The sequence below is a fragment of the Lissotriton helveticus genome, chromosome 7 (assembly GCF_964261635.1).
Source record: "Lissotriton helveticus chromosome 7, aLisHel1.1, whole genome shotgun sequence".
Taxonomy (NCBI): Eukaryota; Metazoa; Chordata; class Amphibia; order Caudata; family Salamandridae; genus Lissotriton; species Lissotriton helveticus.
Window position 1 is genome coordinate 239,507,780 of NC_136068.1, and position 72,089 is coordinate 239,579,868.

The window sequence follows — 72,089 nt, forward strand, 5'->3', positions numbered from 1 at the left end:
ATATGGACACCGGAATATAAAACGCAGGGCAGGCATGACACTTTGAACTGGAGTAATATTTTGAAACTTATGGCTGAAATTACGGAACTAAGTGACATTCAATCAATAGATATAGTATCCGTACAATTTCTTCGGGGGGAACAACCAGGAAACAAAAGAACAAACATTAACCACCTGGAAAACGCCAGAGATAGCGCAAATGATACTAAGAAGATCAAACCTATTTCTAACCTGGGGTATTCAATTATCAATGCCCAGTACTCCTCGTTACCCGTTTCCCTTAAAAAAACTTTGCAGACAGCAAACTAACAGAAAATTAGATAAGCGGGTACCACAAAAGCATGTCTACTCAATTTTACATAACGCTAAAGGTAGAAGTGCGACAGGCTATTCCTTTGCAGGAGCAGATGTAGATAGTGTAGGGGAGCCCACCTCAACAATGGATCAATGGAATTGGCTTACCAGCTTGCTAAGTGACAAGAGGAGAAACTGACCAAAGAGCGAAAGGGTGATACATGCAGAATCCGAAGGTATTCATTTGCTATCGTGGAACATAGCTGGGGCAAAAAAATTGCTAGAGGACGGATTGGCTCTAAAAGAGTGGGCTAATTGCGACGTAATTGCCCTACAAGAAACGTGGTTGCAAGAAGATATTCCGATAGCAGGCTTCGTCCACTACACTGTAGCAGCAGAAAAATGTAAGCACTATGGTCGCGCAATAGGTGGCCTGACAGTCTATGTATCTACAGCTTTAATAATTAAAATGAAACAGCTTAAATCGCCTGACCCTAGCATACAACTAATTAAATACTCGGATCAAAACATAGTTAACAAAAGAACAAAAATCTTGATTCATTATTACACACAACCGAAGTTCCGAGTCAGAAAGGTAAAAAATGCTTTACTAAGTAAAGTAATTACAGGCCTTCGCAGCACTGAGCCTTCGTGGAACATAATAGTGACTGGAGACTTCAATTCAAACTTGATATTCGCGCCGGAAGAAGATGAAATATTAACAGCAGTATTGGTGTGCCCCACAGCAGTCTCAAGTTGGGGCGAGGATTCAAAAGGATCGACTGGGCCAGCAATTAGTGACAGATCTTGAGTACCAAGCTATGCGAGTGCTTAACGGAAGGACAGACAAAGACCGTCTGCCAAAAAAAGTACTACGGCCCACGGGCCCAATCAACCCTTGCCTTTACAATTGTAAGTCTTTCGTTAATCCCACTACTAGTTAGCTTTTATATAGATTACACCCCCTTGAGTGATCACGCGTTTCAACACATCAAATTTAATTTTTGCATGGAAAGATTTCAATCATCTAACATACTGGAGGGCCAATTAGACACAATTAATCAAAAACGTATTAATCGGACAAACACAAATAAAATTGAGTGGTTTTCGATAATAAAGGATATCCTGGCTCAAATAGGAAACAAACCAATGAATAAGATTCAAGCCTGGTCTCTCTTCTTAGGCAAACTAAAGATGAAAATGAAAGTTCAGAGCATGAAGGACAAAAGACCCTGACCAATCGCTGAACTCCCGAAAGAGGTGCAAGATCTAAGAAGGGCCTTAAGAAGAACACAAAAGAAGTTACAATTAAATAACACAGAAGGACTACTATTGGAGACATTTCTCCTACAAAGAAAAGAATATAAAAAGAAGATCTGAGAATTCAAAAAAAGGAAAACTGAGAGCTTTTGGACTAAATTGCTATTCAGTATTAAGCATCCAAACTCAAATACATTTTGGAAGACAATAAATCAATTGACCAGACATCGAAACATCCTAACGTCGAATGTGCAGGAAACGGAATGGGTCAGCTTCCTTTCGCAAAAATTTAAACAAAACCTAACAAACGCTCCACAGAAACAATCAACATCGGAAAATCTGAAAAAACTGAACTCAGACGAAGTAAGCTGCTGTCAGTCCCCAATAATAGACCTACTCCAAACATCTACGCCAGTAGTAAATCATCTATTCAGCAGAGGAGATAGCAAATATAATCAAAAAGGGCAAAAGTAATGGGGCTCCAGGGCCAAATGGCATTCCCCAAGCGATCTGCAAACACGCCTCAGAATACTGGAGCTCTCATTTCGAGAACCTCTTTGCCGATGTACAGATTAATAATCAAGTACCGGACAGCTGGCAAGGCTCAATAATAATGCCCATACATAAAGGCGAGGAAAGAACAAACCCAATTAATTACAGATTCATTGCACTGCAGGACGTAGAAGCTAAATACTTTGCATCAGTACTTATGAAAGACCTGGTAAACTGGTCCGGGGAAAGAAACCTGATTCCAATTAACCAAACAGGATTCAGAGAAGGGATTGGAACAACCTCCAACATTTTATCTATTACAATGGTTGCTGAAAAATGCAAGCGTGAGAAACAGGACTTGCACCTGTGTTTCATAGACCTAAAAGCAGCCTTCGACAGCGTGGACCGGAATCTGCTGTGGGCAAAGTTAAAAGCATGGGAAATACCAGAGAGGATACTGAGGGGTTTGTTATTATTCTACACTGACACCTGGACTCAAGTAAAACTTGGGGAAGGTACCAGCCTATCGGGAAAAGTGTATACAACTATCGGTTTAAAACAGGGGTGCGTCCTGGCCCCACATTTATTTAATATTTTCATATCAGATCTCTCCGGAAAACTAGACAACATCAATACACACTCCCCGAAATTAGGCATGCTAAACCTTTCTCACCTCGCTTACGCAGACGACATTGTGCTATTGAGCTTAACTAAAGTTGGTTTGATGAGGCTCCTAACTGTACTTTCAGATGTCCTGTCTATAAACAAGTTGGAACTTAACTCATCTAAAACAAAAACAATGCTTCTTACTAATCGACAAGCCGCACATCATAACATCTGGCTAGAAGGTAAACAGCTGGAAAAAGTATCCTGTTATTAATACTTGGGATACTACATAGATGACAAGTTATCCTTAATAGATCAGAAAAATTATATGACTCAGAGAGCGGGGGCCTTAATATTCGCATTTAGCTCACTGGTAAAAAATCTAGAAGGGCCATCATTGAGGCCGCTCCTGACAGTTATCTCTAGCAAAGCACTGCCCACCTTATCATATGCCAGCGTCGATATGCACGGAAAAGATTCTGAAATTCTTAACAACCTAATAACAAAAATCTATAAAAAGGTTCTTCAACTTCCCAGTTCAGCCTCACCAACGCAAATGCGATTAGAATTTGGACTAATGAACGAATCACTGGGCAGACTTTATACTCATATAAAGGTGTGGTATCGAATCAAGCAAAGCGCTAGTGAAAACAACCTCAACAAATTTCTATGGCAGGAATTGGAAACGCAAAAAAAATCGCAGGCAACAAATTCTTGACCAGTGCACTGGAGGCAACATGTTCTTCTAACCTCTGGAATAAAAATTTGCCTTTCATATCATTCAAGCAGGCATTAAAAATAGAGCTGCCAAACTTTATTCGTTGCTAACAGATAAAGGTATTTTTTCTCATCGCTCCCATTCTTGGACTGTGATCAACAATTATAAAACTCTTAAACCGGCGGCGTACTTGGACAAAACGTTCTCTATTTACATTAAAAAACGACTTATGGCCTTGCGCTTTAACAAACTTCCAACCTTAGCCGACGAACCATCTTGGAGGCATATTGAGTCAAAAGAATGCCGTCTCGGTGGAAATGGAAAGGAAGATTTAATATTTAATCCATCTAATATGCCATTGCAAGAAGCTGCACTCTGTGCTTGTAACCTTTTTGAAGAAAGCGTTCGTGGATAGGAGAATAGGTACATGCAGAACTGCCATTATTGGGGGCCTGGACCCAACTGACCCCCAATTGAACTGTAGAATGATAAAGTTTCTGCAAGCTCATGAAAAACATTTGAAAGCAAGCGAGTCCATAATGAATTGATTTTATCAAGACCCTTTAGCTTTGTGGACTAAGTCAGCAGGACGTCTCTTATTTACATATGTAAACACCATTTAAGAATTGCTTTTTTAAGTTTTAGGAAAATTCACGAATATGAAAGTAATTTTACTGAAATTTTATTCTTACTGTTTTTCGTTGTTTCGGTTGTTTTATGCTAATATTTGCCAAATGCTGTAAAGAAAATTGTTGCAGTTTTTATTAACTATACAATCAAAGAAATATATACCTATATACCATACTCTGTGAGCTGGTACATCTCACCTGAGAAGATGAGGGGCGCCAGGGCAAACCTAAGCGAAATCCATGCACCGGGTCGTGTGAAGCTGGCTCCACCCCCAAGAGCCACAGCACGATAAGGGAGCCTCTCCTGTCCATAGGAAGGGCAGGGGAGAGGTGTAGTTTGAGAAACCCAAGCTGAGGTTACATGCTCCCTCGATCCATTATGGCTCGAAGGTGTCGGCGCAGACAGGTGATGAAGCCCAGGTGGGGCCGGTGGAGAAGGCCGTGATGGACCCTCAGTGAGATCTAAGCGCCAGCCTATATCGGAGAACCGAAGGCAGGTCACGAGGGCTGCAGGCATTGCAAGGCAAGAGGTGAGGCTAATCCTCTAGGTGGGATAGGCCTAACCTGTGCTGATCCCCTTCAGGAGCACCATGACTAGCCGGCCCGCCATCCCCATGGAGGTCCCAGAGGGGACTGCCGGGGTCATGGGCAGGTGCCCAGGAAGGTGGGGGGATGGTGTGCTGCAGGGTACCGATGAGCAGACCCTATAGGACACCGCAAAGTCTCCAGTAGTCAGGGCCAGCTTTGTCCACTGCCAAGCTGAGCTCCCAAGACTGGCTCTTTTTCTACAAAGGATCAAGCACAGTTTCATTTAGTGACTTTAGTAGTTCACCCGGGAAAAGGATTAAGAATAGTATTTGAGATGGCTTTTCAGCCGTCTCAAATAATTCTCCAATTTCTTACAATCACATAGCTCCTGATTTGCTGACATCAAACCAGAGAGAAAGCAAACCTCCTGCAAAGATTTTCTCAGATTGAAACATATCAAGTAACTGTTGTCTTTTTAGCACCACAATGACAGTCTAAAGAAAAGCATAAAGGAGCAATGGCATATTTAAATGTGAGCTAGTCTATCATCCCATAGCCAACATTTTCACTTAAGAGGGATACAACTCTCTCAGTCAGTATGTTGCACATTAGTACAGACATAAAATCTGAATAGACAGAATATAGGCATATGAGAAACAGGCTCCCTATGGCTCATATGCCATTTGGCAATTGAAGCACTTATATGAACGCTCATGCCAAAAAAGAGAAAGATGTAGGCTTATGTACACCCTGGTAAGAAATGCCATGAATCAATTGCAAGAGTGACTAAGTAATTTGTCAAAAGATATGTTCATTCAATTTAAGAAATATGTATGGCTACACTTAAAATCAAACTGAAGGGGGGCGCTAGCGAGTCCGAACCAAGATGGCTGCACAGTAGTGAAGGTCTGCTGGTCGGGGCCTCTATCCGGACATAATCCGGTATTTTTCCCAGCCATCCTGTGACTTGCTAAGTTGATTTCATACGCCTAGACCGCACTGAACAAGTAGATGCAAGTGCGGCGAGTATCCTGAATGTTTTCAACCACGAACGCCGATCTTTGATTACAGGCGAAAACATGGCGGTACCCACGTACTACTGACGGCCATCAAACCTAGTGAGGGGCCTACCTAACGGAGTGTTGACGGGACTCTATCAACTTGTAGCCCCACGGAAGGAAAATCACAGGAGTCCATCCTTGTGGCTTTGTTCTCAAACTTGATGTCCAGGAAAGTCTTCCTGGAGAAAGGTCATTTTCAAGGCTGGGGACATAGAACCAGTATGCACCGGCCAGCAGCCTATCTGGCCCTGTTCTCTTACCAAAAGAAGCCTACTGCAGCAGAAGTCTAAAAAAACAATAAGCAAATTTTCTCCATCTTTAGAAACCCTACAGGTAAATTAGAAATGGTTTCTTCTTCTCCCTCAAAAAATAACATGCATTCTGAAATAGATGCATGCAGATCCATACAAATAGACCTAAACTGGTTTTTAGTAGCCCTGCATGGTGACAGGCAGTCCTGACACATTGACATCCAAAGAAACAAGACAAACCAGATGCCTATATCTGTGAAACTATTCTCATGGAATATAAATGACTTTCATCATAAAAGTCATCACAATAAGGACTTCATAAACCTCCTAAAGGATTATCAAATTATACTGCAACAAAAAACATGGTCAACACGGCCATTTTCCATTGATGGGCTTGTATGCTATTTCAGCCCAGCACATAAAACAAGGAGATTTGGTCACCCAAAGGAGGGCCTGGCAACCTTTGTGGCAGTCACACTTACAATAGAAAATGACCTGGTGGAAGCAGGCAACAACAACATCACAATGGGTTAGCTGATGAAGAGGCATGACAAAATTGAGTGGCCCCTTTTAATAATCAATTTATATATTCACCAAGATCCAGGAAAGCCATGTAATTTATATTATCAAACATCCTACTAGACTGGTCTTCGTGATTCATTAAGCTAAAATGGTTACAGAAGCTTTCCTCTATCTCATTTCGGTTGTTAATGCACCATTTAGATTTATGGCTGTCTACTTCTTTTATATAGTTTTTTACTATGTCAATCCTCGCCTTTCAGGCTAGCAATGCCCCACTTCTCTTTCCATATTTAAAATGTCTAATGTTACCAGTTTCCCACTTCTTCCCTACTCTCCCTCCTGAGATAATCCTGATCTCCTGCTAGGTACCTTCCAGGTCCCACTTACGCTGCTTCAAAATATCCAGTTATGTAGAGCCCAGCATATCCTGCTGAATACCATCTATTCTATCTTCAATAGCTTTATAAGCTTCCTTCTGGGTCTTAATATGCCATCTTGATAGGGAGGCAATAACCCCATTTAGGTTTGTCTTGAATGTGTCCCAAGCTATCTCAGGAGATGCTGTTCCTCGACTTATATAAAAATATCCTCTGTTTTTTGCCCTAACCTGCTCCGCTATACTACCCTCTTTAAACACCTTGTGGTCTACAGTCCATCTTAAGCTCACCTGCTGATTTGGGACATCTATTGAGATATTTATTCAGGCATGATCAGAGATATGTACTGGACTGTGCATGACAGAGATGCGGTATCCACATAATAACGCAGCAACAAAATGAAAAACTAATCTTGAAAAATAACCATACTTTTTGGCGTGGAAAATATACTCTCTTTCTTCACACATGCTTGCCCTACATATGCCCTTACCCCCAAATTCTGCATCATATTTAGTGTTGGACTTGGCCCTCTCTGCAGGGTCAACCGTAAACCTTCTGCCTTCCCCCCTCCTGTTATCTGAACCTGTTTATGTTGGCTTTTTGGACTAAGTGCACTTTACCACTGCTAGCCAGTGCTAAAGTGCTTTGGGTGCACTCCTTATATCATGGTAAAATTGGCTTTCTTCCAATTGGCACATTAATTGACTTACAGGTCTATAGTGCAGTGGAACTACACATACCCAGCGCCTGTAAATGAAATGCTACTAGTGGGCCTACAGCCCTTATTGTGCTACCCATTTAAGGGGCCCCTTAAAACAGGTCTCATTGTAGCCTGTGTCTAGTTTTAAACTGCCAATTTGACCTGGAAAAATAAACTTTTTGCCAGGCCTAAACATTCCATTGTAATGCATGTAAGCCACCCCTAAAGTAGGGCCTAAATAGCCCGTAGAGCATGGGGCATTATATTTAAAAAGTTGCACATGTACTTTTACATTTTACATATCCTTGCAATTTTCCACTACTGTGAGGCCTACCTATGCCATAGGATAACATTGGGTTATCTTATTACATTTAATAAGTGCTAGTGTTTGAATGGTAACAGGTAAAAATATCATGTTTGGGCTCAAATGAATTGTAATTTAAAATCAACTAAAATGGTAAAGTTGGATTTTAAATTGCAATTTTGAAAATGCCACTTTAAAAAGAATTACTGAGTAAAAGAGCAGGGTTGGGCCAATTAACTGTCAGCAAGGCTAGGGCACTCTATAATATCAAACACACAGATGGCAGGACTGACCGTATTAGGTATATCACTGGCAACCCAAACTCAAAGCCACAGGCATCTTCGCAGCAGGCTGGAAATTTGCCCATCAAGTTTTCCTGCAAAGAAGAGCAGCAAGCATGGCAACTTTTTTGGCTCCGCAGAGCGCCCAAAGGGGGCCAAAAACCATGGATGAATATTTTAGGAGCGTAGATACAATGCTCAGTGCCATGTCCAATGCCATGCTTGACAACAATCACAGATAAAAGGACAGTGCACCTATGACAGGTGGTTATCAACAGACCTCCCTGGCTAGAGGGGATACACCTCCAACACCACCAACGTCCACAGGGGCCTTAGAGGCTGAACAGGGAGCAGATGAAGGTACAGCAGCAGCTCCGGCAATGGATGTGCACAACATGGACAACACCACAAAAGGTTATTTTTCCATTATTTGCCCAAGCCCACAGAGAAGCACAGAAGGCAATAGTGTGATAGAACTTTCCTCAGGTTTGATATCCATGCCTTTCATGGAGTATGAGTTATTCAGCGAGTCACTCTTAAAGATGTCGTGCTCCAGTCTATTCCAACTGACAGGCGACGGAGCACCTGTGACAAACCCACAAGTCAAAGCAGTAGTTTAGGCCGGTGACAACATCAAATTGGAATCTACCCAAACCAGCACTCAGAACCTAAGTGGATGGGAGGACGCATGTAGAAGCTGTCACAAGGAACGGGTACTCAAGGAAGAGCAACAGCAAGGACCGAGGCTGTCTTACAGGAGGGACATAATAGACAGGCCACCTGAAAGTAATGGATTCAGAACCAATCCAGAAGTAAAGGTTGAAAAGCAGCTACAACTGCAAATAACAAAACGCACAGGATACTACCTAGATGAATAAGCGTCAGGAAATAAGCATACTCGGTCGAGGACAAAGCAACAGATATTATCCAACAGAGTGCATGAAAAAATGGATGTGGCAAACAGAACTAGTAGCCCCAACACTGCCATCACTCCCAACACCGGCAATACTAACAATCGGCTCCGACGGTTATGACCGAAGAGAGCAACAGGACTAGGTGCAGTAATAACACAATTCTCATCAGCTCTACAAACAAAAACATCAAACCATTTTCAAGATGCAAGAAAAAAAGGCTGAGACAAGATAATCAATGATAAGGCAAACTAAAGCACTAAGGAGCTGGGAGCAATACCCTACGCTAGAAAAGAAAATCTCTAAGAATGAAGATTTATTTATTTATATTTTATTTATAGTATTTATAAAGCGCTCTGCAACCCTACGGGCATCCTGGCGCTGCATGAATATAGTTGGAACGCTGTGCATCCTGAGTAGAGGGTGGTCCTTTGTTTCTGGGCAGTTAAATTTTAGGGAAAAGCCATGTTTTTACTTTTTTTCCAAAGGCCATCAGTTCTTCTGTTTTCCTGATGGCAATAGGCAATCTATTCCACAGGCGGGTTGCCGCTATACTGAAGGCTCTGCCACCGTAAGTGGCTTTCCTGATCCTGGGTATACTGATGAGGTTAGTGGAGGAGGATCGAAGAGTCCGAGTGGGTTCATACCACTTGAATTTGTTTTGTAGCGGTAGGGGACCCATCCCATGCACTGCCTTAAAGACGGTGCATAGGGATTTGAAGAGGATTCTCTGGTGTGACATATAATCCTCCTCCCCTTCCTAAGCGCCTTGAAACCCTCTGGGTATGTAGTGCGCTATATAAATTGTATGACTTGACTTGACTTGACTTGGTGTACAGGCAGCCAGTGTAATTCCGCCAGTAGTGGAGGATCTTCGCCCTCGGGAAAGTGCCATTTTAGCTGCTGCCGCCTGGATGCTCTGAAGTCTGGAAATCAGGTAAGCAGGTGATTCCAGTAACAGAGCATTACAATAATCCAGGCGGCTGAGAATGGTGCTCCTCACTATGGTGGCTCTAACCTGTACTGGTAGAAGGGGGAGCAGCTTTCGAAGTCCTCGCATTAAAGCGAAGCAGCTGCTCACCTGCTTATTGACATTTGTCTCTAAACTCAAATTTTCATTGAAACTGCCTCCTAGGTTCCTAACTGATTTCACTGGGGATAGTGGCTCCCCTGGCTCCAGAGGCCAAAAGTCAGCGGGCAGGCTTCTAGTGATTCTACCTACGTTGCAATGCATTATTTCGTTTTTTTCACTATTGAACTGTAGTGAGTTCTTATTTAGCCAGGATGCCATTTCCATCATGCAAGTGTGGAAGGTCTCGAGTGAATATGCATGGGCACCATCAAGAGAGATCATCAGCTGCGTGTCATCCGCATTATTGATCACGCTAATGCCGTGAGCCTTGATGATGCCCATCAGGGGTTGCATGTACACATTAAAGAGTATCGGACTAATTGCAGACCCCTGTGGGACCCCATGTGGAACTATGGCGAACTCTGACTGATATGGATGTAGTGCTACTGCCTGCCACCTGTCCGTCAAATAAGAGCGGAACCAGTCGAGCGCAGCTCCCCCAACTCCAATGCTCTTCAGCCTTGTCAGCAGAATATCATGGCTCACCGTATCGAATGCGGCGGACAGGTCCAGCAAAATTAAGATTGCTGATTCTCCCCTGTCCGCCCTCATTCGCAGGTCGTCCAGAACCGTCAGTAAAGCTGACTCGGTTCCATGAGCTGGTCTGAAACCGAATTGCTTCTCTTCAAGGATGTTGTTAGTTTCCAGGAAGAGGCACAATGATCTGCTGACCAGCCGCTCCATGATCTTAACTGGGTATGGCAGGAGCGATATAGGTCGGTAGTTTTTATGGCAGTTGGGGTCCAAGTTTGATTTCTTCAATAGGGGGGTGACAACTGCCAATTTCCAATCTTTTGGTACAATACCTGTGTTAAGAGATTGATTACACAGTTGTCGAAGTACTGGAAAGAGTTTGTCCCTGAACTCCTTTACTATTTTGTGAGGTAGAGGGTCCAAAGGAGACCCCGATGTTATGTTAAGGGCTGTTTGTTCGAATTCTTGTTCTGTAGGAATCTCGAAATTCTCCAAGACAGCCTTTGGTGTGGGGTGTCGTATATTTCCCTCGTTCTTCTCCCCATTCTCGGTGTTGCTGTTATACTGCGCTAGAGGGGGGCATCCTTCATGCCCTTAATGATCTTAGTAATTTTTTCCTGGAAAAAGGACGCCAGACCGTCACATAGTTCCTGTGAGGGCTTGATTTGGCTATTAGCACATTCAGGATGGGACAGCTCTTTAACTATCCTAAAGATATCGCGTGATTTGTTGGAGCTATTTAAAATTAGGTCTGCATAAAAGTTTGCTTTGGCTATTGTGATCTCTTTTTTGTATTGCACAATTGTCTGCCTCCAGAGCAGTCTCTCCTGCTCTGAGTAATTTTTCCTCCAATGCCTCTCCGCCTTTTTACAGGCGTTTTTCAGCTTTTTCAGTGTATCCGAGTACCAGGGCGCGGAAGGGTTTCCTCTTTTTCTGATTGCCTTCAACGGTGCAATATAATCCAGTTTCCTAGTTATCTCATTGCATAGTAGGTGATAATTTGTGGTAATATCGTTTCCTGGATTGAACGAGTCCCCCACTTGAAGGAGGTCAGACTTCCCTTTCTCTTTCCTTTTTAGCAGACCCTTCCAGTCGCGGCTAATGAAGGTCCTGGTCTGTGTGATTGCTGGTCCTGAGTTAACCAAAGTATGGATGTTAAATAGTAGAAGATGGTGGTCCGACCACCCTACAGGTAGTGTTGTCCCCATGGTGATAAGATCCTCTGCAGCAAATATTAAATCCAACACGTTTCCTTCCTTATGTGTGCGGGTAGTTATCCACTGTTTCTAAATTAGTACAGGATTGTGTGATATTATGAAAGGCCGTGTCAAGTTGGCCATTAGCCCACAAGTTAAAGTCCCCCAGTACCAGCAGTCTGCTATGCGAGATTGACAGGTTATTAATGACAGTGATCAGTTCCTGCTGTTGCGTTGCGTTGATATGCCCCGGTGTCCTATAGCAGATTAGGCCCGTAAGGCAATGGCCTGAGTCATGTCTAATCGCGATCCCGAGAATTTCAGCACATGTGATCATATCAATATCCAGCGTTACAATATTTAAGTCTTCCCTGAAAATGATTCCTGTTCCTCCCCCTCGTCCCACGATCCTGGGTTTATGAATAATCTTGTATCCTACCGGACACGCCGGCCCCAGCTCTGACTCTAGCCCAGCAACCGTCCATGTTTCGGTCAGAAACAGAATATCCAAGTTATTGGATTCGATCAGAACCTGTATTTCGGAGGCATGTTTTGGGAGGGATCTAACATTTAATAACCCACTTCTTAATTCTCCCTTAGGTGTATGTCTATGTTCTGCGTCCTTTAGCGGGATATGCCTGTTTCCTGAGGTCTGATGAGTTTTAAGTAGTGATTCAAGTGGGAGGGGGTTAATATGCGGCAAGCACATTAAGCAGTAAGAGCAAGGATCCTTGTCCTTAGATGTTAAATTGGGGGCTAGGCGTTGGCAAGTTGCTCTGCCAGCCAGTGGATCCAGCGTCATCAATGCTTCCCTACTATATCTATGGGCCTCAGTATCCGGAGTAGGTCGGGCAAGGGGGGTAGCCCTAGGCCCGGACTCGGCGCGGACGAGCGCAGACGAGCTTGCCTTAAGCGCGCCTTTGGCGCGCAATCGTCGCGTCCGCTGCGCTTCCGGTGAAAGCACATCCTTTATAGGAATGGGGTAGACGTGAAAGAGGGGGCGTGGTCAGCACGAGTGGCCGTTTCCCGCGATTCCGGCAATGGCGTCCGGCCGAGAATAAACCCGCCCGCGACAGCGCTCAATCCGCTGTGCAGGGATGTCTGTGCTCAGGAGATCTAAGTGGCGGTGAGTCTTGGTTTTTAAAAACACGATATCACAAAAATGAAAACACAGTATTACAAGGTTAAAATGCCAGGTATTCCCACTCCCGGCTGTGCCTCAGGAGGTTCCAAACTACAAGCGCCGCGCTTGCAGTCAGCGCGCGTTTTGTAGCTGATAAGGGGGCGTGGTCAGGACAAGTGGGCGTGTCCCGCGATTCCGGCAATGGCGTACGGCCGAGAATACACCCGTCCGCGACAGCGCTCAATCCGCTGTGGAGGGATGTCTGTGCTCAGGCGATCTAAGTGGCCGTGAGTCTTGGTTTTTAAAAATCACAATATCACAAAAATGAAAACACAGTATTACAAGGTTAAAATGCCAGGTATTCCTACTCCCGGCTGTGCCTCAGGAGGTTCCAAACTACAAGCGCCGCGCTTGCAGTCAGCGCGCGTTTTGTAGCTGATAAGGGGGTGTGGTCAGCACGAGTGGGCGTGTCCCGCGATTCCGGAAATGGCGTCCGGCCGAGAATACACCCGCCCGCGACAGCGCTCAATCCGCTGTGCAGGGATGTCTGTGCTCAGGAGATCTAAGTGGCGGTGAGTCTTGGTTTTTAAAAACACGATATCACAAAAATTAAAACACAGTATTACAAGGTTAAAATGCCAGGTATTCCTACTCCCGGCTGTGCCTCAGGAGGTTCCAAACTACAAGCGCCGCGCTTGCAGTCAGCGCGCGTTTTGTAGCTGATAAGGGGGCGTGGTCAGCACGAGTGGGCGTGTCCCGCGATTCCGGCAATGGCGTCCGGCCGAGAATACACCCGCCCGCGGGAAGATCCCTCCAGCATGAAGTTCTTTCTGATCTTTGGAAAACAAAAAAGGGCTGTGACAATGGGCACACAAGCCTACAAATCAACAACCTCAGAGGAAGTTGGAGCAAGCATGGTTCAAACCGCCAACTAAAATCTAGACAGAACAGTGCCAAGGCCCGCCCAAGTGGTAGCTAGGAGGAGCCCAAAATATGATCACACGCCCACAAAAGTGGTGATCGGAGGGAGCTCGGGACTAACAAGAGCTCATAGTATATATGCTGCTTGTCAGGCATCGCAGAAATATCCAAATGAAACAAAAAGAAAGATCGTAGATGCATTGCAGATTAACAGCGATTATCCATGCCAAAGACTGCCAAGTGAGTGAATTAATAACATTGGGATGGAAAACAAGGGCCATAGAACTCCAGACAAAAATCGAAGATGACTCTCAGGCCCACGTACTGGCCACACAGAAAGTGATGCTTTGCCCTCAGTATATGTTATGAGGAAGGAAAGATACTCTCAATAGGGGAAAAATCCTGAAATTGCTTCAACATATCCCGTCGTTGGAACATATACCGAGCAAAGACCTCCTCAGCATACACTTTGAGGAGGACAAGCAGCGGTCTACCACGGAAAACAGGCTAACAATATGGAAGACAACTGCTCATGCTGACTTGGTGGTATGGGAAAAGACCAGCTTCGAAAAATGGGGCATAGTGGTCTGGGAGTCCGAAGATGAAAAATACCCCCACATGTTTGACAAACAAGAGGGTAGCCTCCTCGAACAACAAAGAAATGGTGCAAACACACAAAGCATCTTAAGGGGGACGCACTCCTCAGAAATTTCACCAAGCTTCCACAACTTCACGATTTAATTCAGTGCAATAGAGGGTCAAGGTGAGAGAAAAGTAACTGACGGTAACACAGCAGATAAAAGCTGCCTCAGATCCCAGACTTGTAAGGCAATTCAATTCAATATAGCTTTATTCGGTGCAAATAAAAACATACACCATGAAAGCATACTAGTACACAAATAAAAAAAGAAGACATTTCTATATTACATCAAAATTAATAATCACAATTAAATTACATTTTTCACATTGAGCTTTTAATGGGGATAGTATCAGTATGAATATAGTCAAGTGCCAATACATTAAAGTACCATAAATACAGAAGTATAGGCTGACACAAGGTATACAATAAAGTGCTAGTGCTTATATGTGCATATAGATATATAAAAACTTACAATTTCCTTTTATTATTTAAATAAATTATAATTAGTTGCCCCGTCTTTCGTATGACAATACGTCCAAATGTGCATAATCTTTTCTTTTCCTAATTGAAAGTTGTTCAAAACGAATGACAGAGCTTATTGTTTTCACATTATCCAGACTACAGACAAAATTAAACACATTTTTATAGTAAAAAAGTGTGTTTGTTAAAAAAAGGGGTTTTAAAACTGATTTGAGAATACCCATATAAAAAGGGCAAAAAAGTATAAAATGCAGAGTAGATTGTAAAGTTTTACCATCACATGGACCAGGTGGTAATATATGACACCATTTTTCCATTCTTGGAAATGCAATTAAATGATGTAAGGTACCCATCCTTAACCTGGTCAGGTAGTAAGGCACCCAGCAAGGCCACTACAACACAGGGATGTCACAATAATAACTATTCCTAGCCCAAATTCAGAGATCGCAATCTCATGACAAAAAAATTTTGATGGACTGCCAAATAGAGCACATATGTCTGAAGCTCATAACATGGAATGTGGCAGGAATCACAAGAAACAGCAAACCAGCAATGGAAAAGATCCAGGAGGGGGACATTCTGTGCTTATAGGAAACCTGGGCAACCAAGGAGGTCCATTTACAAGACTTTGCAAGCACACACATACCAGCTAGAAAATTACACTCTGACGGCAGGCCCTCGAGTGGCCTTGCAAAATATGTAAAACATGCAATAGAAGTATCTATTAAATGAGATTGGGAAATCGCTGGATACGCTACAGTGCATTGTGATAAATGGACTATTTGACGGCAAATCCAGAAAGGAACTTTTAATTATCAATGTATATCTTAATAACAAGGGCCCCCTGAAGCTGACAATCACTAAACAAACCATTGCAATTTTGGAGGAGGTGCTCTGTGAATACACCCACATGGACCTGATCATTACTGGGGATTTCGACCTCCACCATCTGAGTCCAGAGAACGAATACGGCATACCCGCTAAAAGAGCATTCAACAACTTCCTAAGGTCCTTCAAATTAATCTCATCTCAGGCTTGGACCGAGCAAAATAACCTTTTTTCTCCTTTATCAATCAAACAATAATTGATTATACCTTCATCAGAAAACGCATGAGGTACAGGATACTAGGCTTTTGGACATATCAACTTGATACAAGCAACTATGCAATGCTCATTTCAGATTTCAATCCTGAATGTGAATGTTAAGAAGAACTACAGCCTATAAGTAACACAAGAGGGTTGGAGGAGTACAAATTATTGAAGAGGATTAGATAGAATCGCTTCAATGTTCCAAACTGGGAGTCTTGGAATCAGGGATTAACTCAGAAGGGGCACAGAACGCCTCTCACCCTATCTAGCCAGAATTGGTCCTCCTGGATTGAAAAGCTGCGGGCAGCCCTGTTAAATGAGACCAGGAACACAGCCCATAAGATGGTGAGAAACTTAGAACAAACCAGGAAATACAACAAAGGAGCGATGGATAGCACCCTCACTCTCAGACAGGCTAAACGGGCATATAAAAAAACTTGCACCCCGAGGGCAAAGAGTGTCTACCAAGAAGTCCATCAGAACTATGAAAATCTAATATGGAAAGACAAATGCTTGATGAATTAGAAGGAATGGATTAAGCAATTTGACTTGTGGAAACCCAGCAAACAGAAGCAATTCTGGGAATATATAGCCAAGATGGAAAATGTAAAAGCAAACAGTCGAAATTATGTTGTGGATGAAGCTTGACTTGCACACACAGCAGAAATCTACATGACGAAACACGGAGGACAAAGTATTAGGAGGTCCTCATGGCCGGAAGGGGGGGCCGCAGAGGAAGAAGACCAGACACATGAGGGTGGCACAGCACAGGAACCTCAAGAGATCATAAAGTTCATAAAAATGATAAAAAGGGACGAAGCTCCAGGCCCCAGTGGCCTACCAGGTTTCCGGTTTAAACAGGATACTAAAGACTGGGTGGAGCTACTATCACCTTTGTATGCAAATCTTCATGGGACATACCGGATTCTTGGCACAGCTCGTTACTGCAGTCAATTTACAAGAAGGGAGTAAAAACACACCAAAAAATGACAGGCTTTTTGCTTTGTTAGACATCGAAGGCAAAGCGTATGCTAGTACCTTGTTACAAGAGCTAACCACCTCGATTGAGGACAATGGAATCTTACCTTTCTATCAAACTAGATTTTGAAAAGGTTGCTTTAGTATTGACAACACAATGGCACTCTCGGCCCTGGCACAACAGGCGAATTCCAGAATCAACCTGCAGGTATTCGCATGCTTTGTTGACTATTCAGCAGGCTTCCGTGGAAGTTATGGCACAAACAGTCCAGCTGGAAGATCCAAGGTAAATTAATGAAGGCAATTATGTCATTGTATACCAACACCTAGGTGAGAATCAAACTGGCAGGGGACACGGTCACACACAAACTGCCCACAGATCGAGGTCTAAAACGTAGATTGGTCCTAGTGCCAGCACTCTTCAATTTGTACCTGGCTGACCTGGGGAAAGCCCTACAAGGCTCTACCTTATTAACCCCCAAAATCAGGCAGCAACATTTACATGTGCTCCAGTATGTTGCCGATCTGGTTATTCTCGATCACACCAGAGTAGGCTTGCAAAGAGGGCTGAAAGCACTAAACATCTTCAATAAGGCAATCAAACTTGTGGCCAATCCCTGAAAACTAAAGTTGTGTTTTTTGTAAAATACCAGAAAAACTGTTTTTAAAGTGGAGGCTGGGCAGCAACAACATAGCAACAGAAAGAGCATATCACTACCTAGGAGTGTGGCTAAATGATAAAGGAAAGGCAACCACGCACCAGGCTAAGACGCACTTCAAAATACAAGCCACCATCTACGCATTGTGCAAGCTGCAGGGCAAATTATACAGCCCTGTCACGTAACTTATAAGGAGAGTGACAAAATCTAAATATCACAAGCATTCCCAGGGAAGATGGAAAAGATCATGGAAAAAGCCCAGTGCTACAAAAGGCTTTTTGCACGTCCCAAATATACACAAAACGCCCTGATCCATCTAGAGTTTGGCCTGGTACAACTCAAATATGAATGTAGGAGCACCCTGGTAAAATTCTGGTCTAAGACATTAAAAGCCCGGAAAGGATCCTTAAAGAAGGTACAAAATGATATTTCAAGGGGGACCGAACACATGGCAGAAGTGTTGTCTTGAGTCAGTGGCAGAGTTGGGTCTATCCAGGCATGCTAGACCCAAGAGGAAGTAATTTATGCAGCAATCAAGAACTAAACAACCAAATCATCCAGTTATCAAGGAAGGACAAGACAGCCAGATTAACGGACATCGGTGTTTTGGCAGGCCTAATGAAATCATATGAGACAAATAACATCCAGACATACATGAACAGTGCCCTAGGAAGGAAGTGCTTCAAGGATTTCAATGGGCGCTCTTAGTGCTATTGTCAATTAAGGAATTGAATCTTGGTTGGAAATCCCTGATGAATATCTCCACTGAGAAGAGATAGGAGAAGAGGAGACAAAGATTTCTGGCCAGTGACTCGTGAATAACATTTGTGAGGAGGGGAGATAGCACTACTGAGGTAAGGTTTCCCATACCCATATATGCCTCTGGGACTAGACTCTAAAGTGTTTACTACTTACAAAAGAAAGGTATTAAAAGAGCAGGGTCAATTGGAATTTGCTAGACTTTGCTGGAAAGGGGACACAGTGATCTTCTTTGGGGGCTCAGAAAGCTGTGAATATACACTATGACAAGGAGTTGATAGAAGAGGTGGGTCTTTAGTTTCTTCCTGAAGTGGCAGATTGAAGGTGCTTGGTTAACAAGGGTATGATGACATTCTAGACGAGAGAAGGTCTGGCATCTAGTATTAAACTTCTATCTTTTGTATTACAGAACATAGATGTTGCTGCCAAAAATTCTGTGCAGTCCCTAGTAAGTTTTTATTTTGGTCATCAGATAAAGTAAAATACTGGAATTTTATTGCCATGTAGAAAGCAAAGCTTGTTTTGAAGCTAATGTGGGAAGCAGAAGGATGAACTATAGAGGGCTGGTATGGTCCTTTCATATCTTGAAGACATTTTGATGAGCTGGAATTCTACAATTTAGAGTACTCTTGGAGGAAAGGGCATTCTGAATAAGACCATTGCCTCATTCAAAATCAGACAAGAACAGTGCTTTGAACATAGTTCTGAAGTCTTCTTCTATGAAGGAGGAGCTCATTTTGTAGAGAAGGGATAACTGGTGGCTTGCGGTCAATATTTGTGTAAAATTAGTCCTGAGGCCTGTGGTGTTGGGTTCAAATCAGGCCTACATACTCTGCTAAGCTCTCGAACACCTTAGTATAGAAGTTGGCACGGACACTGGAAAATGCAAAAGACAAGTTTATTAAGACCCCATGGGGTGGTGGTACATTCCTACAGCACCCTTCGGCAATGTAAGAAGTAGCACACCGAACATTGGTGCGCGACCTCTTTTATACAGTTTAATAGCAATAAAAAGGTAGGCGGTTACAAGTTACACATTTTAGGTACATATAAGGTCAATTTTGGAACACAGCCAGCATGTGGGAGGAGTTCAGTAGCACTGGTCAGTTAGTGCTAACATTCCTAAAGAATGACCAGTTGATGCATAGTGCGCATGTGTGCTTGACCAGTACTAAAAATAGCCTGTTGCCGAGCAGAATAGATGACCATGGGTATCGAGAAAGGACGAAAGGGCACACTGCCCACGAGGCAGCGTGTTCATACAAAATGGAAGCCAGAAGGATTCAAAATGGCCCCCGTTTGTTTTGGTCAAGTTAACGAAAAAGACCGTGTAGCTGTGCTAAACGCTAACTCAGGAGCTGCCAAAACACGACAGACGGCCCTTTTAGCGTTTAGCAAAAGCTACCTCATAATGAACGTAATCAGGGCTCTCATCATCAATGTTGATGGCCATTATTTTCAACACTTCATCATTGATTAGTTTCTCTTGCTTAATAATAGCTCGTTTGGACGGAATACAGGCTGTGATACATACAGAACATAATGTTGGGCCACATTGAATACATAGACAAAGGGAAAATAATACTCCAATAAAAATACATAGAATGGTTAATAATTTCCAACCCCAAGTACTGAGTAGGGTCCAGAACCAACCAGAAAAGGTCCATGTTCCATTTTCTGGGTGGATCTCAGCAGCTATTTTATGTAGTTTCGTGATTGATTCATACACGGAAGGTGAATTATCTGGCACATACACACAGCAACTACTTCCGATAATGCGGCATGCCCCGCCCCGATCAGCTAGTATTACGTCTAGAACCATCCGGTTCTGGAGCGTCACAATTCGGGTGATTTGCAATTCTTCAGTTATATTCCCTAAAGCAGAGGCAGTTTCATTAGCGACAGCTTCCACTATACGTGTAAGCCGCCTTATCTTTCTGCTATTCAGTGCAGCTCCTACAAATGAAAATAAGCCCAAATTGAAATCTACATATTGCTGTAAAGTGGTATCAGTTTGGTCTATTCCATCAAGATCTAATGTTCGTTTAACTCTGTTCAGTACGAAATCATGATACAGAACGTAATCATTGTGATACATAGGAGGAGCAATAAATACAGGTGGTAATACAAAAGCTATGTAACATGTTCCTAACCATCCCAATGGCAGACAATGGTATCCCTTATTTCCACAAATGAAATATGTATTACGTGAAGCTACAAATGCAATTCCATTTGGCGTATCAAAGGTAAGTGTAATATTGCATTCACTGCGGCCTACAGGGATTATACCTTTATTTCTAATACACAGATCTGCTTTTGTATCAATAACTGTTATCACATGTAAGCTCGTTACATTTATAAGTCTTTGATTCGTATAGATACGAGGTGCAGAAACATTGTCCGGACGATACTCTTCCCATTCAAATTTAGTTCCTTCAGCTTGTGGATAACCATCTTTGTCATTATAGCATATCTTGTTCAATCGAAAAAGTAGTCCACCTTTCGTTGGCCATCGTAAGGTAAAAAGAAGAGTGTACCAAGCATTGCAAGAACCATTATGAGAAAACGGGAGAGGAATGAGTGGAGTTCCTCCCCTCTTCTGATGTCCGGGCAACATTCCACATACCCAACAATTGGACGTATTGGTCATGTTGTGAGTATGATGCAAGATCTGAATAAAACTGTTATTCAAATAAGTCTGTCTATGTCTCTCTTCATGATAAGGCAAAGTAAAATGAAAATGTTCAGATGGGCTTGGAGTGGTGGGCAGTAGGTGTTCTCGTGCAGGAAACAATTGTTCTATAGTCCAAGCTACTACTGCGATCACCACTATGGTCAAGACAAACAAAACAGCACCAATAATTCTCCCCTTTCGTGTCGAAGGAGATGCCATAGTTCGCAAAACAATACTCTTCAAGAGCAACACTAAACGAGAAAACAAAAACGATGGTTCTGGACCGAGGCTGCCGTTGATTTGTTCTCCGAAATTCAAGACGGGTGTCGCTACACTGGGCAGGACTGATCCCCCCCCCTTGATATTCCCGGCTTCCGTTTCACAAACCTCAGAGCGGTTACCAACCAGTTCAAAAACACAAAAAGAGATTTATTTCCTGGGACGTAGATTGTACTTTACTTCATCAGAAACAGTGTGGTCCGAGAAGGCTCCCTCCAATTCATCGGGCGTGACAGCTGGGCTCTTTTCTGCATCCAAATTCTTTCTGTAGTCGGATAGCACCACAGGGCTCACCAGATCCGGAGAGACACGTCGGCAGTGCGTTGAATGTATCCACCGCTTCTTATTGGTGACTCTTACAGCGGTCCGAGTCGCGAGCAGCACTTGCTCAGGGCCATGCCATCTCGGTTCCAAACTGCTGGATCGCTCAAACACGCGGATCATCACGTGGTCCCCAGGATGAAGATCGTGAGTCTCACCAGTGGAGTTATCAGGGAGCGCTTCTCGAACCTGTTGATGAATAGAAAGCAAATCATTTGTTAATCGTGCCAAATAATCGTTCATCATTATACAAGGCACATCATGTATCAAACGAGGTTTAGGAACTCCCCAAATATTCATCGGCCTTCCAAACACCACTTCATAGGGTGTGAGACCAGATCGAGAATGTGGCACTGATCGAATAGACAGCAATGCCAAAGGCAAAGCATCCGGCCATTTCAGAGATGTGGATGCCACAATCTTTGCTAGCTTCAGCTTCAGAGTTGCATTGTACCTTTCTACCAAACCTGCTGATTGCGGATGAAAGACAGCGTGGAATCGTTGCTTGATTCCCAATCCTTTCAGGACGTACTCCACTACTTTCCCAATAAAATGAGGACCGTTATCATTCCACATAAACTTACAAACACCATAGCGCGGGAAGTACTCTTTGAGTAACACCTTAGCTGTTGTCAATGCTGTATTGTCTTTCGTAGGGTAGGCCTCAATCCATTTACTGAAGGCACACACCACCACTAAGACATACTTGAGGTTATTACAGCGTTCCAGCTGGATGTAGTCCATTTGCAGTACTTCGAATGGTGCAGTAGGTGGAACAAACCCTCCTTTAGGAGTATGAGTCCCTTGTCCAGGATTGTGCTGTAAACATATCAGACAGGTCTGCACTACTCTCTTAGCCATACTAGTAAATTCAGGATTCTCCCAAACTCGTGTAAGCAATTTAGTAATTGCGAGAGCTCCAATATGTGCCAGCCCATGTGTCATTTGCACCATTGCTTGTAAATAGGCCATGGGTAGTTTCCATCTTTCCATATCTTTACTGCGCCAGCAACCCTCATCATCCAATACTCCTTCAGTGGCCCATTTCGTAAGTTCTGCCTCAGATGCAGACTTCTGTATATCTAATATTTCTTCTCTAGCATTATGCCACCGCTCGGCTTGTGATTTTACCACGTACATGGGGGAATTATTTTGTAGCATAGCGGTCTCTCTCGCAATGCGATCTGCGAAAGCATTGCCTTGTCCTATTTTGTCCGTCACCTTTTTGTGTGCACTGCATTTGACTATTGCTACTTTCTTTGGACATAATAGTGCATTCAGGAGATCGCGTACCAATTCTCCATGCATGATGTGTACTCCGTGTGAAGTCAAGAATCCTCGTTCCTTCCAGAGTAGGCCAAAATCATGTACTACTCCAAAAGCGTAACGACTATCCGTGTAAATGTTCACACATAGCCCAGCACTTAACTCACATGCTTTCGTTAAGGCTATTAATTCAGCTGCTTGAGCCGATTTCTGGGGTATTCGTGCTGCTTCTACCACTGTCTTAAGTGTCGTGATCGCATAAGCTGCGGAAGTCGTACCATCTGATAACCTCACACACGATCCATCGACCCACAGTTCCCCATCTACATCTGGAAATGGTGTATCCTGTAAGTCGATACGACCCTTTGTCTGTTCCTCAGTCAGAAAAACACAGTCATGTTGTTCTTCCTTCTGGGTCTCAGCAACAGGATCCGGCAGTAAAGTAGCAGGGTTCAGTGTCGCACATCGTTTTAGTGTGATGTGCGGCGCCAACAACGTTAGCTCATATCCTGTTAGCGGGCACTGGTTAGATGCTGTGTTTTCGTTTGATTCAACAATGCATCTACCGCATGGGGAACTAACACCAACAATTTGTGTGACAAAACTATTCCCTCACTTTGTCGTATCGCTACTGCTGTTGCTGCAACTGCTCGAAAACATCCAGGCAATCCTCGAGCCACAGGGTCGAGTACCGCCGAGAAGTATGCACAAGGCCTCTGTTTGTCTCCGTGTGTCTGCACTAAGACTGACAATGCGCACCCATCCTTCTCGTGTACATACAATGTAAAGATCTTCGTGTAATCAGGTGTACCTAACACTGGTGCAGAACAAAGAGCTTGTCTCAATTGCTCAAAAGCATTCTGACATTCGTCCGTCCATTCAATGGGAATCGGTGTATCTTTAGACAACAATGCCAACAAAGGCTTAACAATGTGTGAAAAACCCAATATCCATTGCCTACAAAAAGACGTCAAACCTATAAAGGCACGAACATCTTTCTGAGTGCGGGGGACTGGTGTGTCTAAAACTGCTTGAATTCGATCTGGTGTCAATGCACGGCCCTCCTTAGACAAAAGATGACCGAGGTAGGTCACCTTGGGTCTACAATATTGCAGCTTTTTCTTTGAAACCATATGATTATTTTTGGCTAGGAAGGAAAGCAAGGAAAAGGTACTTTTCTCACATTGTTCTTGTGTGTCTGCTGCAAGTAAGATGTCATCCACATACTGAATAAGAGCCACTCCATCTTGTAATTCGAAGGAATCAAGCTGCCTTTTCAAAGCCTGACTATAGATGCTAGGACTTTCTGTATAGCCTTGAGGAACGCGACAAAATCTGTACGATTTATTATTTAATGTAAAGCCGAATAGATATCGACTATCAGGATGTACAGGAATTGAGAAGAAGGCATTCTTCAAATCGATGACTGTAAAAGTAGTTGCCGTCGGTGGAACCAACGTAAGCAACGTGGTGATGTCAGACACCACCGAGTACTGAGGCACCACTATCTTGTTGATTTCCCTCAAATCAATAATAAAACGATAAACCTTAGCATCTGTATCTCTTTTAAGGATCGGTAAAATTGGGCTGTTGCAAACATTGTAGGGAACTTCCTCAACTACTCCTGTCAAAATCAAATCATTCACAATGTGTATCAAAGCAATTTCACCTTCTCTCGAAATTTTATATTGTGGGACACGTGGCAGAGATACTCCCTCCTTTACAGTAATACGTACTGGAGGAATTTTCATTTGCCCTACATCAGTATCAGAAGTGGCCCACAATGTTTTTGGTAAGGAGGCTAATACTTCAGATTCATGGAGAAGACACACTCGCTCAATTTCTGGGTAATTTTCATTCAACACAACTCGTACTCCTTCCGGGGCACAGCGAATAGTAGCTCGAAAATGCTTTAACATATCAAGTCCCATAATATTATCTGGTGTATTTGGAGACAGCAAAAAGGGACAAGGGGCAGCAAATTTATCAACATGAAATGCAACGGGTTGAGACAGTGGGCTAGAAGTAGGTGTTCCATCGAACCCTATAGCTGTAATTACCTTGCCAGACAGGGGAGCCCTTGGAACCAAGTGTTTGGACAAAGCGCTACGAGTAGCTCCTGTATCGACCAGAAATTGATCAGTGGAACCCAAAACATGTGCTTCTATATATGGACCCCTTTGATCAACTGGTACCTCAACCGATTCCACACCCCATCCTACGCAATCCTATGCATAGCGCTCATCGCGTGGCTCAGCAGGGCCACCCTCATTTATCTGATATTGATTGCGATTATCAAACGTATTATAATCTGTCTGACCACGACCCCTTGCTCCATATCCTCCACGATCAGCTGCTCCATAACCTCCGCGATCATTTGCTCCATAACCTCCGCGATCATTTGCTCCCCATCCTCTTGGCCCTCCATAATTATTCCTAGACCTTCCACTTCCTCGTCCCCTCAAATTACACTGTTCTCGAAACACCGGACAGTCTGCAATCCAATGTCCAAACTGTTTACAGTATGCACACTGATTCACAGAAATGTCAGAACGAGGGGGAGGAGCATTATTATACGATCCTCGTCCCCCTCTATTGTTTCCCCTCGTAGCCTGAACCTGAGCCAACATTACCTTCGTCTTCAAATCCTTCGCTTTCTTCTCACTACTTTCCTTTGCCTCCAATTCCTGTTGTTCATAATATTGAGCCATAGTCAATAAAGAAGCAGGGGTTGCTGTGGTCCACGAGCTTTCACTCGCCTTTAATCGTTTTGCAATCTCCGGTACTTATCAACGAATAAATGCCTGCCTGTATCTTCTGTTAATGATTGTCCACTGTAATCATGGAACGCTTCCTCAAAGCGAGAGAAGAAATCGGAAACCGATTCATCCGTTTTCTGCTTACAAGAGGCTAATATAGTCCAATCAATCTTTTTAGCGGGAGCAAGAGTCTTCAATTTTGTTAGTATGGCCCCTGGAAGGTCTAATATTAATTGACAAGGCTTACATGCTGGTTCCCGATCCAAATCAGCTTGAACTAGATCTTTCCAAGTGGCCCCGAGAGTCGTGTGGTCATCAAACTTACGAATCTCTCTCCACATATCAGGGGGCAATATTAACCCGAAAAACAGATCAATATCAACTAACGTCATAATACACGAAGAAATTGCACTTTCAACACTTTCATAAAAGGCCGCTGGATTTTTACGGGGATCAGGCAAAGCATTCTTAAGCGCCATAACATCTGCTCTATTCCAAGGCGTATAAACCCAGTTATATACAAAATACCCTTTCGCGTCTTTGGATCTTTTATCATCATCTGTGCCGTCCCCTTTATGAGGGACATATAAAGGCGCAGCTTCTCGCATAGGTCTAATATTAATCGCAGCGATCTTATCTGTTCCAAAGATGGAGTATTCTTTGGATATCTCCGTCGATCCGGACGCAGGCGGACCCTTTGACTTTTCCAACTCCCGTAGCTGTGTCGCCTCATTCCGTAGCTGAACCAAACGTTTGAAAAATTCGTCCGCATCTGAAAGAACAAAAAGACCTTTACGAAAGTTCTCATGACCCTTGGATATATCCTTGGGTTCTAACTCTGAAGAATATTTTCTGAATCGTTCAACAACCTCATCTCCAAAATGATCTAAGAAATACAGTCGCTCCTGATCAGACCATTGTTCCATTTGCTTACTAATTTCAGAAACAGCAACAGTATTAATATTTAGCTTTCGTGCAAACGAACGCAATTCCGCAGTTCGTTCCGCATGTAACCTTGTACGCTGTGTACGATCATTATCCTCATCTGATTCCTCGTTCGGAGCCGTAGGTGCGACGTACGGAGGCGGACAGCGATCTAGTAATGAAAAATCATCTGTTTCATTAGTAAGGACCGGATAAAGAGGACGCCTGATAGGGAACTGACCGTTAACCTGCAAATTATGTTCTCGCGTCTCCCTCTCTTTCTTTTCCTGTAACTCCTTCTCCTGTAGCTGTAAAGCTTTATCACGTGCAGCCTTTCGCTGCACCTTCTCCGCCAAGGCTTCCTCACGCTTCACTCGTTCACGCACCTCTTTCACCCACATACGCACACAATCAAACATATCTTGCCTAGACCTTCGCTGAAACAAACACTGCTCTACATATTGAACCTTTCGAAGATCGAATGACCCATGTAGTGGCCACTGTAATCCACGATCGGTTTTAGTATACTTATGCCATAACGTGCTGTACATTATTGGTGGAATACCAAATTTTACATACATCTCACGATTTGGAGTCCCCTCTGGGGGAGCCGGCTGTGCTTTATTTAATCGATAATTGGTACCAGTCTCAAAGCAGCACATTCTTCGGAGCGTGCTGAAAACAGGCATGTTCAAAAAGTACCACAAAAACGCGATACTACACAAAATGGCACTTAATGTGCTTTATACACGGTGTGCCGTTCAAATCAAATAAATCAGAGAAATATCCCTACATGCCTGCCTATGTGAGGTGCACTCCACATATTCAAATTCAAATTCAAAGATTCAAACGTTAGCTAACTTCAAACAAATTCAAATTCAAATTCAAAAAGCCATAGTAAGTGTCAGTAGACTACCTCACCAGTCAAAAAGCTTACCGAATATCTTCAAAACGTCCAAGGTCCAACTGCCAAGTTCTATAATCCAATCAGCCAAAACGGCACATCACGACAATCCAAGATCAGAATCTCAGTCGAAGACCGGCGCCACCTGGAAGGTCAGATCGGAAGGAAGGAAAGAAAGAAACACCGTGGATGCCAAGACTCGGGTCACTCAATGGCAGCGATCGCTTCCATGGCGAGTTTCCAAACCTTCGTCGCGACCTCTCCTTCGGGCATCCGAGTCGCCGATGAGTCCCTTCGTGGTCGCCAATTGTGGTGTTGGGTTCAAATCAGGCCTACATACTCTGCTAAGCTCTCGAACACCTTAGTATAGAAGTTGGCACGGACACTGGAAAATGCAAAAGACAAGTTTATTAAGACCCCATGGGGTGGTGGTACATTCCTACAGCACCCTTCGGCAATGTAAGAAGTAGCACACCGAACATTGGTGCGCGACCTCTTTTATACAGTTTAATAGCAATAAAAAGGTAGGCGGTTACAAGTTACACATTTTAGGTACATATAAGGTCAATTTTGGAACACAGCCAGCATGTGGGAGTTCAGTAGCACTGGTCAGTTAGTGCTAACATTCCTAAAGAATGACCAGTTGATGCATAGTGCGCATGTGTGCTTGACCAGTACTAAAAATAGCCTGTTGCCGAGCAGAATAGATGACCATGGGTATCGAGAAAGGACGAAAGGGCACACTGCCCACGAGGCAGCGTGTTCATACAAAATGGAAGCCAGAAGGATTCAAAATGGCCCCCGTTTGTTTTGGTCAAGTTAACGAAAAAGACCGTGTAGCTGTGCTAAACGCTAACTCAGGAGCTGCCAAAACACGACAGCCTGTGCTGGGTTTGAAGTATGAGATCAAGGACTCAATGCTTCTGGTTTCATCTGAGTGAAAAGATCCTAAGCATGTTGCTGGCTGTTTCCACTGACAGTGAACATGAATTGTGTCATTTTGAGATTGAGAATGAGGTATGCTTTCAACATAGAAGCTTATAATGGCGAGCAGGCATTCTATCAGCCAGTCAAAATCATTGTTGGTTTACAAGTTGTTCAATTAAAGTTGAATGTCTTCTACATACTGATGAATGTAGATGTCCTTACCTGTCTAAAGTCTTACAACTGTATCTAGTGTGAGGTTATAAATGACTGCCATGACTATGGAGCCTTTAGTGACAGCAAATGTTAAGACACTGGGCTCAGATTTAGAAGTATGCTTCTGAGTCAACTGAGTTCTTTTCTTCAGGTATGGCTTTAACTGGTGCTGGAAAGCAATACTGAAGCTTAGTCAGAGATTGAAGGAATGAATCTGGGGTCAGTGGTTGATGGTCTGAAGAATTCCAATATGGCAAGAAGACAGAGCCAATAATTTTTGTATGACAGAAATGTTCCATTAGTCATTTGGAAGACAGCTGTCTCAGTAGGTGCTTGAAGTGTGGCTTGAGATAGGTTATCCTGAAGGAGGCAATTGTTCTTGCTATTCACTGGTAGTTAAATGGCAAGGATCTACCCAATTGGCTCCTCAAGGAATGGCAAGTGCACAATGGGTCAAACTTTGCAAAGCAAAATCTGCAAATGCAAAGGCTTTGTTCAGAATATTATTTGAGGCTAAGGAGTTCTGATTAACAGTATTATCATTAGTACAGGCAGATTTCCAGCTCTTTCAGTATGTGATAGCATTCTTGTTTCCCTTTCAAAAGAAATATCTGCTCTTTGTCTGAAGCAAAACATCCTGATTATTTTTCTGATGAATTACCTCTGTGCACTTCACATTATGGTTCTAACAATTACATTTTGCAGTTCATAATAGTAATGATTTTATCAAAGAATACAGATGTAATAGTGTTCACCTTAATTAACAGAATTCACATTTGTGAACAGAAAAATGAGTCACTTGCATAGCACATTTAAATTAATTTAAAATAATATCCGAATGATAGCAGAAAGGTCAATTTCATTTTCATTATTTTGAAATAGAATATGTAATGCTCCTTCTTTTTTACTTCATATTTGTACATATTACTAATGCATTTCTGTTTCTCTTGATTCTTTCAATAAAAAATATATTGTATTTTGAAATGGCCAGCACCAAATCTTTTTGAATACAATAAAACAAATGCAAATTTCAATGATTTAAAACTAGAGAAGCAAAAACATTTTTACAAACATAATCACAAAGATACCATAATAATTATAGCATTTATTCATATTACTCTTGATACAACAGAGCTTGCCTTCAAACCTTGGCTGTAATGCAAAAGATAAAAACAATTGAAATTCAGCAATTTTGTGAGCACTACAAACTTAACTCCCCAAATAAACTATTCATGACTTGAAAGATTATCTTACAAATCTTAACCAAAACATCAATCAATTGAATTTTTTTCTGAGAATTTCTATAATTATGTATGATGAACACGCATTCCTTTATCTTATGAATAAGGGTTTATAACTTTCCTTTCACAGAGATTTTTGATATAAATTTTATTGAGGTTTTAACTAGGCCAGGGGGATATATAATTACGCTGGCTTAATTTGCGTAATTTGGGAACTTTTGTGTTATTCTTGAGAGGTCAAATGCTGGAAATTATGCCATTGTACCATTTTGCAGAATTACACCACTGTTGTGGCAAAACTGTAGTACAAAAGTGTGGGAGCAATGCAAACAACCATAATGCAGGTGGCTGTTCTTCGCATTAAGCGCAGGCATAAATCTCCGCTACGTTCGAAGAGTTTGCGGAATTCGGCAACTCTGCGTTTCGCAGAGCACACAGAGTTACTGTAAACTCTGCACTCCTTGTATAATCAAGAGGAACTAGCCCAAAAGAAGAAGGTTCAAAATGTGTGTTTTGTCAAATTTGAACACCGTTGGGTTTTTATGAAAGCCCTCACCCACCAGCCTAGTTAGTGCCATGCTTCATCATTGTGCCCCACCCGGAGGCACCAAGTGTACCCCTGGTGTGCAGCAATGCCTGTTTACAATGGAGCGGGATTTGGTAAGTGAGTATGCAGTGAAAGTATGTGAGTATTAGCTAAAAGACGGTCCCGGGGGTCCCACTACCCACAAGGGGTATTTTATTGATGGGCCCTTGGCAGTATTAAAAACAAGGCAGCGATGTGTGTGGAGATGACTATGGTCTCCCACATCCATTGTGGTCAACATGTTTCAGCCAGGCTTCATAGTGATCTGGCTTTCTTCAAGACCTTATATATGTGAAAATTGTTTAAAACTAGGTCAATAGATTGTATGTGACCAAGAATGTGATGCACTCGCTAAGGTGCGATATATGTAGGAGAAGAATGTCCTCTATGGTTTTGTACCTGTAGTGATTAAAATATAAAAGACAAAACAGACAAACACACTTATATGAAAATTAGCTTCGATGAAGGCACATATAAATCATGTGGTTTTATGCCGTTGTGTGCATGCTCTAATCGGATTCAAACAACGCTAAGGTACGGAACATGACAAGGTTGTGGCATATGATTGTCAATGTCAGCCGTATACGCTACTGTGTACAAAAATCAATAGCGGGATAATGGCATGCCTATATCATGGTAACAAATGTGCATAAAGCGGAACAGGCTCTTTAAACTCTTACTCAGATAACTGTCAGAGAAACCTAATGAGTTTTCGGCAGGGGGGTCTGGTTTATAGTCACACCCTAGTTTGTATAAAAGAAGCAACGAGGGTGTGGTTTATATCGCAATTGGGATTGTAAAATAGTACACCATGATCTAGAGGTACTGGATCCCAGAAATGCCCACTTACTTCATCAAACGCCGGACCCGCCTTAGACCTACTTCGCTGCATCAAATCTCTGGGCTGGACGAGCTTTAAATAGCAGCTGCATTTCTCAGGTGGATGCAAACTTCTGCTCAGTGGGAATAGCGTCTGCAGGGGGTGAAAGTCAAAAATAAAAAACAAACAACGGACGTGGCTATATGTGTGGGTCACTGTTGTGCCTGCAAAGAATGGCAAATAGTCCTCGTATGACAATTTACATTATTTCTCATGTGTTGACTGAAGTAGTTTTATAACGCACTGTTTGATACAAATAAAAATAAAAATTAAAGATAAAGAATAACATCCAAAGGGTAAAGAGTGAAAACAGACTATGTATTTGTAGTTTTACACCCAGATGCTGTGTTTATAGACTTGAGAAAGAAGACAAATGCCCAGTGTGTGGTAAAGGACCCTAGATGTTGTTTTTGTATGGGGGTATAGATAAGATATTAAAAGATGATGATTGAGTCACAGAGTTTGTGACTCATCGTGTCTTTACACATCATACCCCGGATTTTCTCAGTTTCCCCTGTTTGTTTCCATACAGTCTACTGAAGACCAGTCAGTAAGCGTGTTCTGTGTGGGGTTCTAGAGGGCACAATGGAGTTCAGGTGTTCAAATTGTGCCAGGGGATATTGTCATTCAACCCCTGTAGCTGGGTTAAAAGGCGTTATATCCAACACTGTTCTTTGGTGAGTAGGAATTTCTCTTTGCTGTTGTTATTGCATTCAATATGTTCAATCACTGTCCAGGACATGTCTTTTGGTGTATGTGCATTTTATATGTAGTGATCCCTTAGTTTGCTTATGTTCTTTTTGCACGGGATGGTGCTGCGGTGTTCCACAATTCTGGTTCTCATTTTGCGTGTCGTCGTGTTGATGTAGCGGAATTTGCATGGACATTCAATCAAGTAGACAACATTGGTTGTGTTACAGTTGGTATGTTTTATTTGACGCCATGTTTTGCCAGGTTCAAGATCAAGTGTCTTGGAGGGTTGTGTCAGATGACAGACACTGCAATCACAACATGACCTACCACATTGGGCAGACCCCAAGCATTAAAGACAAAGATGGTGGTGTTTTTTAACGTCCTGGGACATGTGGATACCAGTTGTTCTTTGAGGCTGCTAGCTCTTTTATAGGCAAATAGGGGTTGGTCCCAATTTCTGGTTCCTGAGTTCAGGATGGGCCAGTTCCTACGTATTATTTTTGCCACCTTGTTTGAACCCTCATTATAGTTCGTGACACATGTAAGTGGGGCAATTGTTTCCCCTAGTGTGTTATCATCTAAGAGGGCCTCAATGTTCTGGTTGCGGGCACATTTTTTGGTTGTTCGGACAATTTTTGGGGGATATCCTCGTTCGTGTCATTTTGTGGCCAAATCTGCAGATTTTTTATGGTAATCTGAAGTCTGACTGCAATTTCTGCGTATGCGGAGAAATTGGTCAAATGGGAAATTTTCTCCCTAAGTGTTCGGAGGTGGAAAATGTTGAATTGTAGCAGAGAGTTCCTTGCTGTCGGTTTGTGAAATATGGTCATTTTGAGTGCCTGCCTCCGCTTCAATATTGATTTCCAGGAAAGCTATGTTTGTTGCATTGGCAGTACTGGTGTAGCATGGGTAAGGGTCACATTCATTGCACCAAGTGAGGAAGGTCACTAGTGATTCTTGGGAGCCACACCAGATCATCAGGATGTCGTCTCTGTAACAACGCCAAAACTTGAAGTTATGAGTATGGGGGTTGGAGCAAAAATGCTGCCCATCAATGTGCCATTAGCCTGAAGGTAGAATTCCACTTCAAACTCAAAGTGATTCTTATTCAGAGATAAAGTGGCGCATTTGAGGATGAAGTCTCTGGGGGTGTTGTACTCACAGGGGGTCTCCATCAGTATATCATGGAGGACTTGTAGTGTGGCATCCTGAGGAAGGCTAGTGTAGAGGCTCTTGATGTCTAACCCCACTAATAATTGTGTGGTGGGGTCAAAACTCAGGTCCTTAATGAGGTTCAGTAGATGTTTTGTGTCTCAGAAGTAGGTAGATGCTTTCTGTACTAGAGGATTCAAGAAAAAAATCACAGAACTGAGAAAGTGGTTCTAAAAGGGAGTTGATTCCCGAGACGACGGGTCTCCCAGGGGTAGTCTGGCTTCTTTGTGTATCTTCGTGACTGTGTAGAAGTATGGAACTCTGGCATTCCTAGTGCATAAAAAATCGGCCTCTTGTTTAGAGAGGTGCTGGTTCGCTTCTGCATTATCCACCAAAGATGTAATAGTTGCTTGTAGTGTCTTGGTTGGGTCTTCATTCAGGCGTCTATAGTTCCGTGTGTCGCTGAGTAGCCTTCTACATTCGGTGGTGTTGTCCTTTTTGTCCTGAATCATGATGCCTCCCCATTTGTCCGCCAGTTTGATAATCATGTTGGGGTTCTCCTGTAATTTGCGGACTGATTCTCTGTCTTCTCTGGAAAAGTTGTTGTAGGTCCACAGGGAGATTTGACGGAGGTGGTAGGCAGGTGGATTTTTACCTTTAATCCAGTCTCGTTGGTTTGTGTAATGCCTTCTGTGGATGGTTGCTGAGCGAAGAAGTCTTTTAACTTCAATTTGCAAAAAAATCCCTCCCGTTCAGTGTGAAGTTTCAATTTGTCCAGTCGTGTGGTCGGTACAAAGGATAATCCTTTGTTAAGTACATCTTCTTCCTTTATTGTGAGGGCGTGGAGGACAGGTTAAAGACCAGGGAGGTAGTCATCGGGTCCTGGGTACCTAACGGTGTCCGCTCGGTCCCTTTTTCCTGGTGTGTGGCCTCTCTGGTCCTTCTTCCTCTGCCCAGTGTACCTGTTGTTGCTTCCTTCTCCATCCTCTTGATCTCCTGCCTTGTCCTAAAAAAGGCGGACTTTGATTGTTTTGAAATTAGGCTTGTGGTCCAACATGGTACATGGGCGGCCATCCAAGTTATGGATTTTGGGTTTAGAGGACGGATGGTGGTGGTTCAAAATTCTGGCCTTGATGTTGAAACATACCTCAAGGATATTGCAATTGTGGTGGGTGTCCCCTGCCTTTGGATTTGTAGGAGCCTGCACTTGAGTCACTAGAGATCAAGCGGTTATCTAAAGTGTCAGATGATCTATCCTGTTTTTTTTCTTGGCCTTATATGCCATTAGATGTTCCCAGCGATACCAAAGGGGCTGATGGATGGAGCGTTTGAGCAAATCAAACACTCACCACCAGTCAACTGATCTGGGATTAATCCATCACCATTCTTCAGCTCACTCCACCAGCCCAGTTCAGACATGGCCATATGCAAATCAGTCTGACCCTGTGCCTCCTGGGAACAGTCCAGCCCGAACTGCCTAGCCATATCTTCCCTGGACCCGAAACAAGCATCCTGGGACCGGTTTCGGATTCATAATCCTGATCAGCCAGGTTATCTTGAATCCAGTGGTAGAGTGAGCAAGGGACCCATGTCTGGGCATACCCTGCCAACTTAGGGCGAATAAAGCGACACCAAAGGGGATGATGGACGGAGCGTTTGAGCAAATCACTCACCCCCAGTCACCTGATCTGGGTTTAATCCATCACCATTCTTTATCTCACTCCACCACCCCAATTCAGACATGGCCATATGCAAATCAGTCTGACCTTGTGCCTCCTGGGAACAGTCCAGCCCGAACTGCCAAGCCATGTCTTTCCTGGACCGGAAAGAAGCATCCTGGGACCGGTTTCAGATTCATAATCCTGATCAGCCAGGCTATCTTGAATCCAGTGGTAGAGTGAGCAAGGGTCCCATGTCTGGGCATACCCTGCCAACTTAGGACGAACAAAGCGACACCAAAGGGGATGATGGACGGAGCGTTTGAACAAATCACTCACCCCAGTCACCTGATCTGGGTTTAATCCATCACCATTCTTTATCTCACTCCACCACCCCAGTTCAGACATGGCCATATGCAAATCAGTCTGACCCTGTGCCTCCTGGGAACAGTCGAGCCTGAACTGCCAAGCCATGTCTTCCCTGGACCGGAAACAAGCATCCTGGGACCAGTTTCGGATTCATAATCCTCATCAGCCAGGCTATCTTAAAACCAGTGGTAGAGTGAGCAAGAACCCAGGTCTGGGCATACTCTGCCAACTTAGGGTGAACAAAGCGATACCAAAGGGGATGATGGACGAAGTGTTTGAGCAAATCAAACACTCACCCCCAGTCAACTGATCTGGGTTTAATCCATCACCATTCTTTAGCTCACTCCACCACCCCAGTTCAGACATGGCCATATGCAAATCAGCCTGAGCCTGTGCCTCCTGGGAACAGTCCAGCCCGAACTGCCAAGCCATATCTTTCCTGGACCGGAAAGAAGCATCCTGGGACTGGTTTCGGATTCATAATCCTCATCAGCCAGGCTTTAGTTCACTCCAGCACCTGATTATGGAGGGTGTCCCCTGCCTTTGGATTTGTAGGAGCCTGTGCTCGAGTCACTAGAGATTAAGTTGTTATCTCCGGAAGTGTCAGATGATCTATCCTGGGGTTTTTTCTTTGCCTCATATGCCATTAGATGTTCCCAGAGCCATGATTATTTGTTCTCTCTGGCCCCCCTTTTGATTGATTGGCACCAGCAAGAGGGTTCTGATCTGCATGGATGCGCTTTACACAGAACCTCTTGTCTACAGTTTTCTCAATTCTTCTATCCGACTGACCCTTTGAACTGACTCGAGTGGTAAAGTAAGTCTGTGAAAAGGCATAATCATTGGACAGATGGATCTCAGGTATTAAAGACTGTCAAGCCACCTCATACATGACATCCAAAAATCTATTTTCGTCTTCCGGTTAACTCTATCTAATTTCAGTGTATACTTAATCGAATTTACCCAGTCTAAAAAGATCGGCGGAGTACTCTTGCTCCAAGGTTTTTTACAAATTTCTCTCCTGACGAGGAGGATTAAATAAACAGATAGCTTGCTTATAGCTAGAGACAATAACTCTTAGTTTGGGAAAATACCAAAAAATACCAAAATTATGCTCACCTGGATTTTAAAACCAAACATAGCTTCCATACCTTCAACAATTGCTCCCCAGACCTGTTGCAGGATTGGGCAGCTTAAAAACATGTGACCATCGTCTGCTTTTTCCTGCTGATACTTCGAGCAGCAGGGGATAGATCCCCTTGCAAATTTAGAAAGGCTGAGAGGAGACCAGTATACCCTAAGGAGAGGGAAGAGAGGATTTTTCTTTAAATTTGTAGTATATACTGTAGAGCATGGGTACTCACAAACTTTCTCTCGGGGGCCGAATTTACAGTGTGGTTTGTGGCCGAGGGCCGCACCGGTGGGGGCGGGGTCATTAGGGGGGCAGGGTCATTAGGGGGGCGGGGTCATTGGGGGCGGGGCTAAAAAATGGTCCCATTTCAAAACATTACTAGACAATGCTGTATTTCCAAAGCAGATGTAACTACATGCAGCGCATGTTTATAATATTTCATTTATTAGCAGACAAGGGCAATCTTAAGTGGGATTGAATGGCAATTTGCAGCAACCGGACATTCAGCACATGCCCAGTGCAGCACAGGCTTCAGAACCCCAAAAATAGATATGTTAAACACAAACACTATGAACTTATTTTACATTTCATGTCACCAATTAGTTTTCTGTATTCCGGTACCAAGGTGGAAACGGCAAGCCTTAAGAGCTGCTCCAGATGTATGTCTGTAAGTTTATTTCTAAGTTTGCTCTTCAATAGTCCCATTGTGGAAAATGAACATTCGCAAGCATAGGTTGACCCAAACATACAAAGTACCTTCTGGGCCACTGTAACAAGAAGAGGAAACTGGTCAGGGGGCACAATTTTCCAGAATTCTTCTGGTGGTTGCCCCAAAAAAGATGCTTCAAGGGCTGAATTGTGCTGCATGTCAATGAGCTCTAGTTCTGCTTGAGCCCTTTCCATTCCAATAAGGGCAACAACATCAAGGTTCCGTGCACTCACCATCCAGGGGTTTTCAACCAGCCTGAACAGAGGGGTGAGGGCTCTGAATTGCGAAAATCGTCGTTTGATCTCCCCAGAAATTTCCTCAAGACATGCACCAGGGTCAAGGTTTGCCAGAATTTCTTGTGCCTCTGGAAACCTCTGCATTACAGCCAACAGTTTGGGAAAGTGGGTGAAGTCACTATCATCCAGTTGTTCTTTGAATAGCACAAGCTTGCTTTCAAAAGCATAAATACCATTCATGAGGGAGCACACAAGCTGTTGTTTACCTTGCAAGGTCAAATTGAGAGTATTAAAATGTGTGAAAAGATCTGTAAGAAAATGGAGCATAACAAGCCATTTCACATTTGTTAGTTCTGGGAACGATTGGCCTCTACTGTTCACAAAGAGTACAATTTCAGGAAGCAATGCGATGAACCGCTCCAGAACCTTCCCTTTGCTTAGCCAACGCACGTCAGTGTGCATCAAGATGTCGGTTTCTTCAGCTTCAGATTCCTGCAGCATTGCTTTAAAAAGTCTATGGTTCAGAGCTTTGGCACGGATAAAATTAACAATTTTCACTGCACCTTTTAGGACATTATTCAGTTCTCCATGCTTTAATTTTGCGCACAACACTTCCTGGTGAATAATGCAGTGGTAGTCTATCACAGTCTGTCCTATGAGCTTCTTTTTAAGCATAGATACGAAGCCTCTATCATGGCCTACCATAGCAGGAGCCCCATCCGTTGTTATGCTGACAAGAGTGTTCAGTGGTATGTCATTTGTGTTAAAGTAGTTGCACATACTGTTCAGTACATCTTCTCCTCTTGTGTGCCCGTGCAGTGGTAGCAGGCAGAGGAGCTCTTCTTTGGGATGAAGCGATTGGTCCAGATACCTCACCCAAACTAATAACTGGGCCACATCGCCTATGTCTGTGGACTCATCCAAGGCAATGCTGAAGAACGGTGACTCTCTGACTGCTTGGATCACCTGCTCCTTGACGTTTTGTCCCATTGCCTCTATTCTGCGTGCACATGTTGAATCTGATAGCTGCAATGCACCAATTTCCTTTAAAATGCTGGCTTTATTTGTGTAGCTGTCAAATAAAATTTCTGCTGCTGAAAGGAAACATTGCTTCATCAGCTCTGCATCTGTGAAAGGTTTTTTATGTTTGGCAAGCAAGTAGCATATTTTGAAAGACGCTTCTGTAACAGCCTCAGATTCTTTCATCTGGCAAAGGAAGATCTTCTGCTGGGAAAGAAGTGCTTGCTTTAATGATGCCACTTTTGCAGAACGCAGTTTTGAGTTCAGTGGGAAGTTTGCAGTGAATCCAGAGTGCCGCGTTCTGTAGTGCCGTTCAAGGTTATATCGCTTAAGAACATTTACTTTCTCTTTGCAAAGCAAACAGGTGGCTTTTTCTTTTGGGCATTCCACAAACAGGTACTCTTCTTCCCACGCTTCCCGGAAGGTTCTGTGTTCACTCTGTATTGACCTGGGTCGTTTGCAAGCCTTAGAAACTGGACTGTAGGCCATTACGGAGCTCTCCAGCTAGTTTGTTACTATGCAATCAGTAACAAAGACCAGGAATCTGATTTTCCACCCGACGTCACCCCACGACCGATGCGCCCCACGACCGACACTGCGTCACGACCGCTGGACCGACACCGCGTCACGACCGCTGGACCGACACCACTTCTCGCAACAGATCTGTGAGCAACACCAAAGGAATGTTTTGTTTAAACATACAAAGTAATGGATAAGCCTGCAAGTGACATACAGGAAGCTTTCCATAAGGCAGTGGTCTATGCAGGAAATGTGTCACCCAATAGGGATTTTAAATAAATGGTATGCATAGACACACGTACATACCAGCGCACGTTCACCCTTAGGTATCTTAGCGCTGAATAACAGAAGTTTATTGCTACCCAGCTAATTTTATCGACCTCAGATGGATGAAAGGCAGGACCTGCCGGAATTTGAATCTGTGACCATGAGCTAGAACAAAGGCCCCTGCAGTGGACGCATTAGCCCACTGAGCCACCAGACCCCGGGTGCACACAGTACAAGGATACAGAGTAGAAACATGTGGGAGGAGCTAATTAGGACAGCGCTGTTTGGTGTGGAGTAACTGTCGAACTAAAGGAACCTGAAAGGCTCAGATAGCATGGTCAAGCCTGTAGAGAGGGGATGGGTGAGACACATAATACATCATCTGCTGCTTAATGTGAATTATGGGAAATAATAATAATACAGAGTTAGACCTCTTGTCTTTGAAATCACTGACCGGTATTCGATAAGAAACCTTAGTGTGTGTGTGTGTGTGTGTATATATATATATATATATAAATAAAAGTGTGAGAGAGAGAGAGAGAGGTGTGAGGGAGGGATTTGGAGAGAGGAGAGAGGGGGGAGAGAGGGAGGGATATGGAGAGAGGGGGGAGAGAGAGGGATATGGAGCGAGGAGAGAGGGGGGAGAGAGAGGTGTGAGAGGGAGGGAGGGACATGGAGAGAGGGGGAGAGACAGAGGGTTGGGGGGAAAGACAGAGGGTTGGGAGGAAAGGGAGGAACGAGGGAGAGGGGGGAGAGGGAGGGATGAGATGTTAAAGAACAAGCTGCAACTGGTCACCAAACACAGCCTGACTTTGAACTCTGTCTGTGAAGGATAGCATTTTTATAACCAATTTGTGTTGACACGATGGAACACATTACAACAAATGTACTGCCAGGCATTAATGCAATCGGAATTTCATGCAAGCACGAATACAACGGGACCGTGTGGAAAACAGAGCAACACACCCCCCTCCTGTGCAGGAGGCCTGTGTCCAGGGTGCAGTGTCAAAAAACCGCCAGCTGTAGCCAAAAGAACCCACCTCCCACCTATTTGCAGCAGTTCTACTTGAGCATCAGGTTTATTATATTGGTTATTCAGTGTGGAAATGGTGGCCTCAGAAGCACAGTTATACTGCAATTGGAAATGGATTCTTCATTCACCCCACACCCCTACCACATACCCCCACTACCACTCCTCCACTGCTCACCCCAGTACTCACTTTAATACTATTCCGGTTATAGACATCAGCTAGCTTTAGGTCAGACATTAACTCAAGAAACAACTGGTAAAAGTTAAATCTTTCTATTTCTTTCCAGAAAGGACAAGGAAGAGTTTGAACTCATACATTTTATATGAATAAAAAAAAAAAAGGACAAAAGACTCAAACACATTCGTTTCAACATTGAAAATTTCAAGGCACCTAGAAGAAGAAGGAGGCCAGAGGGCTTCGGCGATGCAATTTGGTTTCTGTAAACCTTTATTTGTTTGCTTATTTATTTTAATCTGGAAACTCCCCCTTTATGTGAAGTATTGAAGAAGGGGCAAGTGGTAGGCCAAACAAACCTGCTTGCAGAAATACACAAATGAGGAAGCGGCTCAGAGGTGTCAAAATGTGGTGCAAGAAGGACCAAAGTTTTTGCAAATGTCTATATCAGCTGCGTACCTTTGTTCGAGGGAAGAGAACAATGCACAATGTTTACCCAACTAACTGAATACAGTGTGTTAGAAATAAACGGTTTCGTTTTTTTCCTGGAAATAAGAACATTTGCTAATATCATTTAACGGCCATTCTTATCTCTCACTGGGAATTTATTCGGCCAAATCGTCAAATATTTCGAGAAGACATTTTTTGGGGAATAGGTCCACAAACCTTGCATGGCTACTTCTGCTTGACTTGCACATACATTATGTTTATAGTACCTTCATCCTATTCTTTACTTGCTGTGCCTGCCCTAACTGACCATATATAAAACGACAATCTGAGGCTGTTTTTCGGCCCCTGCTTACCGCTCAGCACCGTTTCATTGAAGCAGAGTACCGGTGATAACCCTGGATCGCCTCTATTTTCCTCGGTAGCACAGGTGGATACAAGGGGTCCGAGGAGGGAAACACGGAATATGTGGGGTCACAAGCATGGCAGGCGGCAAGACTCAGGACAGTACCTGCAGGTTAGGAAAACAAATTGTGAGCATGGAGGTGTCTGTTTTGAGGCATGAGCCAGGCCCTCGCGACCTCTGTAGAAAGACCTTGCACACAGGCGAGGGCTGGCTCATGCCTCAAAACAGACGCCTCCATGCTCACAATTTGTTTTCCTAACGCCGCTAATGATAGTGGGTGTGGGTGGGGAGGTTGACCTACGAATGGAAACACAGAACATGCGGGGTCAGAAGCATGGTGGGCGGCAAGACTCGGAGCACATACCTGCAGGACTGAATATCCTCCGGCGTAGAAGGCTGCTGCAAAGAATCTCCGGGGCTGAAAGGTGAAGCGGCAAAGATTCTCCTCGGCTGCGGGCAGAAAAGTGAAGCGGCAAAGATTCTCCTCGGCTCCGGGCAGAAAAGTGAAGCGGCGAAGATTCTCCTCGGCTGCGGGCAGAAAAGTGAAGCGGCAAAGATTCTCCTCGGCTCCGGGCAGAAAAGTGAAGCGGCGAAGATTCTCCTCGGCTGCGGGCAGAAAAGTGAAGCGGCAAAGATTCTCCGGTGCTGCGAGCTTGAAGGACGTCGTCACCATGGATACAGGAAGCTCCCCAAAGTCAGCTGTAAAGCGCAAGTTACAGCTGACTTTTAAAGGCCCTGTGCTTCGCGCCGACCGGATGCCGCATGTGACGTCACAGAGGCAGGCCAATTAGAGTCAAGCAGTAAGCGGAGAAGATGGCCGCAGTCGCAAACGTAGTGAATAGGTATTGTATACGTATTCACTACGTATGTACCTGCGGCCATCTTCGCGGTTTACTAACTTCCTGGTAAAAACGTTTGTATAATGGAAACAAGGTCCGCGGGCCGCCAAGGAAGCCCAGGCGGGCCGCCACTGGCCCGCGGGCCGTACTTTGAGTACCCCTGCTGTAGAGTATAGTATATCATAAGATACTTGCCAGATTTCTACTATACTGGAACCAGGCAAGCATTCTCCCCATAGTTATGATGGTAAGATGAAGTCGCCATCCACGAAGTCGGTCAAGATCCAATACAGGTTAACCGTCTCCTTCTTGTTCCGCTTGCTTATGTTCAAAGACGTCTCCAGTTCGTTTGTGGCACCCACTTCTATTCCGAGCGCCTGAGTCCAGCTTTTTATTTGTAGATATTTAAATTTTGATAGCCCAGTTTCTGTCAAGTTGCTTATTTCTTCCCATGATAAAAGGGAACCTTCTGGGCTAAGATGGGCCCAGCACTGTATCCTGGCCAATTTTAGCAAAGTTGCCAATGAATCTTTAGTCCACTCTGGTGAGCCTGGGGAGTCCCAAATAGGTGCCATGGCACTATAGTAACTGAATTTTTTAAAACGTTCTGATTTTGAACCAGTTTTTAGCCATATCTTTTAGAGCAAAAAACACAGTTGATGGACTGAATGTAGAACAATGTCATACATTCACCCCAGTACAAGGATCTGGGCCTAAATCCATCATTTTTTTTGCACTCCACACCACCCTGGGTTAGACACTGGCTATATGCAAATCAGCTCTGACCCTGTGCCACATGGGAATAGTCCAGTCCGAACTACCAAGCCATGTCTTTCCCAGACCGGAATTAAGCATCCAAGGACCGGTTTCTGGCTATCAGCCTTCATCAGCCTGGATAGCTTGACTCCAGTGGTATGGAGAGCCTGGGACTCACGTCTGAGCATACCCAGCCCACTCGGGGTGAAAATTGCAAAAAACATAATTGATGGATAGAATGTAGAACAATTTCATACATTCACCCCAGTACAAGGATCTGGGCCTAAATCCATCATTTTTTTTGCACTCCACACCACCCTGGGTTAGACACTGGCTATATGCAAATCAGCTCTGACCCTGTGCCACATGGGAACAGTCCAGTCCGAACTACCAAGCCATGTCTTTCCCAGACCGGAATTAAGCATCCAAGGACCGGTTTCTGGCTATCAGCCTTCATCAGCCTGGATAGCTTGACTCCAGTGGTATGGAGAGCCTGGGACTCACGTCTGAGCATACCCAGCCCACTCGGGGTGAAAATTGCAAAAAACATAATTGATGGATAGAATGTAGAACAATTTCATACATTCACCCCAGTACAAGGATCTGGGCCTAAATCCATCGTTTTTTTGCACTCCACACCACCCTGGGTTAGACACTGGCTATATGCAAATCAGCTCTGACCCTGTGCCTCATGGGAACAGTCCAGTCCGAACTACCAAGCCATGTATTTCCCAGACCGGAATCAAGCATCCAAGGACCGGTTTCTGGCTATCAGCCTTCATCAGCCTGGATAGCTTGACTCCTGTGGTATGGAGAGCCTGGGACTCACGTCTGAGCATACCCAGCCCACTCGGGGTGAAATTTACAAAAAACACAGTTGATGGACAGAATGTAGAACAATGTCATACATTCACCCCAGTACAAGGATCTGAGCCTAAATCCATCGTTTTTTTGCACTCCACACCACCCTGGATTAGACACTGGCTACATGCAAATCAGCTCTGACCCTCAGCCTCATGGGAACAGTCCAGTCCGAACTACCAAGCCATGTCTTTCCCAGACCGGAATCAAGCATCCAAGGACCGGTTTCTGGCTATCAGCCTTCATCAGCCTGGATATCTTGACTCCAGTGGTATGGAGAGCCTGGGACTCACGTCTGAGCATACCAGCCCACTCGGGGTGAAAATTGCAAAAAACACAGTTGATGGACAGAATGTAGAACAATGTCATACATTCACCCCAGTACAAGGATCTGGGCCTAAATCAATCTTTTGTTTGCACTCCACACCACCCTGGGTTAGACACTGGCTATATGCAAATCAGCTTTGACCCCGTGCCTCATGGGAACAGTCCAGTCCGAACTACCAAGCCATGTCTTTCCCAGACCAGAATCAAGCATCCAAGGATCGGTTTCTGGCTATCAGCCTTCATCAGCCTGGATAGCTTGACTCCAGTGGTATGGAGAGCCTGGGACTCACGTCTGAGCATACCCAGCCCACTCAGGGTGAAAATTGCAAAAAACACAGTTGATGGACAGAATGTAGAACAATGTCATACATTCACCCCAGTACAAGGATCTGGGCCTAAATCCGTCGTTTTTTTGCACTCAACACCACCCTGGGTTAGACACTGGCTATATGCAAATCAGCTCTGACCCTGTGCCTCATGGGAACAGTCCAGTCCGAACTACCAAGCCATGTCTTTCCCAGACCGGAATTAAGCATCCAAGGACCGGTTTCTGGCTATCAGCCTTCATCAGCCTGGATAGCTTGACTCCAGTGGTATGGAGAGCCTGGGACTCACGTCTGAGCATACCCAGCCCACTCGGGGTGAAAATTGCAAAAAACACAGTTGATGGACGGAATGTAGAACAATGTCATACATTCACCCCAGTACAAGGATCTGGGCCTAAATCCATCTTTTTTTTGCACTCCACACCACCCTGGGTTAGACACTGGCTAAATGCAAATCAGCTCTGACCCTGTGCCTCATGGGAACAGTCCAGTCCGAACTATCAAGCCATGTCTTTCCCAGATCGGAATCAAGCATCCAAGGACCGGTTTCTGGCTATCAGCCTTCATCAGCCTGGATAGCTTGACTCCAGTGGTATGGAGAGCCTGGGACTCACGTCTGAGCATACCCAGCCCAGAGCTGATTTGCATATAGCCAGTGTCTAACCCAGGGTGGTGTGGAGTGCAAAAAAACGATGGATTTAGGCCCAGATCCTTGTACTGGGGTGAATGTATGACATTGTTCTACATTCTGTCCATCAACTGTGTTTTTTGCATTTTTCACCCCGAGTGGGCTGGGTATGCTCAGACGTGAGTCCCAGGCTCTCCATACCACTGGAGTCAAGCTATCCAGGCTGATGAAGGCAGATAGCCAGAAACCGGTCCTTGGATGCTTGTTTCCGGTCTGGGAAAGACATGGCTTGGTAGTTCGGACTGGACTGTTCCCATGAGGCACAGGGTCAGAGCTGATTTGCATATAGCCAGTGTCTAACCCAGGGTGGTGTGGAGTGCAAAAAAATGATGGATTTAGGCCCAGATCCTTGTACTGGGATGAATGTATGACATTGTTCTACATTCTGTCCATCAACTGTGTTTTTTGCAATTTTCACCCCGAGTGGGCAGGGTATGCTCAGACGTGAGTCCCAGGCTCTCCACACCACTGGAGTCAAGCTATCCAGGCTTATGAAAGCTGATAACTAGAAACTGGTCCTTGGATGCTTGTTTCCGGTCTGGGAAAGACATGGCTTGGTAGTTCGGACTGGACTGTTCCCATGAGGCACAGGGTCAGAGCTGATTTGCATGTAGCCGGTGTCTAACCCAGGGTGGTGTGGAGTGCAAAAAAACGATGGATTTAGGCCCAGATCCTTGTACTGGGATGAATGTATGACAGTGTTCTACATTCTGTCCATCAACTGTGTTTTTTGCAATTTTCACCCCGAGTGGGCTGGGTATGCTCAGACGTGAGTCCCAGGCTCTCCACACCACTTGAGTGAAGCTATCCAGGCTGATGAAAGCTGATAACTAGAAACTGGTCCTTGGATGCTTGATTCCGGTCTGGGAAAGACATGGCTTGGTAGTTCGGACTGGACTGTTCCCATGAGGCACAGGGTCAGAGCTGATTTGCATGTAGCCGGTGTCTAACCCAGGGTGGTGTGGAGTGCAAAAAAACTATGGATTTAGGCCCAGATCCTTGTACTGGGATGAATGTATGACATTGTTCTACATTCTGTCCATCAACTGTGTTTTTTGCAATTTTCACCCCGAGTGGGCTGGGTATGCTCAGACGTGAGTCCCAGGCTCTCCACACCACTGGAGTCAAGCTATCCAGGCTGATGAAGGCTGAAAGCCAGAAACCGGTCCTTGGATGCTTGATTCCGGTCTGGGAAAGACATGGCTTGGTAGTTCGGACTGGACTGTTCCCATGAGGCACAGGGTCAGAGCTGATTTGAATATAGCCAGTGTTTAACCCAGGGTGGTGTGGGGTGCAAAAAAACAATGGATTTAGGCCCAGTTCCTTGTACTGGGATGAATGTATGACATTGTTCTACATTCTGTCCATCAACTGTGTCTTTTGCAATTTTCACCCCGAGTAGGCTGGGTATGCTCAGACGGGAGTCCCAGGCCCTCCTCACCACTGGAGTCAAGCAATCCAGGCTGATGAAAGCTGATAGCCAGAAACCGGTCCTTGGATGCTTGATTCCGGTCTGGGAAAGACATGGCTTGGTAGTTCGGACTGGACTGTTCCCATGAGGCACAGGGTCAGAGCTGATTTGCATGTAGCCAGTGTCTAACTCAGGGTGGTGTGGAGTGCAAAAAAAAATGATGGATTTAGGCCCAGATCCTTGTACTGGGATGAATGTATGACATTGTTCTACATTCTGTCCATCAACTGTGTTTTTTGCAATTTCCACCCCGAGTAGGCTGGGTATGCTCAGACGTGAGTCCCAGGCCCTCCACACCACTGGAGTCAAGCAATCCAGGCTGATGAAAGCTGATAGCCAGAAACCGGTCCTTGGATGCTTGATTCCGGTCTGGGAAAGACATGGCTTGGTAGTTCGGACTGGACTGTTCCCATGAGGCACAGGGTCAGAGCTGATTTGCATGTAGCCAGTGTCTAACTCAGGGTGGTGTGGAGTGCAAAAAAAAATGATGGGTTTAGGCCCAGATCCTTGTACTGGGATGAATGTATGACATTGTTCGACATTCTGTCCATCAACTGTGTTTTTTGCAATTTTCACCCCGAGTGGGCTGGGTATGCTCAGACGTGAGTCCCAGGCTCTCCACACCACTGGAGTCAACCTATCCAGGCTGATGAAGGCTGAAAGCCAGAAACCGGTCCTTGGATGCTTGATTCCGGTCTGGGAAAGACATGGCTTGGTAGTTCGGACTGGACTGTTCCCATGAGGCACAGGGTCAGAGCTGATTTGAATATAGCCAGTGTCTAACCCAGGGTGGTGTGGAGTGCAAAAAAACAATGGATTTAGGCCCAGTTCCTTGTACTGGGATGAATGTATGACATTGTTCTACATTCTGTCCACCAACTGTGTCTTTTGCAATTTTCACCCCGAGTGGGCTGGGTATGCTCAGACGTGAGTCCCAGGCTCTCCACACCACTGGAGTCAAGCTATCCAGGCTGATAAAGGCTGATAGCCAGAAACCGGTCCTTGGATGCTTGATTCCGGTCTGGGAAAGACATGGCTTGGTAGTTCGGACTGGACTGTTCCCATGAGGCTGAGGGTCAGAGCTGATTTGCATGTAGCCAGTGTCTAATCCAGGGTGGTGTGGAGTGCAAAAAAACGATGGATTTAGGCTCAGATCCTTGTACTGGGGTGAATGTATGACATTGTTCTACATTCTGTCCATCAACTGTGTTTTTTGTAAATTTCACCCCGAGTGGGCTGGGTATGCTCAGACGTGAGTCCCAGGCTCTCCATACAACAGGAGTCAAGCTATCCAGGCTGATGAAGGCTGATAGCCAGAAACCGGCCCTTAGATGCTTGATTCCGGTCTGGGAAAGACATGGCTCGGTAATTCGGACTGGACTGTTCCCATGAGGCACAGGGTCAGAGCTGATTTGCATATAGCCAGTGTCTAACCCAGGGTGGTGTGGAGTGCAAAAAAACGATGGGTTTAGGCTCAGATCCTTGTACTGGGATGAATGTATGACATTGTTCTACATTCTGTCCATCAACAGTGTTTTTGGCAATTTTCACCCCGTGTGGGCTAGGTATGCTCAGACGTGAGTCCCAGGCTCTCCACACCACTGGAGTCAAGCTATCCAGGCTGATGAAGGCTGATAGCCATTAACCGGTCCTTGGATGCTTGATTCCGGTCTGGGAAAGACATGGCTTGGTAGTTCCGACTGGACTGTTCCCATGAGGCGCAGGGTCAGAGCTGATTTGCATATAGCCAGTGTCTAACGCAGGGTAGTGTGGAGTGCAAAAAACCAATGGATTTAGGCCCAGGTCCTTGTACTAGGATGAATGTATGACATTGTACTACATTCTGTCCATCAACTGTGTGTTTTTTGCAATTTTCAACCCGAGTGGGCTGGGTATACTCAGACGTGAGTTCCAGGCTCTCCACACCACTGGAGTCAAGCTATCCAGGCTGATGAAGGCTGATAGCCAGAAACCGGTCCTTGGATGCTTGATTCCGGTCTGGGAAAGACATGGCTTGGTAGTTCGGACTGGACTGTTCCCATGAGGCACAGGGTCAGAGCTGATTTGCATATAGCCAGTGTCTAAACCAGGGTGGTGTGGAGTGCAAAAAAACAATGGATTTAGGCCCAGATCCTTGTACTGGGATGAATGTATGACATTGTTCTACATTCTGTCCATCAACTGTGTTTTTTGCAATTTTCACCCCGAGTGGGCTGGGTATGCTCAGACATGAGTCCCAGGCTCTCCACACCACTGGAGTCAAGCTATTCAGGCTGATGAAGGCTGATAGCCAGAAACCGTTCCTTGGATGCTTGATTCCGGTCTGGGAAAGACATGGCTTGGTAGTTCGGACTGGACTGTTCCCATGAGGCACAGGGTCAGAGCTGATTTGCATATAGCCAGTGTCTAACCCAGGGTGGTGTGGAGAAATTATGGATTTAGGCCCAGATCCTTGTACTGGGATGAATGTATGACATTGTTCTACATTCTGTCCATCAACTGTGTTTTTTGCAATTTTCACCCCGAGTGGGCTGGGTATGCTCAGACGTGAGTCCCAGGCTCTCCACACCACTGGAATGAAGCTATCCAGGCTGATGAAGGCTGATAGCCAGAAACCGGTCCTTGGATGCTTGATTCCGGTTTGGGAAAGACATGGCTTGGTAGTTCGGACTGGACTGTTCCCATGAGGCACAGGGTCAGAGCTGATTTGCATATAGCCAGTGTCTAACCCAGAGTGGTGTGGAGTGCAAAAAAACGATGGATTTAGGCCCAGATCCTTGTACTGGGATGAATGTATGACATTGTTCTACATTCTGTCCATCAACTGTGTTTTTTGCAATTTTCACCCGAGTGGGCTGGGTATGCTCAGACGTGAGTCCCAGGCTCTCCACACCACTGGAGTAAAGCTATCCAGGCTGATGAAGGCTGATAGCCAGAAACCGGTCCTTGGATGCTTGATTCCGACCTGGGAAAGACATGGCTTGGTAGTTCGGACTGGACTGTTCCCATGAGGCACAGGGTCAGAGCTGATTTGCATATAGCCAGTGTCTAACCCAGGGTGGTGTGGAGTGCAAAAAAACGATGGATTTAGGCCCAGATCTTTGTACTGGGATGTATGTATGACATTGTTCTACATTCTGTTCATCAACTGTGTTTTTTGCAATTTTCACCCCGAGTGGGCTGGGTATGCTCAGACATGAGTCCCAGGCTCTCCACACCACTGGAGTCAAGCTATCCAGGCTGATGAAGGCTGATAGCCAGAAACCGGTCCTTGGATGCTTGATTCCGGTATGGGAAAGACATGGCTTGGTAGTTTGGACTGGACTGTTCCCATGAGGCACAGGGTCAAAGCTGATTTGCATATAGCCAGTGTTTTTTTGCACTCCACACCACCCTGGGTTAGACACTGGCTATATTCAAATCAGCTCTGACCCTGTGCCTCATGGGAACAGTCCAGTCCGAACTACCAAGCCATGTCTTTCCCAGACCGGAATCAAGCATCCAAGGACCGGTTTCTGGCTTTCAGCCTTCATCAGCCTGGATAGGTTGACTCCAGTGGTGTGGAGAGCCTGGGACTCACGTCTGAGCATACCCAGCCCACTCGGGGTGAAAATTGCAAAAAACACAGTTGATGGACAGAATGTCGAACAATGTCATACATTCATCCCAGTACAAGGATCTGGGCCTAAATCCATCATTTTTTTTTGCACTCCACACCACCCTGGGTTAGACACTGGCTACATGCAAATCAGCTCTGACCCTGTGCCTCATGGGAACAGTCCAGTCCGAACTACCAAGCCATGTCTTTCCCAGACCGGAATCAAGCATCCAAGGACCGGTTTCTGGCTATCAGCCTTCATCAGCCTGGATATCTTGACTCCAGTGGTATGGAGAGCCTGGGACTCACGTCTGAGCATACCAGCCCACTCGGGGTGAAAATTGCAAAAAACACAGTTGATGGACAGAATGTAGAACAATGTCATACATTCACCCCAGTACAAGGATCTGGGCCTAAATCCATCATTTTTTTGCACTCCACACCACCCTGGGTTAGACACTGGCTATATGCAAATCAGCTTTGACCCCGTGCCTCATGGGAACAGTCCAGTCCGAACTACCAAGCCATGTCTTTCCCAGACCAGAATCAAGCATCCAAGGATCGGTTTCTGGCTATCAGCCTTCATCAGCCTGGATAGCTTGACTCCAGTGGTATGGAGAGCCTGGGACTCACGTCTGAGCATACCCAGCCCACTCAGGGTGAAAATTGCAAAAAACACAGTTGATGGACAGAATGTAGAACAATGTCATACATTCACCCCAGTACAAGGATCTGGGCCTAAATCCATCGTTTTTTTGCACTCAACACCACCCTGGGTTAGACACTGGCTATATGCAAATCAGCTCTGACCCTGTGCCTCATGGGAACAGTCCAGTCCGAACTACCAAGCCATGTCTTTCCCAGACCGGAATTAAGCATCCAAGGACCGGTTTCTGGCTATCAGCCTTCATCAGCCTGGATAGCTTGACTCCAGTGGTATGGAGAGCCTGGGACTCACGTCTGAGCATACCCAGCCCACTCGGGGTGAAAATTGCAAAAAACACAGTTGATGGACTGAATGTAGAACAATGTCATACATTCACCCCAGTACAAGGATCTGGGCCTAAATCCATCTTTTTTTTGCACTCCACACCACCCTGGGTTAGACACTGGCTAAATGCAAATCAGCTCTGACCCTGTGCCTCATGGGAACAGTCCAGTCCGAACTATCAAGCCATGTCTTTCCCAGATCGGAATCAAGCATCCAAGGACCGGTTTCTGGCTATCAGCCTTCATCAGCCTGGATAGCTTGACTCCAGTGGTATGGAGAGCCTGGGACTCACGTCTGAGCATACCCAGCCCAGAGCTGATTTGCATATAGCCAGTGTCTAACCCAGGGTGGTGTGGAGTGAAAAAAAAACGATGGATTTAGGCCCAGATCCTTGTACTGGGGTGAATGTATGACATTGTTCTACATTCTGTCCATCAACTGTGTTTTTTGCATTTTTCACCCCGAGTGGGCTGGGTATGCTCAGACGTGAGTCCCAGGCTCTCCATACCACTGGAGTCAAGCTATCCAGGTTGATGAAGGCAGATAGCCAGAAACCGGTCCTTGGATGCTTGTTTCCGGTCTGGGAAAGACATGGCTTGGTAGTTCGGACTGGACTGTTCCCATGAGGCACAGGGTCAGAGCTGATTTGCATATAGCCAGTGTCTAACCCAGGGTGGTGTGGAGTGCAAAAAAATGATGGATTTAGGCCCAGATCCTTGTACTGGGATGAATGTATGACATTGTTCTACATTCTGTCCATCAACTGTGTTTTTTGCAATTTTCACCCCGAGTGGGCAGGGTATGCTCAGACGTGAGTCCCAGGCTCTCCACACCACTGGAGTCAAGCTATCCAGGCTTATGAAAGCTGATAACTAGAAACTGGTCCTTGGATGCTTGTTTCCGGTCTGGGAAAGACATGGCTTGGTAGTTCGGACTGGACTGTTCCCATGAGGCACAGGGTCAGAGCTGATTTGCATGTAGCCGGTGTCTAACCCAGGGTGGTGTGGAGTGCAAAAAAACGATGGATTTAGGCCCAGATCCTTGTACTGGGATGAATGTATGACAGTGTTCTACATTCTGTCCATCAACTGTGTTTTTTGCAATTTTCACCCCGAGTGGGCTGGGTATGCTCAGACGTGAGTCCCAGGCTCTCCACACCACTTGAGTGAAGCTATCCAGGCTGATGAAAGCTGATAACTAGAAACTGGTCCTTGGATGCTTGATTCCGGTCTGGGAAAGACATGGCTTGGTAGTTCGGACTGGACTGTTCCCATGAGGCACAGGGTCAGAGCTGATTTGCATGTAGCCGGTGTCTAACCCAGGGTGGTGTGGAGTGCAAAAAAATGATGGATTTAGGCCCAGATCCTTGTACTGGGATGAATGTATGACATTGTTCTACATTCTGTCCATCAACTGTGTTTTTTGCAATTTTCACCCCGAGTGGGCTGGGTATGCTCAGACGTGAGTCCCAGGCTCTCCACACCACTGGAGTCAAGCTATCCAGGCTGATGAAGGCTGAAAGCCAGAAACCGGTCCTTGGATGCTTGATTCCGGTCTGGGAAAGACATGGCTTGGTAGTTCGGACTGGACTGTTCCCATGAGGCACAGGGTCAGAGCTGATTTGAATATAGCCAGTGTTTAACCCAGGGTGGTGTGGGGTGCAAAAAAACAATGGATTTAGGCCCAGTTCCTTGTACTGGGATGAATGTATGACATTGTTCTACATTCTGTCCATCAACTGTGTCTTTTGCAATTTTCACCCCGAGTGGGCTGGGTATGCTCAGACGTGAGTCCCAGGCTCTCCACACCAGTGGAGTCAAGCTATCCAGGCTGATGAAGGCTGATAGCCAGAAACCGGTCCTTGGATGCTTCATTCCGGTCTGGGAAAGACAGGGCTTGGTAGTTCGGACTTGACTGTTCCCATGAGGCACAGGGTCAGAGCTGATTTGCCTATAGCCAGTGTCTAACCCAGGGTGGTGTGGAGTGCAAAAAAACGATGGATTTAGGCCCAGATCCATGTACTGGGATGAATCTATGCCATTGTTCTACATTCTGTCCATCAACTGTGTTTTTTGCAATTTCCACCCTGAGTAGGCTGGGTATGCTCAGACGTGAGTCCCAGGCCCTCCTCACCACTGGAGTCAAGCAATCCAGGCTGATGAAAGCTGATAGCCAGAAACCGGTCCTTGGATGCTTGATTCCGGTCTGGGAAAGACATGGCTTGGTAGTTCGGACTGGACTGTTCCCATGAGGCACAGGGTCAGAGCTGATTTGCATGTAGCCAGTGTCTAACTCAGGGTGGTGTGGAGTGCAAAAAAAAATGATGGATTTAGGCCCAGATCCTTGTACTGGGATGAATGTATGACATTGTTCTACATTCTGTCCATCAACTGTGTTTTTTGCAATTTCCACCCCGAGTAGGCTGGGTATGCTCAGACGTGAGTCCCAGGCCCTCCACACCACTGGAGTCAAGCAATCCAGGCTGATGAAAGCTGATAGCCAGAAACCGGTCCTTGGATGCTTGATTCCGGTCTGGGAAAGACATGGCTTGGTAGTTCGGACTGGACTGTTCCCATGAGGCACAGGGTCAGAGCTGATTTGCATGTAGCCAGTGTCTAACTCAGGGTGGTGTGGAGTGCAAAAAAAAATGATGGATTTAGGCCCAGATCCTTGTACCGGGATGAATGTATGACATTGTTCGACATTCTGTCCATCAACTGTGTTTTTTGCAATTTTCACCCCGAGTGGGCTGGGTATGCTCAGACGTGAGTCCCAGGCTCTCCACACAACTGGAGTCAACCTATCCAGGCTGATGAAGGCTGAAAGCCAGAAACCGGTCCTTGGATGCTTGATTCCGGTCTGGGAAAGACATGGCTTGGTAGTTCGGACTGGACTGTTCCCATGAGGCACAGGTTCAGAGCTGATTTGAATATAGCCAGTGTCTAACCCAGGGTGGTGTGGAGTGCAAAAAACAATGGATTTAGGCCCAGTTCCTTGTAATGGGATGAATGTATGACATTGTTCTACATTCTGTCCACCAACTGTGTCTTTTGCAATTTTCACCCCGAGTGGGCTGGGTATGCTCAGACGTGAGTCCCAGGCTCTCCACACCACTGGAGTCAAGCTATCCAGGCTGATAAAGGCTGATAGCCAGAAACCGGTCCTTGGATGCTTGATTCCGGTCTGGGAAAGACATGGCTTGGTAGTTCGGACTGGACTGTTCCCATGAGGCACAGGGTCAGAGCTGATTTGCCTATAGCCAGTGTCTAACCCAGGGTGGTGTGGAGTGCAAAAAAACGATGGATTTAGGCCCAGATCCTTGTACTGGGATGAATGTATGACATTGTTCTACATTCTGTCCATCAACTGTGTTTTTTGCAATTTTCACCCCGAGTGGGCTTGGTATGCTCAGACGTGAGTCCCAGGCTCTCCACACCACTGGAGTCAAGCTATCCAGGCTGATGAAGGCTGATAGCCAGAAACCGGCCCTTAGATGCTTGATTCCGGTCTGGGAAAGACATGGCTCGGTAATTCGGACTGGACTGTTCCCATGAGGCACAGGGTCAGAGCTGATTTGCATATAGCCAGTGTCTAACCCAGGGTGGTGTGGAGTGCAAAAAAACGATGGGTTTAGGCTCAGATCCTTGTACTGGGATGAATGTATGACATTGTTCTACATTCTGTCCATCAACAGTGTTTTTGGCAATTTTCACCCCGTGTGGGCTAGGTATGCTCAGACGTGAGTCCCAGGCTCTCCACACCACTGGAGTCAAGCTATCCAGGCTGATGAAGGCTGATAGCCATTAACCGGTCCTTGGATGCTTGATTCCGGTCTGGGAAAGACATGGCTTGGTAGTTCCGACTGGACTGTTCCCATGAGGCGCAGGGTCAGAGCTGATTTGCATATAGCCAGTGTCTAACGCAGGGTAGTGTGGAGTGCAAAAAACCAATGGATTTAGATCCAGGTCCTTGTACTAGGATGAATGTATGACATTGTACTACATTCTGTCCATCAACTGTGTGTTTTTTGCAATTTTCAACCCGAGTGGGCTGGGTATACTCAGACGTGAGTTCCAGGCTCTCCACACCACTGGAGTCAAGCTATCCAGGCTGATGAAGGCTGATAGCCAGAAACCGGTCCTTGGATGCTTGATTCCGGTCTGGGAAAGACATGGCTTGGTAGTTCGGACTGGACTGTTCCCATGAGGCACAGGGTCAGAGCTGATTTGCATATAGCCAGTGTCTAAACCAGGGTGGTGTGGAGTGCACAAAAACAATGGATTTAGGCCCAGATCCTTGTACTGGGATGAATGTATGACATTGTTCTACATTCTGTCCATCAACTGTGTTTTTTGCAATTTTCACCCCGAGTGGGCTGGGTATGCTCAGACATGAGTCCCAGGCTCTCCACACCACTGGAGTCAAGCTATTCAGGCTGATGAAGGCTGATAGCCAGAAACCGTTCCTTGGATGCTTGATTCCGGTCTGGGAAAGACATGGCTTGGTAGTTCGGACTGGACTGTTCCCATGAGGCACAGGGTCAGAGCTGATTTGCATATAGCCAGTGTCTAACCCAGGGTGGTGTGGAGAAATGATGGATTTAGGCCCAGATCCTTGTACTGGGATGAATGTATGACATTGTTCTACATTCTGTCCATCAACTGTGTTTTTTGCAATTTTCACCCCGAGTGGGCTGGGTATGCTCAGACGTGAGTCCCAGGCTCTCCACACCACTGGAATGAAGCTATCCAGGCTGATGAAGGCTGATAGCCAGAAACCGGTCCTTGGATGCTTGATTCCGGTTTGGGAAAGACATGGCTTGGTAGTTCGGACTGGACTGTTCCCATGAGGCACAGGGTCAGAGCTGATTTGCATATAGCCAGTGTCTAACCCAGAGTGGTGTGGAGTGCAAAAAAACGATGGATTTAGGCCCAGATCCTTGTACTGGGATGAATGTATGACATTGTTCTACATTCTGTCCATCAACTGTGTTTTTTGCAATTTTCACCCGAGTGGGCTGGGTATGCTCAGACGTGAGTCCCAGGCTCTCCACACCACTGGAGTAAAGCTATCCAGGCTGATGAAGGCTGATAGCAGAAACCGGTCCTTGGATGCTTGATTCCGGCCTGGGAAAGACATGGCTTGGTAGTTCGGACTGGACTGTTCCCATGAGGCACAGGGTCAGAGCTGATTTGCATATAGCCAGTGTCTAACCCAGGGTGGTGTGGAGTGCAAAAAAACGATGGATTTAGGCCCAGATCCTTGTACTGGGATGTATGTATGACATTGTTCTACATTCTGTTCATCAACTGTGTTTTTTGCAATTTTCACCCCGAGTGGGCTGGGTATGCTCAGACGTGAGTCCCAGGCTCTCCACACCACTGGAGTCAAGCTATCCAGGCTGATGAAGGCTGATAGCCAGAAACCGGTCCTTGGATGCTTGATTCCGGTCTGGGAAAGACATGGCTTGGTAGTTTGGACTGGACTGTTCCCATGAGGCACAGGGTCAAAGCTGATTTGCATATAGCCAGTGTCTAACCCAGGTAGGTGTGGAGTGCAAAAAAACGATGGATTTAGGCCCAGATCCTTGTACTGGGATGAATGTATGACATTGTTCTACATTCTGTCCATCAACTGTGTTTTTTGCAATTTTCACCCGAGTGGGCTGGGTATGCTCAGACGTGAGTCCCAGGCTTTCCACACCACTGGAGTAAAGCTATCCAGGCTGATGAAGGCTGATAGCCAGAAACCGGTCCTTGGATGCTTGATTCCGGCCTGGGAAAGACATGGCTTGGTAGTTCGGACTGGACTGTTCCCATGAGGCACAGGGTCAGAGCTGATTTGCATATAGCCAGTGTCTAACCCAGGGTGGTGTGAAGTGCAAAAAAACGATGGATTTAGGCCCAGATCCTTGTACTGGGATGTATGTATGACATTGTTCTACATTCTGTTCATCAACTGTGTTTTTTGCAATTTTCACCCCGAGTGGGCTGGGTATGCTCAGACGTGAGTCCCAGGCTCTCCACACCACTGGAGTCAAGCTATCCAGGCTGATGAAGGATGATAGCCAGAAACCGGTCCTTGGATGCTTGATTCCGGTCTGGGAAAGACATGGCTTGGTAGTTTGGACTGGACTGTTCCCATGAGGCACAGGGTCAAAGCTGATTTGCATATAGCCAGTGTCTAACCCAGGGTGGTGTGGAGTGCAAAAAAACGATGGATTTAGGCCCAGATCCTTGTACTGGGATGAATGTATGACATTGTTCTACATTCTGTCCATCAACTGTGTTTTTTGCAATTTTCACCCCGAGTGGGCTGGGTATGCTCAGACGTGAGTCCCAGGCTCTCCACACCACTGGAGTCAAGCTATCCAGGCTGATGAAGGCTGATAGCCAGAAACCGGTCCTTGGATGCTTGATTCCGGTCTGGGAAAGACATGGCTTGGTAGTTCAGACTGGACTGTTCCCATGAGGCACAGGGTCAGAGCTGATTTGCATATAGCCAGTGTCTAACCCAGGGTGGTGTGGAGTGCAAAAAAACGATGGATTTAGGCCCAGATCCTTGTACTGGGATGAATGTATGACATTGTTCTACATTCTGTCCATCAACTGTGTTTTTTGCAATTTTCACCCGAGTGGGCTGGGTATGCTCAGACGTGAGTCCCAGGCTCTCCACACCACTGGAGTAAAGCTATCCAGGCTGATGAAGGCTGATAGCAGAAACCGGTCCTTAGATGCTTGATTCCGGTCTGGGAAAGACATGGCTCGGTAATTCGGACTGGACTGTTCCCATGAGGCACAGGGTCAGAGCTGATTTGCATATAGCCAGTGTCTAACCCAGGGTGGTGTGGAGTGCAAAAAAACGATGGGTTTAGGCTCAGATCCTTGTACTGGGATGAATGTATGACATTGTTCTACATTCTGTCCATCAACAGTGTTTTTGGCAATTTTCACCCCGTGTGGGCTAGGTATGCTCAGACGTGAGTCCCAGGCTCTCCACACCACTGGAGTCAAGCTATCCAGGCTGATGAAGGCTGATAGCCATTAACCGGTCCTTGGATGCTTGATTCCGGTCTGGGAAAGACATGGCTTGGTAGTTCCGACTGGACTGTTCCCATGAGGCGCAGGGTCAGAGCTGATTTGCATATAGCCAGTGTCTAACGCAGGGTAGTGTGGAGTGCAAAAAACCAATGGATTTAGATCCAGGTCCTTGTACTAGGATGAATGTATGACATTGTACTACATTCTGTCCATCAACTGTGTGTTTTTTGCAATTTTCAACCCGAGTGGGCTGGGTATACTCAGACGTGAGTTCCAGGCTCTCCACACCACTGGAGTCAAGCTGTCCAGGCTGATGAAGGCTGATAGCCAGAAACCGGTCCTTGGATGCTTGATTCCGGTCTGGGAAAGACATGGCTTGGTAGTTCGGACTGGACTGTTCCCATGAGGCACAGGGTCAGAGCTGATTTGCATATAGCCAGTGTCTAAACCAGGGTGGTGTGGAGTGCACAAAAACAATGGATTTAGGCCCAGATCCTTGTACTGGGATGAATGTATGACATTGTTCTACATTCTGTCCATCAACTGTGTTTTTTGCAATTTTCACCCCGAGTGGGCTGGGTATGCTCAGACATGAGTCCCAGGCTCTCCACACCACTGGAGTCAAGCTATTCAGGCTGATGAAGGCTGATAGCCAGAAACCGTTCCTTGGATGCTTGATTCCGGTCTGGGAAAGACATGGCTTGGTAGTTCGGACTGGACTGTTCCCATGAGGCACAGGGTCAGAGCTGATTTGCATATAGCCAGTGTCTAACCCAGGGTGGTGTGGAGAAATGATGGATTTAGGCCCAGATCCTTGTACTGGGATGAATGTATGACATTGTTCTACATTCTGTCCATCAACTGTGTTTTTTGCAATTTTCACCCCGAGTGGGCTGGGTATGCTCAGACGTGAGTCCCAGGCTCTCCACACCACTGGAATGAAGCTATCCAGGCTGATGAAGGCTGATAGCCAGAAACCGGTCCTTGGATGCTTGATTCCGGTTTGGGAAAGACATGGCTTGGTAGTTCGGACTGGACTGTTCCCATGAGGCACAGGGTCAGAGCTGATTTGCATATAGCCAGTGTCTAACCCAGAGTGGTGTGGAGTGCAAAAAAACGATGGATTTAGGCCCAGATCCTTGTACTGGGATGAATGTATGACATTGTTCTACATTCTGTCCATCAACTGTGTTTTTTGCAATTTTCACCCGAGTGGGCTGGGTATGCTCAGACGTGAGTCCCAGGCTCTCCACACCACTGGAGTAAAGCTATCCAGGCTGATGAAGGCTGATAGCAGAAACCGGTCCTTGGATGCTTGATTCCGGCCTGGGAAAGACATGGCTTGGTAGTTCGGACTGGACTGTTCCCATGAGGCACAGGGTCAGAGCTGATTTGCATATAGCCAGTGTCTAACCCAGGGTGGTGTGGAGTGCAAAAAAACGATGGATTTAGGCCCAGATCCTTGTACTGGGATGTATGTATGACATTGTTCTACATTCTGTTCATCAACTGTGTTTTTTGCAATTTTCACCCCGAGTGGGCTGGGTATGCTCATACGTGAGTCCCAGGCTCTCCACACCACTGGAGTCAAGCTATCCAGGCTGATGAAGGCTGATAGCCAGAAACCGGTCCTTGGATGCTTGATTCCGGTCTGGGAAAGACATGGCTTGGTAGTTTGGACTGGACTGTTCCCATGAGGCACAGGGTCAAAGCTGATTTGCATATAGCCAGTGTCTAACCCAGGTAGGTGTGGAGTGCAAAAAAACGATGGATTTAGGCCCAGATCCTTGTACTGGGATGAATGTATGACATTGTTCTACATTCTGTCCATCAACTGTGTTTTTTGCAATTTTCACCCGAGTGGGCTGGGTATGCTCAGACGTGAGTCCCAGGCTTTCCACACCACTGGAGTAAAGCTATCCAGGCTGATGAAGGCTGATAGCCAGAAACCGGTCCTTGGATGCTTGATTCCGGCCTGGGAAAGACATGGCTTGGTAGTTCGGACTGGACTGTTCCCATGAGGCACAGGGTCAGAGCTGATTTGCATATAGCCAGTGTCTAACCCAGGGTGGTGTGAAGTGCAAAAAAACGATGGATTTAGGCCCAGATCCTTGTACTGGGATGTATGTATGACATTGTTCTACATTCTGTTCATCAACTGTGTTTTTTGCAATTTTCACCCCGAGTGGGCTGGGTATGCTCAGACGTGAGTCCCAGGCTCTCCACACCACTGGAGTCAAGCTATCCAGGCTGATGAAGGCTGATAGCCAGAAACCGGTCCTTGGATGCTTGATTCCGGTCTGGGAAAGACATGGCTTGGTAGTTTGGACTGGACTGTTCCCATGAGGCACAGGGTCAAAGCTGATTTGCATATAGCCAGTGTCTAACCCAGGGTGGTGTGGAGTGCAAAAAAACGATGGATTTAGGCCCAGATCCTTGTACTGGGATGAATGTATGACATTGTTCTACATTCTGTCCATCAACTGTGTTTTTTGCAATTTTCACCCCGAGTGGGCTGGGTATGCTCAGACGTGAGTCCCAGGCTCTCCACAATACTGGAGTCAAGCTATCCAGGCTGATGAAGGCTGATAGCCAGAAACCGGTCCTTGGATGCTTGATTCCGGTCTGGGAAAGACATGGCTTGGTAGTTCAGACTGGACTGTTCCCATGAGGCACAGGGTCAGAGCTGATTTGCATATAGCCAGTGTCTAACCCAGGGTGGTGTGGAGTGCAAAAAAACGATGGATTTAGGCCCAGATCCTTGTACTGGGATGAATGTATGACATTGTTCTACATTCTGTCCATCAACTGTGTTTTTTGCATATCTTTTAGAGACTTCAACCGTACCTTCTTAAAAAAGCGTGGATCTCCAAATTTGTATATAAAATGTTGCTCTCCTCCTTTTAGTTCCCAAAGCATCTCTTTATTTTATTTTATTTATTTTTACCATTTATTAAGCGCGCTGTTACCGGGCGGTGTCCTGGCGCTGAAACGATATGCTTTCTCCATAAGACATGTTCATCCCTATAAGTCAAAGAGCCATGTTTTGATGTTTTTCCTAAATGTCATCAGGTCAGTACTTTGTTTTAGGGGGAGAGGCATTTTATTCCAGATAGCAGATGCTCCGGAAATAAAACTGCGTCCTCCCCATCGAGCTTTCCTAATGCGATCAGTCTTAACAAGCCATTTGTTGGCTGATCTTAGTTGTCGACCTGGTTTGTACAACTGAAAGTGTTGTTGAAGGAAGGACGGACCTAGTCCATTCACTGCCTTGAACACCATACATAGTGCTTTGAACATCATACGTTTCCGTATTGGGAGCCAATGCAATTTTCTCAGTTCCTGAGTGACCGATGCAAATTTGGGTAGACCAGTGATTAATCGGGCAGCAGCATTTTGCAGCATCTGCATTTTGTTCACAATCCCTTGCTGTGCTTGCAGAAACAGACTATTACAATAGTCAAGGCGTGACAGCACAAGTGCTGTCACCACAGTTTTCCTGCTACTGATAGAAAGAAAAGGGACAATTTTCCTGATAGTTTTTATTATCCAATGAATGGAGGATGAAAGGGCATTAACTTGTGATTTAAAAGATAGTTGTTTATCGATGAGCACCCCCAGGTTTTTTACTGTCGTGGCTTGAATGGGTGGTTCTCCCATTTCTTGGGGCCACCAGTTGGGGGTCCAAAGATTAGCCTCATTGCCAAAAAGAACAACCTCTGTTTTCGAGGAATTCAATTTGAGGCAATTCCTAGCCATCCATGAACTTACTGCAGTCATGCAGTCTTGGAATCTTGCCGCTGTTCCTTCTTCTCGCCCCGGGAGCAGAGATACCACAATTTGTGTATCATCTGCGTAAGATGTCAATTCAAAGCCAAATGAGCGAATCACCGGGGCGAGGGAAGTGACATATATATTAAATAGGGTGGGACTCAGGGAGGAGCCCTGAGGAACCCCTCCTGGGAGTATGAAAGGGGTAGATTCAAAATCTCCCAGGGCCACCACTTGAACCATGTCAGATAGGAAAGATTTCAGCATGCTCAACGCTGCTCCTCGAATTCCGCAGCCCTCAAGACGGTCCACCAAGATGTTATGGTGGACCGTGTCGAAGGCCGCGGACAGGTCAAGGAGCACCAGAACTGCCCGTCCTCCCGCGTCCATCACCTTCCTGATTTCTTCTTTGGACTTAATGAGGGCAGTCTCGGTGCTGTGGCCTTCCCTAAATCCGTGTTGAGCTAAGTCCAGACATCGAGAGGATCGGAGGAATTCACAGGGCTGGGCATTCATGACCTTCTCAATGAGTTTGGCCGGTAGTGGGAGTCTAGCTATAGGCCGGTAGCTATTGGGATCTGAAATGTTTAGAGTTGATTTTTTAAGCAAAGGCGCAATAGAGACTTGTTTCCAGCATAATGGATATTCTCCACCTTTAAACATTGCATTAAATACTCCAGTTAGCATAAAAGATATGGGAGTGGCTGCCAGTTGAGCCACTGAGGCTGGGCAGGGATCATGAGGTGAGCCCGATTTGGTTCTTAATAACAGCTTTTTTATTTCTTCCACTTTTACTGGCCTAAACTCCAAGAGTTCCGAATTTTGTGGGTTCGTCTGTGTGGTCTTATGTGTTCCTTTGAGGAGAGTCAACCCCACTTGATGTTCCAGGGCTGCAAAAATCTGCTCCACCTTTCCCAAGAAAAATTTGGCGAGATTCTCGCAGAGCTCCATACTTGGGGGAATATTGACTGATTTCGGAGTAGTCAGATTGGTCACAGTCTCAAAGAGTTCTCTAGAGGAGTTCTTTGCCCCCTCGATTTTTGCAGAAAAATATACGCTTTTTGCTTTTTTAATCATTTCTTTATATGTCTTTTGGCTGGCTTTAAGTTTCATTTTATCTGCCTGTAAATACTCTGTACGCCATTGATGCTCTAGTTTTTTACAAGACACCTTATAATCTCGTAGCTCCTGGGTAAACCAGGGAGCAGATGGTACTGTGCGCGTGGGGCGACAGAGTTTAGGCTGGGCTAGAGAGGTACATGCGTGATTTATCCAATTCGTGTACCTTTCAGCGGCTTCATTTACATCTGTGGGTAGCGTAAAAGTGGAGGCTAAAATACAGTCCTCCAGTGCTTTACCATCCAATTCCTTCCATGGCCTGTATAGCTTGGCAGGCTTTCTGTCCTTTCTCGCTCTAATTAGCTTGGGCGGTTGAATTTTAAAAAGGACTACTGAATGATCTGACCAGGGCAAGGGCTCCGAGTGGCTGAAGTGAAGGTCTGGATTATTTGTAAAGATACCGTCTAAAGTATGTCCCTTAACATGAGTGGCCCCACTTACCACCTGAATCAATCCTGCCGCAAGCATTGCATCAATTAAAGTTGACGTATCAGGGTCTAAGTTTCCCTCTAAGTGGAAATTAAAATCGCCTAGCACAGTGAAGAACTTAGCACAGAAGGCTTCTTCCAGATAGGTGCCCATCTCGTCGAGAAATTGGGCTTTGGGGCCGGGTGGTCTGTATAAGAGGCAGCCTTGGAAGGTGCAGTGATTGGAAATAGAAAGCTTAAATCCCAGTGCCTCATTCGACTGAGAGGTCACTATCTGAAATGTGCCCTGGATCGAGGCATGATAAATAATAGCAATCCCGCCCCCCCTTTGACCAATTCTGTACAGAACACGGCTGCAGTAGCCTGTTGGTGTGGCAATAACCAGGTCCGGTCCTGAGGCCGCATCCGTCCAAGTCTCGGTAATAAATACAATTTTAGCCTTTTTCTCTAGGATCAGATCTGCGCATTCAGTACTGTGTTTAACCAGGGATCTGGCATTGATAAGAAGGCAGTTAATTATATTTTCTTCTCTATCTTTTTTCACATAGTGGGGGCTAGTTAGGCCCTTAATTGGTGTCCACAAAATATCAGGTAAGCGAGAGCGACATGCTAAACAAACCTTGGGCATGGCAGGCATCTTGTTGCCAGGAATTGTGCATCTGCAATCAATTCCCATCGCTCCCTTAAGGCTCAGAAGTTGGTTGCGGCTGTATACCCTCCTGGAATGATGATTTGGATCAAAATGACCAGGGGTCCTGGCGATTAGCGCTGAGCTGTCGCTTACGGGCGCAGACGGGCTTGCCTTAGGCGCGCCTTTGGCGCCCCCGCTGCGCCCGCCCGCTGCGCGGACGGGAGGAAGTCATCTTTTTATCCAGAGTGGAGGAGGGCGTGAAGCGTCCAACTACTGGACCGCTACCCTATTCCTCCCCTAAGATGGCGTCCCCCCTCGTAGCCTACCGGCGTCAGCCCTGAATCGGCTGAACCGGTCAAGGAATGGCTATGAGGGGCCTCGGAGCGACGTGATTCTCGCGCCGAGGGAGCAGCGATGCAGACAAGTAAAAATGCACTATTTAAAATATTTATAAGTTTTAAAACAAATTCTGCCAATAAATTCGGTAAATGCCCGTGGGCGATAGGGAAAGCTTAGAGAGCCCCCGGCTTCCGCCTCAGGGGTGAAACAATCGAGTCTGAGTGCAGGTAAGAAAACGCTCCTTAAGTAAACTGGGCCGGCGGGAAGCGTCCAACTACTGGACCGCTACCCTATTCCTCCCCCAAGATGGCATCCCCCCTCGTAGCCTACCGGCGTCAGCCCTGAATCGGCTGAACCGGTCAAGGAATGGCTATGAGGGGCCTCGGAGAGACGTGATTCTCGCGCCGAGGGAGCAGCGATGCAGACAAGTAAAAATGCACAATTTAAAATATTTATAAGTTTTAAAACAAATTCTGGCAATAAATTCGGTAAATGCCCGTGGGCGATAGGGAAAGCTTAGAGAGCCCCTGGCTTCCGCCTCAGGGGTGAAACATTTTTCCTATATCTGAGGCATCTGGTGAGCCCATAAGCATTTCTCCTCCTCTCATTAAAAACACCCATGCATAGTCATTTAGATCGGTCGCACATAAGCCTCCCTTATTATTCTTTCTTCGTAATTTTTTCCAAGAGATTCCTATACCCTTGGATGCCCATACAAAACTGTCGATTTTTGCCTGGATTTTCTTTAGGCCATCCTCCTTAAAACGTAGTGGGATATTTTGGAATAAAAATATAAGTTTAGGTAAGAGCATAATTTTCACTATATTGACTCTTCCTATTAATGTCAGTGGCAAATAAGCCCACTCTTTTAAAGAGCTAGAAATTCCTTATCGATTCTACGCAGATTTGTATCAGTTATATCTTCAATGTTTTGTGTGATTCTGATGCCCAAATATCTGATCTCCTTTTTTAAAATGGGAAGGCTAGCATTCAAATTCCAAGCCATACATTCAGCTTTTGACTCATTAATCTCATATCCTGAGATTAAGCCAAATTGTTGTGCTGCACTATATATTAATGTCTGCCATTGCAGAGACTGTGTGCATTTTTTAGTGAAGTTGGTTTTAACATTTGGTGTTTGAAAATACCACTTTTAGAAAATAGGTATTTTCTTGTCTAACTATCCAAAGTCTGCCTCTACTAGGTTGTGTATTCCTTGTCTGGTGTTTTTGAGTGACAGGGCTGGGGGATTCCAAGAGACAGAATGAGTCAGCCCAGTGGTGACTAGAGAGATCCTCATCTAGATGGGTGGGAGGAGTTGCACCTGGATAGGGCTGTGCCTGCCTTCCACAATGCTGGCTCCACCTCCTGTGGTGCGACTGATGTCTCTGCAAAACACTGTGAAAGAAGAGAAAGAATGATTTCAATAAAGTGCCCCAGGACTGTGCTTTCCTTCGACACTGCTGGCTCCACCTCCTGTGGGGCGTCTCTTGTTTCTGCCCTGCACTGTTAAAGGAAAGAAGGAGTCTTGTGAACAGAGTGCTCCAGAACTGGGATGGACTGGGCAAAGGCTCCTATGCCCTCAGAAGACAAAGTATTTTGAGGAATAAATATTGGGATCCTGATCCCAAGAAATTAGATCACTTTTGGACTACAAGAAGAAACCTTTGCTGAGGAGAGGGACCTGAAGAAACTGAGGAGAGACTATCACTAAACTGAAGTGCTGCTTGGGGGATTGACCTGCAGTGGTTGCCTGACTGCCAAAGAAAGGAGAAAGAACTTTGTGTGCTTTATTTTCAAATTGTGAAGGATCTCCAAGGGCTTGGAACAGAGGTTGCCTCCTGCTGAAGTCTCAGGGACCATTATTACAGAGAAGGGTAGACCCAAAGGTACTGGGACCTGGGTATTCAATGTTGCAAGGAAAAAGGGGTCCCAGTACATACACTTTTGAACAACACAAAAATTCTTTAAACTGTTATGGGTGAAAATAATTACACAATTTAATGAGAGATGTTGTTTATTCACATCCTCATCTGAGCATATATATGCAACAACGTATTAAATGGATATAAATACACAATGTGCCCGAAGAATAGCAGGGGAAGAGGTGGGGTAGGTAAGGGGTTTGTGAGGATTGGGGTTAAGTGAATAGTTTCAAAGGTTCAATGTGGTCGCAGAACTGAAGAGTTGACATCACATAAGCATGCTTTTAAGCCACATAAGCAGGATTTTCAGACCTATCCCATATACAAAAACACAGTAACAATAATCTGTTGTTCATGGGTAGGTGAAGATATAGAAGTCGACGTTTCGACCCCCGAATGGTGTAGGATGAGTTCCACCTTACTATGGGGTCTTCCTCAGGACTAGAGTGTGAAGTGGGATGGGGAGGGGCACCTAGGGTTAATGAAAATGTAAATTAAACTTGCGTAGATACATCTAATTTAAAAAAGGCATAAATGGAGTATATAATTACCAGAAAGCCGCCATAAGAGTGGAGCTGAGTCAATAAAGGAAGGTAAGGCCCGTAGGCTCCTATTGTCAGGGAGCGTGCTAACACCTGAAAATTAAGGTATGGACATGAGTGGCCTTGAACTGAATAATCACATAATTCAAAGCCACCTGTAGACATGCTGAATAGTCATGTTAAGAACTGATCACTAATCACCATGATAGGGAACACAGGGTTTCCAATTCTCTAAAGCAAAGGCATGATTATTCACCCACATCAAAAAGTAAAAATTGAAAGAATAACCGACGGTATATTAATCAGTGCATTAGCTAAGATAGCCACATTGCAGAGCGCTAGACACACCTACATAGTTGAAAAAATAAAATCTTGATCAAAGGTGTCAAATTGTTACCATGGTGGAGAAAAACGGGTTTCTGTAACTAAAACCGATCCGACATGTTTTACAAAACATCAAATGTAACCAAGAGCATAATAATCCGTGGACGTACTAAACTACCAAACACCCAAATACAGTTAAAATAAATACCTGATCAATGGTACGCACAATTACATAGACGAAGTCAAGAAAAACGCTTCTAAGTGGTTCAAATGATCCAGGAAATAACAGCCCGTGCCGCAATCTGTAAAGATAGCACAATCACTACCTAGAAACCTTTGCCCGGTAACTGCCATCTTGAGACACAGCCAAGAAAACTTAACAAAAAGCTTACCGCGGGACCAGATGTCAGACCTCCAGAGTCAATCACGGAGAGTACAGGCGGGCCGGCAAAGGCTGCTTAAATACGCGTGTATGTTCAGTGGGTGTCCCTGCAGCCACTAGATGCTGTAAGGGCACGGTATCACTGCGTACCGGTTGTCAGGAAAAGTGAAAAAAGACTCCAACTGGGGGTGCAAGCAATGACTTGCGTGCGCAATATAAAATTAAATGAGCCGTGTATTGTGAGCTCTACTTGATCAGGAAACCATGATTCAGAAAGCACTAATCAACCTTGTTCCCAGGGTACAAATATAATGACTAGCGTTAGGAGTAATAAAATGAAATGAGAACTGTGCTCGCTGCAGGGTGGGCAATGATAGATCGTATTAGCTAACTAGAGGAATTGAGCTCCGATATGGAATTGTTGCGAGTAATAGAATGTGAATGTTGGATTAAGTTGTATAGTAATGAGCAGTCTAGGTTGGGCACCGTATGATCATGTTAGCAAAAAGCAATGGGGAAAAATAAATTAAGTACCAAAGTCCAATTTGCTAACTTTGGATACAGTACATACTGAAACAATTCAGGATTGAATACTCAACATAGTATATATTTCATGATAAAGGTACCAAAATCAAACACAGTAGTCTACCCTTGTAGAGGACAAGAGGGTATTGTGCATACAGAGTGTACAGTAAACAACCTGGAAGTTTAAAAAGGGGATGAGCCAAACTTAACAGCGTAGAGTAGTCAAATGGATAACGTAAGGTACTACAATCAGCATTTGGAAGGAAAATAAAATAGACTGCATTCAACATTGACATTTAAGGCACATACAGAATACACCCAGTCATAATATTGTTGGTGTTCATTGCCTCACTAGTTGAATACCTGTAAGAGGGGGACGACAGTACACAAACACCTCAGTATAAGCATTATTACAGTTGCAGTATTGACCCTGTCTTAGACACATTTCAAATGAGACATGCTAACTGGGCATAACTAGCATCATGTTCATTCAGCCCATTTTGGACTGAGTCAAAACGGGTCATCCATTTGCTTTCCCTGAGGTTTAAAATGGATCCTATACTACCTCCACTTGGGCCCAAGGACACTTTCTCAAGGACGACCCACTGTAAGTCATCGGGTGCATGATTGGCTGTTCTAAAGTGATCCACCAGTGGTGCTCCCTGGACCTCACACCTTATTCTGCTACAGTGTTGCAAGACTCGTGTCTTAATCTTTTGTTGAGTTTGTCCTACGTAAATGAGCACACACTGACATGTAATGCAATAAATTACGTTGCTAGTATTGCAATTAGTGAATGATTTGAGATCTACGTTGTGTTGTCGCTATGTGAATTGCTTGGTTTGTACAGACATTTTGCATGCCTTACATTGTCCGCATCTAAAGTGTCCTGTTGTCACAGGCAAGTTCCACAAGATTTGTAATGTGGGTGATTCAGGACTGTCCAGGAAGGAGCTGGCCACATGATCCCTGATACTTTTTGCCTTTTGAAAGAGTGCATGGGGGGAGACCGTTGATCAATGTCATCAGCAATCAAACCCCAATGTTTATTCACAATCTTATGGATGGCACTACTCTGTGTGCAGTATGTCGTTACACAAATCATTCTCTCCAGACCTTCATTATTCTTCTCCTGTGTCGTGAGGAGTGCTTCACGGGGGTTGTACCATGCCCTCTTTTGCGACTTTTTGATTAGTCGTCCTGGAGAACCCCTCTCCAGGAGTCTTGCACTCAAATCTTCAGATTCTTTGAAATAATCATCTTTCTTGGTACAATTCCGGCGTATTCGCAGAAATTGGTCTTTTGGAAGGTTGTCCCTTAGGCCCTGGTGGCTGTTGTATCGTAGTAATGAATTGCGCTCGGCTGGTTTACGGTACAAAGTCTCAGGGACAACAGACTTCAAACCCCAGCTCCCCATAGTTCATTGGAAGTGCCTGCCACTGTTTCGGAGCCTTTGGAGGGACTGCGTGTCGGAAGGAGCTGGAAGCGCGACTCAAGAGGAAGTAGCGTGTCACCGTCGCTGCTGCTGCCGGAGGAGGGTTTCGTCACTGTAGCTTTCGTATTGCACTGCATCAAGAGAAGCGTCCTGCAACAAAGAGGAAGCTTGTCGCCGTTGCTGCTGCTGTCGTCGCATCTTGAATGTCGGCGCTGTAGCTGTTGTATTGCACCACATCGAGAGAAGTGTCTTGCAACGAGGAAGAAGTGTGTCGCTGTCGCTGCTGGTGCCGTCGCATTGTGGATGTTGCCAGTGTAGCTGTCATATTGCACCACATCAGGAAATGCGCCTCACATCCACAGAGAAGCACGCCATCGTTGGAACTGCTGCCGTCGCTTCTTGAATGTAGCTGCTGTAGTTGTCGCATTGTGCAGAAGCATCTCGCAACGTCGGAAAAGAGTGCCGCAGCCGAGGCTGTTGCAATCGCACTGCTGAACAAGGGTGTTGCCGCTGCAGCTGATGCATCGAACTGAGACTTCTTGCATCATCAGAAAAGCGTGCCGCATCTGGTAGATCTTCACGTTTTTATTTCTTTGCACTAGAACTTTGCCGCATTTCGATCGCTGCAATATTGCTCGTTGTGGAAGCGTAACGCATTACAAGGTACATTGACTTAAAGTGTTGCATCTTAAGAACTGAACAGAACTAAGCTAAAACTACCATCTTAAGTACAGTATTGTGGATTTTTGTTGTTTATGGTCTTGTGTTAAATCTATATAAAGAATACTTATTTTTAATATACAACTGTGTGGTGTTCATCTGTAGTGTTGTCTCTGGGTTACTGTATGTGGTCACAAATGCTTTACACACTGCCTCTGAGGTAAGCCTGTTTGCTCGTGCCAAGCTCCCAAGGGGGTGAGCAGGGGTTATTTTAGGAGCGTACCCCCTTACCCTGACTAGAGGCAAGGGTCCCTATTTGTCACAAGTACCTACCTGTGCCAACTAGAGACCCCCAAGTCTAGCAGCGACTACATCTGAAAGAGTTCCATTTACCAAAATTCTGGCTGTTGGTGTGTGATAAATTGATGAGACTGCTCTACAATACTTTTCACCCAGATTGCACTTTTTAAGTACTTGAGCTAAATAGGCCCAATTGACCTGATCAAATGCTTTTGTGGGGTCAACTGTAACAATGCCCATTGTTAGTTTATATAATGTAGCTATGTCTATAGCTCCGATCAGGTTATATGTTAGTTCTTGAATGCCCTTACCTCTAACAAAACCTTTTTGGTCTTCGTGTAATAGACCTCCTATAACCTCATTTAATCTCCCTGCTAAGATCTTAGCAAAGAACTTATAATCTAAATTAAGCAGAGAGACTGGTCTAGATGAGTCGCACTGCTTAGATGACTTGGATGGTTTTAAAATCAGTACAATAGTAGCTTTGTTTCAGGAGGGGGGATATTTCCACCTTTTCCAAAGATGTGAGAGAATAACTTATCCTTCAAAAGGGCAAGCATCTCCACCAGAGATCTATACAGCCCAGCCGTTAGGCCATCGGGTCCCGGTTCCTTGCCCTTATTCCCTGTCTGGATTGCCCTTTTTATTTCAGTTAGGCTTATTGAGCTATTAAGATTGTTAGAACTTACTTCGTCGATTTTATTTGGAGGAAATTCATCAAGCCAGGCCTCTATCATTTTGGCTTGTGGGATAAGATCTTCTCTATAAACCTTTTCGAAATAGTTTTGAAAAGCTGCTTCAATATCTTTGGAACTCTCAAGTAAATTCCCAGTGGTATCACAGACTATTTTTCTTATGTTACTTTTTACTAATTCCTGTTTGGTTTTCCAGGGTAGAAGCTTCCCACTGCTTTCCCCATATTCAAAATGGGCCAACTTACTAGCCTCCCACCTTTTCCTCAATCTAGTATTCAGCACTGCCATCAGATCTGTTTTGCAGGATAGCAAATTCTCCTCCAACATTATGTCTCCCGGACTAGTGATCTCATGTTCTCTTTTCTTAATTTTAGTCTCAATTTCTTCCACCTCTGCCCTATATTTCCTCTGCCTAGCAATTTGGATGGATGGTATGCATCCTCTCAGAAAAATCTTATAGGCATCCCATACAATTTCTATTGAGGTGGACTCTAAATTAATCGAGAAGATGTTCTCTTTTTCTGCTGTTAATTGTTCTATTACTTCTTCCTCTAACAAGATAGTACTATCTAGGGTCCATCTCTTATTCGCTGTTTCATTTGGAAGTTCCAGAACTTACGATACTGCCGAATGGTCAGAGAGGTGCCCGCCTAAGTGTTTCGTATCTTTCACCCATCTCGTCAACGCTATGCTAATTAAAAAGAAGTCTAACCAGGATTTATGTCAATATTTTTTATTATGAAAGGTATACCCTCTTCTCCCCATTCTGTCCCTCCATATATCTATCCAATCCAACTGTGTCATTGCGCTTATTAACGAGGATCTAATTTTACAGTTTTGTGCTGATCTACTGTTATAAGTTCTGTCTAGCAGAGGGTCTAAAACCAAGTTAAAATCCCCTGCCAGTATTAAAGGGTCACTAAATGTTAGCAGCTCTGCAAGGA

General features: G+C 45.1%; 1 protein-coding gene across 1 annotated transcript; it reads right to left on the minus strand.

The window, feature by feature from the left end:
• Positions 1 to 36,930: 36,930 nt before the first annotated feature.
• Positions 36,931 to 38,817, minus strand: LOC144769023 (general transcription factor II-I repeat domain-containing protein 2B-like). The gene has a single exon (XM_078653020.1). It carries the CDS (start codon positions 38,815 to 38,817, stop codon positions 36,931 to 36,933), a length of 1,887 nt encoding a protein of 628 aa, XP_078509146.1.
• Between the last annotated feature and the right edge of the window lie 33,272 nt (positions 38,818 to 72,089).

What these genes read in the sequence shown, in the direction of transcription:
- LOC144769023 (XM_078653020.1), bottom strand. Translation starts at nt 38,817, where the DNA reads ATGGCCTACAGTCCAGTTTCTAAGGCTTGCAAACGACCCAGGTCAATA.